Source organism: Gossypium hirsutum, chromosome A07 (genome assembly GCF_007990345.1).
Source record: "Gossypium hirsutum isolate 1008001.06 chromosome A07, Gossypium_hirsutum_v2.1, whole genome shotgun sequence".
NCBI classification, from domain to species: domain Eukaryota; kingdom Viridiplantae; phylum Streptophyta; class Magnoliopsida; order Malvales; family Malvaceae; genus Gossypium; species Gossypium hirsutum.
Genome location: NC_053430.1, coordinates 66,578,009 through 66,650,097, shown reverse-complemented (window position 1 = coordinate 66,650,097; position 72,089 = coordinate 66,578,009). Strand labels below are relative to the sequence as shown.

Below are 72,089 nucleotides of genomic sequence, written 5' to 3'. Positions count from 1 at the left end.
TCGATCACGTGTGTAGTACTAAGTGCAGGCTACTATGCGTACCAGATACCTTTGGCTACAAGTGTGAAAATATGTACAGGCAACTGAGTATCAGTTATTATTCCGAAGAGTTCAACGGGAAAATTGATTAAGTAAAAATACATGTGAACATGATTATATGATGAATAACTGTAGGTATATATTTAAGAAACTTTTGAGCAATATGCTCGATATTTGATTGAACTTCAATAAGACAATGGATTAAGTGAAATTATGTAAGAGTGAATTTTAGTAGTAAAACAATGTTGGACAGCAGCAGTTGTGTAACTTTTAAAATTCACCAAAAACTTTTTAAGTTGAATTAAATTTCAAATAAATTATTTAATTAAAGCTCAATGAGTCTGTTTTCATATAAAAAACAATAGGAGAAAAAGAGTTGTATATTATGTGATATTCTAATTTTTGTGAGATAGTGTCAGAATGAATTCGAGATCCACTGTTCTGACTTGGAAAAATTTTTAAAAATTTTATAAAAATAATTATGGGTTATAATTTATATTCATAGAATCTCTGATGAGTCTACTTTTAATAGAAACAAATGTGAACATTATCTGAGTCTCGTACTATGAGATAAATAAATTTTAGTGAAGAAAGGTCGAATCTGTCAAACAGCAAAATAGGGGAGACTTTGAATAATAAAATGTACTTATTGGCTGGACCAAAAATTCTGAAAATTTTATGATGGAAAGAGACATGAGTCTAGTTTCTAGGAAAATTTATGGATCTTAATTTGGAGTTTTGTAACTCCATATATAAATGATTTAGTAACTGTGACTCAAGAAAGCAGCTTAACCAGAACATGTGTAAATATACAATTGGATTAGTTTTACTATGGAAAGCATGTTAGTAAATTGTTTATTATTATTTCATGTGAGCTTACTAAGCGTAAAGCTTACCCCCTCCTTTCCATTTCTTTTAGTGTTGTTAGGTTAGCTCAAGGCTGGACATCATCGGAGGCTAGAATTATCAAGTGAGTGGCATGTATCGAGACCTAATTTTATAACATGTGTTATTATAATTTGGCCAAATATATAGGTCTTTAGTAAGCTAATGATTCTGACTTATAAATTTAGCTATTTATGTTATGTTTGATATTGATGATGTACATATGTTTGTTTGCCATACATGGTTGGTAATATGTTATGTGTTGTTGTGAATGTTTAAGTTCGTTAACGCCTCAAACCCTGTCCCAATGTTGGATATGGGTGAGGGGTGTTACACTCATATGGTTTGCCCGTGTGAGCCCACATGTCCAGATTGGCCTTGCCCGTATGACCCATACAGCCTGGCCCAAAAATCCACACGCCCGTGTGGAATGCCTTGGTGGGCCCACACATCTGTGTCGTCCGTATGGCCCACATGCCCAACTTGGCCTAGCTTGTGTGGCCCACACGACCACACTCCAGCCACCACACAGTTATGTCTCACAAACGGCTAGCCACACGGCCAAGCACACGCCCGTGTGGTTTCGACGGTGAGGTTTTTCGGCTTTCGCCAAAGCTCATTTTTCTACGCTTTGAGTACATACCTAGTATCAATTTGGTGCGAAAACTATCCAGAGCCTTTCAAGAACTAAAAATAGAGTTCCCAAACATCGATTCAGCGATAGCAAACTCGAAACAAGAATCGACAAGGAGCCGAATTACCACCAATGCCAAAACACCTCTAACATGCACTAAACCGCCGGAATCTAATTCCCCATTTCACAATCTTCACCTAAACACCGAATCCATCAAAAAATCTCCCCAGATTGACATCGATAAAAGAAAACTCAAACCAGAAATTAATGAAAAGAAGAGTTCTACTTACTACACCAAAAGGAGAATCTGACAATTCCCACAGCAGAAACGAAAGAAACCAAAACAGAGAGTTGCAGAGATGGAGGAAAAACTTTAGAAAGGGGAAGACAAAATAAATTTTTACGTGATTTATTTTTAGGAGAGAGAAAATATAAAATAAAAAGATAAAAATAAAATAAAAATAGTAGATATCCCAAATCCCTTAATTTACTCCACACTAACCCACTAACATCCAATTTCTCAGAATCCAACTCCATTAAGGCTCTATCAGAAAATCGAGTAAAAAGATTAACATCACACTCGCACAGAGATTCAAACACAGGACCTCCAACATACTAACCTCCTTACCACTCGAACCAGCAGGCCCATTCTGATATGGTTTTATAAGAATTTTTAATATAAGCCCACTCTACAAAGGTGAGGCTTGGATAAAAAAATAGCAAAATTTGGCAGAAGTAAGACTTGAACCCAAGACCTCTCACACACACTCAGAACACTTAGCCACTTAAGCAGACAGATATTTGTGTCAAATTTTACAGTAACAAAAATAAATTAATCAGGACGTTACAACTCTACCCCCTAAAAGAAATTTTGACCTCAAAATTTACCTTTTAGAACAAATGAGGATACTGTTGACACATCAAGTCCTCAAGTTCCCAAGCCCTCAGTGCCATGATTCTACCACAGAACCTTAACTAACGAAATGGACTTCCTCTTCAAAACCTTAACATCTCAATCTAGAATCTGAACTAGCTCCTCCTCAAAAGTTAAGTCCGATCTAACCTCAATCTCCTCAACAAAGACAACTTGAGATGGATCAGACCAATACCACCTCAACATTGAAACGAGAAACACATCGTGAATACGGTCCTACTTTAGAGGTAACTCCAGATGATAAGCACCGGTCTCACACGCTTTAGAATCTGATACAGCCCAATAAACCTAGTGCTCAACCTACCCTTACAACTGAATCTCAGAACTTCTTCCATGGAGAAACCTTGAGAAACACGGAATCACCCACAGAATACTCAATATTACGCCTTTTTAGATCTACATAAGATTTCTATCTATTAGAAGCCACTTTCAGATAATCTCAAATCAGTCTAACATTATCCTCGATCTCAGAAACCAACTTAGGACCCAAAACCCGACGTTCACCCAACTCAGTCCAACACAGTGGAGTACGACACTTACGACCATACAAGGCCTCATAAGGTGCCATCTGGATTATAGATTGAAAATTGTTATTATAGGTGAACCCAGCTAGTGGCACGTAATCCTCCTAACTACCTCAAAAATCAATCACACAACTCCGAAGCATATCCTTCAGTATCTGAATCACCCTCTCAGATTGACCATCGGTCTGAGGATGGAACACGGTACTGATATCTAATCTTGAACCCAAACCCTCGTACAATTTCTTCTAAAACTGAAACATGAAGTGAGGATCTCTATCAGAAATAATCGACACAGTAACCTTATGCAGTCTAACTATCTCGGAGATATAGAGCTTCGCTAACTTCTACAGAGAATAATCGGTCTGAACTGGAATAAAGTGAGCGAACTTGGTCAATCGATCCACGATGTTCCAAAAAAAATCCTTCTTAATGGGTGTCAAGGGCAACCCACTAACGAAGTCCATCGTCACTTGTTCCCACATCCACAAAGGAATCTTAACGAGTTGTAGCAAATCCAAAGGCAATTGGTGCTCAGCCTTAACTTGCTGACATGTCAGACAACGAACAACGAAATTCGTAACCTCAAGCTTCAAACCCAGCCACCAGTACATTTCATGAAGATCACGATACATCTTATTACCACCAGGATGCATAGCATAAGGGCTAGTATGCGCCTCCCTCAGAATCGATTGTCTCAAATCAAAATCATTCAGTACATAGATCCAACCTCAAAAACATAAAACACCATCATTATTCAGTCCAAAATACGAAGTACTGTCACTCTCAACCTAACAGAACCACAAACCCAGAGTCTCATCTCCTAACTGCTTATCTTGAATCTAATCAATCCAAGTCGACTTAACTTGCAACTTAGCTAACAGACTCCCATCATCAAACAGACTAAATCGAGTGAACATCACCCTCAAACCACTCATCACTCTAGGACTGAGAGCATCGGCTACCACATTGGTCTTACCAGGATGATACTCTATCGTGCAGTCATAATCTTTGCACTGCTCAATCCATCGATGTTGTCTAAGATTTAACTCCTTCTGAGTAAGTAGATACTTGAGGATTTTGTGATCAGTGTAGATAATACACCTTTCACTATATAGATAGTGCCTCCAAATTTTCAATGCAAAGACTACTGCAGCCAACTTGAGATCGTGCGTCGGATAGTTCCCTTCGTGTGTCTTAAGATAATGGGATGCATAAGCCACAACCTTCCCATCTTGCATTAATATACATCCCAAATCGACGTGCGATGCATCACTATAAACCACAAACTCCTTACCAAATTCAGGCTATATTAGAACAGGAGCCTAAGTTAGAACAAACTTGAGCTTCTCAAAGCTCGATTGCATCAGTCCAAACAAGAGGAACTCCCTTGCGCAAAAGCTTAGTCAACAGAGCTACAATCAGAGAAAATCCTTCAACAAACCACCGATAATAACCCGCCAAACCTAGAAAACTGTAGATTTCAGATAAGTTCTTAGGTTGTTTCCAATCAAGCACAGCCTCAATTTTCCTCAAATCAACACGGATCCCCTCAACAGAAACCACATGTCTCAAAAAAGCTACCTCTCGTAACCAGAACTCACACTTGCTGAACTTAGCATAGAGCTCATTTTCTCGAAGAATTTGAAGCACTACTCTGATATGCTCATCATGCTCATCCTTAGTCGTAGAGTAAACTAAGATATCTTCGATGAAGACCACGATGAACTGATCCACATATCGCTGGAAGACTCGATTCATCAAATCCATGAATACTGCCAGAGCATTCGTCAGACTAAAAAACATAACTAGGAATTTGTAATTTTCATAACGAGTCCTAAATGCAATCTTATGAACATCCACCTCCTTAACTCTAACCTGATGATACCCAGAACGGAGATCTATTTTTCAAAACACTGAAACCCTTTAGAACTGATCAAACAAGTTGTCGATCCTTGGAAGTGGATACTTATTCTTCACCACCAATTTATTCAGTTGCCAATAATCTATACATATCCTCATAGTCTCATCCTTCTTCTTCACAAATAGAACTAGTGCCCCTTACGGAGACACACTAGGGTGGATGAAACCACGATCTAGAAGCTCTTAAAGTGGAGCCTTCAGCTCTGTAAGCTCTTTCGATGTCATTTGTTAGGGAGCGATAGACACCGGAGTTGTACTCAGTAGAAGCTTAATTCTAAACTCAACTTCCCGATTCAGAGGTAAACTTGGTAACTCCTTAGGAAAGACATCTGAAAAGACCCTCATAGTTCTGATATCCCCGATAGTAGAGTCTCAGAAGCAAAAACACTGACGTAAGAAAAATACACCTTACACCATTTTCGAACCAGTTTCTCAGCCACAAGAGCGGAGATCATATTAGAAAAATAATCTCGACACTCACTGATCACAACCACCTCTATATCATCCTTGGTCCTCAGAACGACCCTCTTAGATGTGCAGTCCAAACTGACTCAGTGCTCAACCAACCAGTCCATACCTAAAATTAAATCAAACTCCACAAACGAAAGCTCCATCAGATTTGCCAGAAAAACAGCCCCTTGCACCACTAACGGAACATCCCTATAAAGTTTACTAATCCGAATAGACTGCCCCAATGGACTCAATACAGTAACCTCACTAGAAATACTCTCAATAGATATCCCCAGGTTTTTAGAAACAGAGCTAGCTTCATAGGAATGTATTGAACCTATGTCTATCAAGGCAGTATAAGGTACATCAAAAATTAAGAACGTATCGGTGATAACATCTGGAGCATCTCTATCTCTCGCCCATACCGTTACGACCCCTAGCCGGTCCACGACCCCTAGGTAGCTGTTGAACTGCCCTCTGAGGTTGCACAGAACCCAGTCCCAAAGCTTGCATCTAGTTTGCCCATTGTGGACACTTTCTAATACGGTGCTCCAAGGATCCACAGATCAAACAAGCCCGAGTAGCATAAACCAACGCAGGCTGCCTCGCCTCAGTCTAACCAGTACCTCTGCCCAGTGCACTCTGCCCTCGGCCCATTCCGTTACCACCCCTAGCCGGTCCACGGCCCCTAGGTGGCTGCTGAACTGCCCTCTGAGGCTGCACAAAACCCAGCCCCGAAGCTTGCATCTAGTTTTCCCACTATGGACACTTTCTAATGCGGTGCTCTAAGGATCCACACATCAAACAAGCTCGAATGCTCCTTCAACACTCACCTGGATATCGCCTACCACAATCTCCACATGGCTGAATCCCAATAGGAGCAACAGGAGCCCCCACTCTAATCGGCCCATCAGGCCTAGTCTTTTTCTTAGGCCCATCACTCTAAATTCCTCTTATTCTTACCCCTCTCTCGGTGCCTATTCTGGTGCTCATGCACTTAACATCCTCAGCGATATTCACCTTCTCAACCAGTACCGTGAACTCTCATTCTGTCTTTGAAGCAATCAGAACCCTCAAGTTATCCCTCAAGTCATCCTCAAACCAAACGCACCTCTCATACTCAAATGCCACCAGGCCTCGAGCATAGCGGCTCAGCCTCAGAAACTCGGCCTCATGCTCAGCCACAGATCTATCATCTTGTGTGAGATTCATGAACTCATACCTACGAGCATCCACATAGCTCGCCCCCACGAACTTACTCTGGAAGGTGGTCATAAAGAAATCCCAATTTAGACGATCCGGTTGAGTATCCTCCTCAACTATCAACCACCACTGATATGCCTCATCGTGAAGCAAGGAGACTGCACCCTTAAATTTCTGCTCGGGAGTACAGTCTAAGTCATTCATAATCCTCTTAGTGGCATCCAACTAACACTCGGCCACATTAGGGGCGACTCTAGTGAAAACCCTAAACAACTCAGCACCATTAGACCAGAATCATTCAATTATCGACCCTCGACCCCCAGCTCTAAAATGTGGTCCAGCAACCCTCTCCAAAATCCTTAGTATGGTTTGGGACAATACATCGTCCCCAGCTAAGCGGCTTTGAGACCCAGTCTCAATAGTAGACGAAACTGATGTCTCACTCATATCTAAGTGCAGCATACTACCCAGAGAGGAGGACTCAGCTCGAGCTCCCCTACGGCCTCTTCCATGGCCATGAATACCACATCTGCGAGTTCCACGAGCGCTCATTGTATTATTCAAGTTTTATCTACATTCTAAAATTTTATGCATCAGTTCTAGTATTTATTACCAGATGTTTTATACATAAATTATCAGAAGTTCAGAGTTATTTTCAGAGGTTTCAGTCTCTAGCTAACTCAGTATAGTTTTAGAATGTATTATCTACAGTATTTCAGAGCAAATTTATCTAAGTTTCAGAAATACTTACAGGATTGACGCTAGAGACTTGGTGTACCACATACTTTCTCAATTTATTCAAATCATTTAAAAACTTATTCTTTTTAACATAATTTTGGAACCCAAAATTTACAGCCCGAGTTTTGTAACCTGGCTCTGATACTACTAAATGTAACACCCTAAACTCAGCCTAGACGTTACAGCTGAATCCAGAGATGTCATAGAGAATGGATTTACCTACATAAAATCATTTCAGTTATTGAATCCATCTACTTTATAACCATTGTCGAAAATGTTGATTATTTAGTTTATCTGCCAAAACTTATTTTACAGCGGAAGTCTAATAAAACTGATAAGTTTTAGAAACCCAATCCGTAGTTTTAGGAAAACCTCTTTTTGCGTAAAAACCATCAATTTCATAAAATAATTTAATCAAAGTATGCAAATTATCAACAAACCAAAAATCAACAGTTTAAAACCATAAAGTCCAGAGAGTCTCAAAAATTACAAACTCTCAATTGAAAACCAAAAACCTTAAGAAAGCCATAAATAAACAAGTTTTAACAGTTTATGGTCGAGTGGTCACTGCTGAGTCTCTGCCGCACCGATCTGCCTAACTCTATGGATTGCCTGTATAGAACAGATAGATAGATGTAAGTTTTCATAAACTCAGTGTGTAACCCAACAAAATTAAGCATGCAAACATACAAATACAGAGTCAGGCTCATGGCCTTTCCAGTTACAATATACAGAATCAGATATACAGATCAGAACACAGAATCCTATCCCATCTTTTACACACTAGTTCTGACCATCCCATCACACCATGTGGGGTTAAAAACACCCACCCATCTCTGCACACCATATTGTGCCATTACGACACATGTCAGATAATGTGTAGCCAAGCTGCCAGAATATAGGCAAAGATTGCCATATAGAATACTTCCTCCTCATATACAAATCCCACCCCAATAATAGACACAGATAATCAGATACAGATATAACAAATTAAATATGCTCATATACAGATACAAATATACAAATTACAGTACAGTCAGGCATACACTTAGTATCCTACTTAATTCAGTCTATCAAAATATCATAACACACGAAATGAGGTTTAATTAGCCCTTACCGACCCTACAGAGGGCCCACAGTTGATCAGAACAACTCGTGCAACCCTAAGGGAAATTACAGAAATATCGGCCCACATGCCTGTGTGGGCTCACACACCCAAATTAGCCTTGCCCATGTGGCCCACACGCTCTTGTGGAATGCCCGAGTGGGCCCACACACTCGTGTGGCCATACGCCCAACTTGGCCTAGCCTGTGTGGCCCACACGGCCACACTCTAACCACCACACGGTCGTGCCCTGCTCACGGCTATACCTTCATCGATCACACAGCCATGTCTCACACACGGCCAGCCAAACGGCCAGGCACACACCCTTGTGGAGTCGATAGTGAGGTTTTTTGACTTTCACCGAAGCTCATTTTATTGCATTTCGGGTACACACCTAGTGTCGATTTGGTGTGAAAACTATCCCAAGCTTTTCAAGACCTAAAAATAGAGTACCCAAACATTGATTTAATGAATTGGTTAACAAACTCGACACAAGAATCGCAAGGAGTCGACTTACCACCGATGTCAAAACACCTCTAACGTGCACTAAACTGCCAAAATGTAATTCATCCTTTCACAATCTTCACCTAAATACTGGATCCATCAAAAAAATCTCCCAAGATTAACATCGATAAAAGAAAACTCAAACCAGAAATCAATTACAAAAAGAGTTCTACCTATCACACCAAAAGGAAAACTCGACAATTCCACAGTACGATCGAACAACGAGTACCTAAGCCAAAACGAAAAAAACCAAAATAGAAGTTGCGAAGATGGAGGAAAATGTCAGAGAGGGAAAGACAGAAGAAATTTTTACGTGATTTATTTGCAGGAGAGAGAAAATATGAAAAAAAAAGATAAAACTAAAAAAAATAGTAGATATCCCAAATCCTTTAATTTACTCCCTACTAACCCACTAACATCCAATTTTTCAAAATCCAACTCCATCAATACTCTATCAGAAAACCGAGTAAAAAGATTAATATTCACTCTCGCGCAGATATTCAAACACAAGACCTCCAATGTACTAACCTTCTTACCACTCGAACTAGCAGGTTCTTTCTAATATGGATTTACAAGCAATTTAATTTAAGCCCACTCCAAAAATGTGAGGCTTGGATAAAAAAAATATCAAAATTTGGAAGAATTGAAACTTGAACCCAAGACCACACACTCAGAACACTTAGCCACTGAAGTAGACAGATATTTGTGTCAAATTTTACAGTGAAAAAATAAATTAATTAGGGCGTTTCACCACAAGCTAAATAGTTAGCAAAACCAGCAAACCAATGGGTGTTATGGACGTGATTTACCTTAAGTATGTGCTCGTCTAGGAATGTCTCCTAAATGGGTCGAAGCGGAGAAGTTCCTTCTTACGGCTCCAATCTGGATAATTGATTTATTACTTGGTTTTCTGCCCCTTTTCGATTTTAAATTTCTAAATCGGACTCTTGAAGTAGAAATACCCATCAGATCAATCTTAGCTTGTCATCTTTCTTGGCAAGTAAATATTTAATTGTCGAATGATCCGTATAGACCATCACTTTGGTACCTATAAGATAAGTTCGAAACTTCTCAAAAATAAATACAATAGCAAGTAACTCTTTCTCTATTACCATATAATTCAGTTGAGCTCCTATTAGAGTTTGAATTACATTGTAGGTGGGATGAAAAACTTTGTTCCTTCACTGGCCCATCACAGCTCCTACTGCGAAGTCACTTGTGTCATACATTAATTTAAATGGAAATTCTCAATCTAGTGTGACAATAATGGGTGCCAAAACTAGCCGATTCTTCAAGGCATTAAAAGCTCTTAAACATTCTTCATCAAAGTTGAATGTTGTATCATTCTCCAATAATTTTCATAAAGGTTTAGCAATTTTGGAGAAGTCTTTGATAAATCTTTGATAGAATTCGATATGTCCCAAAAATCTCCTAACACCTTTTACAAATGTTGGAGGTGGAAGTTTTTTAATACCATCTACCTTTGTTTTATCTACCTCAATCCATTGTCTCATTATTCAGTGCCCCAAAACAATATATTCTCATACCATGAAATGGCACTTTTCCCAGTTGAATACAAGGTTTGTTTCTTCGCACCGCCTTAGTACCTTGGCTAGATTGGTTAAGCAATCATCGTAAGTGTCTCCAAACATTGAAAAATATCCATAAAAACTTCCAAAAACTTTTCCACCATATTAGTAAAAATAGCCACCATACATCTTTGAAATGTAACAAGTGCATTACATAAACCAAATGGCATACGTCTAAAGGAAAACATACCATATGAGTATGTGAGTATTGTTTTGTGTTGATCCTCTAGTGCTACCGTGATCTAATTGTACCCTTTGTACCCATCTAAAGAACAATAATAGTCTCACCTCCTGAGTCTATCCAGCATTTGATCCAAGAACGGTAAAGGAAAGTGATATTTCCTAGTCGCTTTGTTCAACTTTCAATAATCTATGCAAATTCTCCATCCTGTAATCGTTCAGGTCGGTATTAACTCGTTGTTTTCATTCTCCGCAATTGTAATGCCTCATTTCTTTTGCATGCACTGGACCAGACTTACCCATGAACTATCTAAGATAGGGTAAATTATACCCACATCTAACCATTTGATTATTTCCTTCTTTACCTCGTCCTTAATAATAGGGTTCAGTCTCCGTTGTCCATCAATTTTCCCTTTTTCACCATCTTCTAGGATGATCTTTTGCATGCATACGGATGGACTGATACCATGAATATCGGCTATGGTCTATCTGATAGCCTTTTTGAATTGTTTCAGTACTAAAAATAAGTTTCTCTTCCTGCTCTTTAGTTAACTTTGCTGAAATAATCACAAGAAAAGTCAAAGTATTACCTAAATAAACATATTTTAAGTGCGAAAGAAGTACCTTAAGTTCTAATTTAGGTGGCTTCTCGATTGATGCTTTTGGTTGGACATAATCTCTGCTTTCTAATTCCAAAGATTCAAAGTGAGATTGCAGATTAAATCCTTTTTGGTTATCTTTTAGCGAAGCTAAATATTCCTCCCTCTCCTCATCACTTGAAGGGTCTAACGTCAAGATTTGTTCTAATGGGTCCTCAACAGTATTAAGTTCCCATTACACGGCTAATTCCTCTAACTCAATTACTGCGGCATAATCATCAACTAGTCTAACCTCACTTATGGTCGTCCTATACACGCATGGTAAGCTCGCACTTTTGCACATCAATAAGGGTCATTCCAATTGCTAGGAAAGGCCTTCCTAGGATTATTGGCACCTCTTTATCTGCTTCAAAGTCTAAGACAAAAAAAGTCAGTAGAAAAAATAAATTTATCTACACAAACCAATACATCCTCAATTTTTCCTTCCAAATGTACTAAGGATCATCTGCTAACTGAAGTGTATCCTAGTTGGTCTAACCTAACCTATCCCTAACTTTCTGAATATGGACATGGGCATCAAGTTGATACTCGCACCCAAATCACATAGTGCCTTACCACAATGAGATCCTCCAATGTGGCAAGGTATGGTAAAACATCCACGGTCCTTAAGACCATAAGGGATTTAATTAAGCTCTTAACACTAAGCTACCATACTTACTTGTGTATGAATTTACAAAATTAAAAGAAATTATGGGGCGTGACATGCCTAGCAACAAAACAAGGGAAGATTTGAAAAAAAAATTGTACTAATTGGCTTAAATAGAAATTCTAAGATTTTTATGGTAAAAAGTTCATTGAATCTAGTTTCAAAAACAAAAGGGGGATTTAATTTCAAATTTTGTATGCCAATATATAAATAATTTAGTAACCGCTATTCAAGAAGACAATTTTGTTAAAGGTATATGTGTAAATAGTAAAAAAATAATTAATGTTACATATAAGTATGGCTAACTAAAGGCCAAATATTTTTATATAAATACATGTACATACAGGATGTGGAATGGAGAAGAGGAGGAGGGAAATAATAAAAGAGTTATAAAATGAATTACTAGTCGATTATGGCTGATTAAATCATATTGGTGTGTTGGTTGGATTTATGTGCCCATTTTGAGCCTGTGACAAGTTAATAGAGTTATAAAGATTTAAATTAGTTAAATGTTATAAGTAAAGAAATGATATTTAATTGAGATATGTATCAATATGCAAAATAACCGAAAACAAGCTTTGAGGGCCGAGTAAGTAGGGAAGAGCTATTAGGCTCGAAAACAATTGAAATGTTAAAATAAAAAGAAACATATAAGCTTAATTGTGATGATAATAAATTATATGTAAGAAGTGTTAAATTGTGTAGGAATGTGATAACGATATTCGAAAATGATTAAATATTATAAGTTTGAAATGTAGGCATTTGTTTATGACATTAGATATCGAGAGTAAGTATCAAAAAAATTTGTGAGTTGACTAATAAGACAAAAATTTGATTTGATAAGATAAGGAATGAATCATTTGATGTCATGATATGGTGAAACATGATTACATGTTACAAATTAAGTAATTGCACAACTCGGTTTAGCATTGTGATAATGATATGAAGTATTTGATAATTTATTTTAACTATTAATTCACTAGTGAATTATGTATGTATATATATAAATATGTTGACCAAGATTTTGGTTATAAGAGACACTTTTATTGATTAATAGAATAAACACTGAAACCGTATGCATTTTGATTATTGCTTATATTATTTGATTTGAATTATAGCAATACATCTAAGCATTTACCTACTAAGATCCTGTTAAGATCCCGCACTCAACAATGTTTGTGTAGCTACCTTTTTGCTGGTTGAAAGGCATATACCTACTAGGTTAAGTAATGTTAGTTAATGAATTGATTAGATGAATAAAAGTAAATGATGTTTAGGAGTGTTGTTTTAAATACATAACTCCTATTAACTCAAATATAGTTCTTTAGGGACTATATATTTTATCAAAATGTGGTAATGGCTTGAATAAAAGTTGAATAGATTTAAAGTGCAGGTTTAAGAAGTTAGATTTGTAGAAATTGCAAGTGATGATGCGACGTCAATAGTATGTCGTCAGGACGAGGAATGGACTCCAAGGCACAAAGCAAAGTTAGTTTGTCACGTCGCGATGAGAAACCCCCTCATGTCGCGACGCCAACCCTGTATTTCAATTTTTTACATTTTGGTCATTATTTAACACTTTTAATATATTTTTTGAATGGATTTGATTAACTAGTGGTATATTTCAAATGGAAATGATCGTAGTCACTCCGGCGACCAATGTGGCATCCTGTAACTCAGACCCGACGATCAGATCGGGTATAAGGTGTTACATAATTGACTTAAAATTTTATCTTTTTCATGTATTTTATTTAAGTTATTTTCTCATGTTTATTTTATATGTTATTTAAAAAAACCGTTCAATTATAATTTAATTTGTCAAATTGTATGGAATGAAAATTTTACCCAAGTATAATTTATTTTATATATTATAATTATCTTTCAAATAGTAAAAAAAAAATTGTGCAAATTTTTTATTAAAAATAAAATATTAGTAAATGTGGATCAAAGAAAGAAACATGTTTATAAGGATAAAATAGCTTAAATTTTATTCGTTCTTTCCTACTTTGCTAAGCAATTAAGGGAATGGAAATAAATTTTTCATCTTTCTTAAAAATATACATTTTTATCCTTCTTCCTTTTTTCTCCTTCATAATTTCATCATTCAATTTTTCTTTCTACTTTATCATGCAAAACATAACTATTTCTACAATAACAAAAGCCCAATATCGATAAAAGTATCATGGAGATCCCTGTACTAAGAGTCAGATTGAATTTTAACTTATTTACTCAAAAAATAGACAAATTATCCTTGTACATTAGATTAAAGAATAAACTAATTCTTCTTGTTAAAATTTCCATCCAAATCTACTGTTAAAAATTGATGTAGATAATGGAATAATCAAACAATATACCTGACATGCCACTGATACCTCATGCTGACATATAAGAACTAAATTTTAACAAAAAAATGAATGAAAATTTTAACAAAATGATCTATTTGTTCTTTTATGCAACATACATAGATTAATTTGTTAGAACCGTAAATAATATCTAATATAAAATTAGAACTGTAAACCAGGATCTATCATGTCAAATCATTAAGAATAAATCAAGAACAAAACTAGATGTGAAAGCGTACCTGAATCCATGAATTCCTTGAAGCTTTTCTAGATTTTGGATTTGATCTTCCAAATTAGCACACAAGAAATTCAGAGAACATTTGCTCTCTCATTCCTAAAGATGAGATATTAGAAAAGATATCTTGTAAGTAATTTGGGGACCAATACCTTAATATTTATAACTTTGGCATATTAGCTTTAATTCCTTATTAGCCCATCATTAATTAGAATTTGATTAAAAGTTAATTACTAGAGTATCTACACATATTTGACTCATACTTTATTTAATAATTAAAGCCCAATAAAACTTTAACCAAATTAGATCACTTTTAAGTTGGGCTAACCTATCATGATAGTAAATAATAATATGTAATTACCCTTATTATATATGTGATGTCCATATTTTCCAACAATCTCTCACTTAGACCACATATATATACTAATTACTCTATAATTACATGTCATTATATAACCTTATGAGCTCAAAAATTTTACTATCATATTCAAAAGTTATTCCGAACAATCTCATCCATTAATTATGCTAACATAGAACCAAGGCGACTTTCGTTATATATATCGTAACTAAATCCATCCCTAATCACGTATATTAACACAAACAAATGACATAGATCAGGTATGGATGTGTAGTATGGAAATTACATGCAATATGATCTAAACATGTCTATTTCCAACTGGTCCTCCTCAAACCTTAGTGAGATCAAACCTTACCAAAATCAAAGTGTAAATAAACCAAATAAACTTTATTTCTCAGAAAATAAATTTGATATCCATAAATTGAAATAACTAAAAATGTGTCTATAACATAAAAGCATTTAAAAGTACAAACTCCTACTAAAACCAAATATCCTTAAATGACATTACACCTATATGAGCAGTGTGCTCTTATAAAATCTTAGGTGTAGTCCCTTAGTAAGTGGATTCGCAATTATGGAGTTTGTCCCAATATGCTTTATAAACACCTAACACTATAAACTTTTACGTTAACAATCAAGTATTTTAAGTCTATGCGCTTTGACTTTGATGTGCTCCTATTGTTATTGGAATAAATGACTACCAATTATTGTCACAATTTGCACCCTAGTGACAAAATTTTGCATCAATATTCCATCAAAATCGAAGTCTGTATACTTGATGATCTCTAACTTATCAGACCTCTGATATGTGATCTGATATGTGAGTATGTAATCTTTTGTTCTCTAAAGATACCTCATAACCCTCTTACCTGCTAACCAATGGTTCATACTAAGGTACCCTCTTACCTGCTAACCAATGGTTCATACTAAGGTTGCTTAAATGTAACACCCCGAACCTGAGACCGTCGCCGGAGTCGAACACGAGGTGTTAACAGACTTCAAACCACTTATTTGACATTTCCCAGACAAGCTGCCAATCTGCGTACTAGTCGTTTTAAAAATCATATCTTGAGTTCTGAAACTCGAAATCCAGTTCCGTAAATTTTCCCTGGAACTACACTCATATACCTATATGGTAGAATTTTTGTAGAATTTTTGGTTGGGCCAATTAGTACAGTTTATTAGTAAAAGTCTCCCATGTTACAGGGATAGACTACACTGACCTTTGCGCATTACGACTTGGATATCTCCCTGCACAGAGCTTCAATACCGATGCCGTTTTTTTCTATAGAAACTAGACTCAGATTGGAATCTGTACATATATGGCATGACTCCTAATTATCTCTGGTTAATTTATAATTAATTTCCAAAGTCGGAACAGGGAATCCAGAAACCGTTCTGGCCCTGTCTCACGAGAACCTGAATATCTCTTAACATACTGTTCATATGATCATTTCGTTACTTCTATATGAAAATAGACTCATCAAGCTTCGATTACATAATTTATTCATTAATTAATTCCACTCCTACTATTTTTAGTGATTTTTCAATCTCATGTCACTGCTGCTGCCAGCATCTGTTACGAAAGCAACTATGCCTATTTCGTGATTTATCCTTGATCTAACTAGTAATTCATCATACATATCACCAATTATGATCATGACTAGCCATGCCAAAGGCTAATCATTGTCAAACATCTCCCTACTACACTATTGCCATATCATGAATTTTAACACCAAAAATAATCAACCATGACATATGGCATAAAAAGGTCGAATTATCAAGATTTACGACCTAACGTTATGAAACCAAACCCAACCGAACATTTATGCCATTTTCGCATGGCTAAAAGTTTACATACCAAAGTTCAAACACAACATAATAGCCTATACATGCCGAAATGTTCTCCTAAGCCGACTAAGAAGAAAGTACCAAAACTTGCTAGCCGGTGTGATGACTCCAATGACGGCCCGATCACGCAAAAAGAGACGAGTCCAAGAAACCTAAAATAGGTGATAAGGAAAGACCGAGTGAGTATATAACTCAGTAAGTCATAAGCAATGCACTACCATCCATTAATAACATTATCACAAGAGGAAACAAAATGGAACGAGGCTAGTTACTCCATCCATACCGAACCATACCATAGTTCCTTAGACCTATCGATTCAATCTCATGCCAAGTCATGCATCCACATTCCATATACTAATCAATAGGATATTTGAGGCATTTTCATACATCATTGTATTTTCGTTACAATCATACAACTAAACGACCTTTCACCTATTCCACGATAAATCTTATGTACGTGACTTCAGTTATAATTGTCACATAGGTTCAAACTTACCAAGCTCAACTCCAAATATAAACATAGCGCCTATTAGCCATGAACTCAAGGCACTTACCCGATCCGCTGTCCGTGATCAACTTAATAATGTCGCACACTTAGTGTCCATAGTGATTCAAAAGTATATATTAAGTCCGCACACTCAGTGCTATATAATCAACTCGCACACTTAGTGCTACATAATCAAACTTGCACACTTAGTGCTATATAATCAAACTCGCACACTTAGTGCTATATAATCAAACTCGCACACTTAGTGCTGTACAATTTAAACCCGCACACTTAGTGCCAATCTCATGATCATAAATGTTTATACCCGCACACTTAGTGCCGAGATCAACGACTCAATATGTCTCACCTCTTTTCTTTTCATTCAACACTTTCATCACCACATGCATACATGTATATATATATATTTATCATTCCATTCAGCATCATTACATAGACGTTATGACCATTTAAATTAGTACAAACTATATGCTTAATGACTTACTTTGTGTTGGGTAAGACGGTTCCAACTCGGCTACTCGATGATCTTTTCTTTGCCTTTGCTTGCTTCTCCTCCTTTAACTCCTTGAGCTTAATCAATAAATCAACTAGTTTAGCCATCTTGCTAAACATTCATAATTCAATTACACATGCATATGTATGTTTGTATATTCGGCAACCATCCTCACTAATTACCCATTTAGTCGATTATACACATAATTAAAGGTAACATCACGAATGGGCATACTTATGTATATATATATGTATATATACTTCGGAATGGGCATCACAATTAGATTTAACACCACCTTCATACTCAATTAGATGGCCGAATGTATGTATATATGTACAATGTCAACTATAACATCATTTAAACACCTAATTTCATCTCATGAACACTTGATCGAATTTTCCTAATCTAGCATATTTTCACATCTATTTGTAACATCATGTAAATCCACATATAACTACATTTCTTAAGTTCCACATCTTAATGCCCATTATAGCCACTCCCATAGTCTAAATCTAGCAATCGGCAACACCCACCTTTCCACTATGTTAGCCGAATACTCATTCTCTTCTTAGTCCTAAATTCGGCACCTCCAACAAAATAGCTTAACAATTTCAACTTTCATGCTAACATAACAAGCAACTTAACACATCCATATAACTAGCATGCTAATAGCATCAAGGTATCAACTAAAATATTTTAAGCTCCTTAGCCGAATCCTAACTCTCCAACAACCCCAAATCCAACCATGGGATAGATAGAATTTAGACTCATCACCCAAAGGTTGTGTAAACTTCCAAAAATATCATTGAACATACTTTGATCTAAAGGACCACCTTGGCTGAATCTTGCTTCCTCTTCTTCCTCTAGTTACGACAATTGCAAAAGAAAGAAAAAATGGACACTCCTTCTTCCCTCCTTATTAAGCATTCAAACTCCCTCATTTTCATGCCACAACATCAAACACTCCTCCTAGATACAAGCAATGGCCGAACTTCTTCAAAATTTTTCTCCCTTTCTTTTTCTTGGTTTTTCGGCTAGGAGAAGGCAAGTATGAACACCCATTTTTTTGTTCACTTTCCTATTGTTATTCCCATCATTTGTTAACCAAAAAAACATATTAAATTAGAATGAGTGGAGCATCATCACTCCTTGGCCGGCCACCATGTATTTTATGGGCAATTTGACATGCAAAGCCATGCTTCCTCTCCCTATTATTAATTACTCCTTATAATTCATCCATCATCTTTTCTAACTTCGTCAACTAGGTCCTTTTTGAATTAATTCACAATCCTAAAGCTAATATTAAGCATTTAATTTCTCATATATTCGCTGTCACACAAAAATTTATGTAATTAAAACACAAAAATAAATTTTTGGCTCGGTAATGTGGTCTCGAAACCACATTCCGACCAGGGTCTAAATTGGGTTGTCACATTAAATATCTACCTAATATCCCAAAAATGTATGCAATGTCCGGATGCATACATACTAGAGCATACATTAGAATCCCACTCTTGAGACGTAGGGAATCTTATGCATTTCCTTAATCTCAATATCATTCTTGGGGTATTGGTCGAGACCTAAATTATTATTGACAAGTAGTATGGATGTTTTGCATCATTAGACACAAAGTTTTCTGGTTGCACCATATAAATGTATGAACAATGTTACCATTGACAAACCATTAACTTAATATTAATCTGATGCAACTTATGGTCAAAATATTCCACTAAAGCTATTAACATTTTCTCTAGTGAACTTTTTAATGACATTCATTCTTGAGGTTGTTGAGTTTGTTCTTTTGGAACAATTACCTCATCTTGAATAAGGAGTCATTCAACATTGTCTTATTGAGGTTCTAGGTTCACTTCTTAATCAATGATAGGTATGATAATCTAAACATCATCAAAAGTGATAGTAGGAATTGAGTTAGAATTCAATTCTTCCTTAAAAGCAATGTCTCTAACCTTATTTCTCCCTCCAAACGCAACATCTTAAAAGAATGTTGCAATTCTCGTCTAAAAAACTATTTCTAATTGTGGGATCATAAAACTCATAACCCTTAGATCGCTCAGAATTTTCTCGACCCTTATACTTTATAGACATCAAAGAAGCCAGAAATGATGTCATTTCAACCTCACCGTTTTTAGCAAAACATTTCTCAATTTCATTAAGGAAACTTTGACCTGAGTAATCTTTTCAGATTTTGTGCCCCTAAAGGCTTCTGAAATGATTTGATTCGTGATCATTAGATTCATGCAATTTGAACGATCCCACCTCTCAAAATCCCTTTTAACATAAGGGTTGTTTTCCGCAATGAGAGGTGCGGGTTGTTCTTCCCTTAGTGTAATGTCTATGTTCATACAGCCAAGCACTATAAGTAAATACCTTTTTCATTCATTGAAATTAGTCCCATTAAGTATGTGTATAGAATTTATATTAGCAGATATTGTGGCAGTAAAAGATGAATTAGCTGAATATAGAGCAAAAAAGAAATAAAAATAAGCTCACATCAATATTCATAAGTAAACAGTAAATTCAAGATAATGGCTAATCCCATCTCAAGATACCAAACACAACATTAATATCAAGTCTTTGGACAGGAATATTAACAGTAAGTGGTACTCTTGTTGTAGCAATCAAACATTAACAATAAATTATGTCAAACAATAAATTAATCTTTGAACTAACATATTACTCACATAAAATACCTTATAATTGTCACACATTTATTACCACAGTTGTCGTTGAAATTCTGTCAAATATTAACTTACCTTTGGGTCAATTAATAAACGCATGAATCACAAAAACATATAATCATATTGATATTTTAAATAAACTAATGTACATAAAAGAGGTCACTTTGGTGGCGTTTTGTTTCAACTAATCTATTTAAAATATTAGACATCCTTAATTAAAATCTAAAGCCAAAATCTGAATTTATTTGTTTCAAAATATTTCTCTTAATTTCATCTTTCAATCAAATTAAAAGATAATAGTATATATATATATTTATCCCAAAACAACATACAATGATGTTAGCAAATATAATAATAGTTGAATAAATCATAAACCATAAACAACCTCATATAAGACTTCAAATTTAAACCAAAATAATTTGAATAAAAGTAAACCTCATCTCAAGATACTGGACACTACATCTTTGGACAAAATATTAACTTGTAAGTGATATATTAGTGTAATAATCAATCATTAATAACAAGAACACGTGGAACCATAAATCTTCCTTTGGGCCCATTTGTTACTCTCATGTAAAACTGAATAATTGTTACATGCTTATTACCATAGTTGCATGTGTAATATTGTTGACATTCATTTGGGCCGATCAATATTAACATAACTTAAGTTACATGCGCGCAACTTTTTATATTTTAAAACAAAATAATTTATACAAAAAAATCACTTTGGTGACTTATTGCTTCAATTAAGTTATTTTAAAAAATATATAAACATGCCAATATTCAAATTTAAAATTTACCCAATAGTCAAATGTCAAAATTATTTTTTTATTGCTTTATAGACTCCGAAATAACCCAAAATAAGGTTGTTTTAATAATGCAATAAAAAAACTGAAAACCTTAATCTTTGACTATTTTTTTCTAAAATCATATATATCAAAATCAAACAGAAATAATGTAATGGTTCAAAGCCAAATAATTAACAAGCATATGTATTCATAATTTTGTCATTGACAAAAACACCAAAGCAATTCACGCATATACATGTATTCATAATCAAATAGAAAAACTTACCTTGAATTTACCATGTAAATCCAAAGTTGTATGATTAGACAGAGATTCGCATGAATACTTGAAAAATATTTTCAAGCCAATAAATCTCAAAAACAAAATCATAATAGTTTGCATATCCCACAATTCATACAATAAATCATATCATTATAATTTAACCAAATATTTGGAACCATAAGATAACAAAACCTATATTATAGAACCAAATTTAAAATCATATTCTTTAAACATATATTATGAAAACATGAGTTTACTTCAAAATATCCAAAACCTGAATAAATATTCATAACATAAAATTAATAACTTCAATGAATATCCATTAAACCAAATTAACAAAAATTATAATTCGTTTTCAATGAATATCCATTAAACCAAATTAACAAAAATCATAATTCGTTTAGATTGACACTGAAGCATTCAACATCAAAATTCCCAAAAAAGAAAAACATGGTATATGCAAATAAACAAACAGCAATAGAGCATGCTTTGAGGGGAAAAACATATCCTGAACTAGTAATCAAAAGTCAACGGAACAAAGAAACTAAAGAAAAATTCCAACAAAAACTTCAAATTCCCAAAATAAGAACAGCATGTTTGTTATGAATTACTCACTTACCATATGCAAGTTTATCCGAAGGATATGAAAATAAGTGACCAAATGAGGTAGACCACCCAAAGTCTCAACAATAGTATATTTATCAAATAAACTATAATAACCCAAAAAAATTCAATAGGCACACATTCATATACATGATATCACAATCATAAAAAAAAAAGAGTAATCCACCGGTATAAATTATATGATTGTTTGTAGTTTTTACCTTAACCAGTTTAATGACAAAAAAAAACTCTAACTCAGAGAATTCTTTTATGAAGCAAGAATAATAACAATACAATGATAATGATAATTTAAGAATTAAATATGGAAATAAGTAAAACATGAAATCATGAAAGAATGGGCCTACAAATTTCACCGCGTCCTTGTGAAAAGGATATAGGACCCAATTTTAACGAGTTTATTCATCTAATTTCTAACATAAATCTCATCTTTTTCTTGATTGGTTAAACTCAATCAAATAGTACGGACAGGAAACTAACAATAACTTTGACTACATGAAATTCTTTAGATCGAAACAGAAAAGTCATATTTTTTCATAAATGACTTCCAAATTTCACAACACTACAAGCAATTTCTTTGAAACCTTTTAATTAAAATATAAATTCAAAAGATTTAACATAGTATATAATCGAAATATCAAATAAAAACAATTGAAAAATAAATCAATCCAAAAACAATAAAGAATCAATTCGTTCTCAATGATTCAAAAATAATAAAGAACCGTATATAATATCTAATATAAAATTAGACCTATAAATCAGGATCTATCATATCAAATCATTAAGAACAAATCAAGAACAAAACTAGATGCGAAAGCGTACTTAAATCCATGAATTCCTTGAAATTTTTATAGATCTTGGGAATTTGATCTTCTAAATTAGCATATAAAAAAATTCAAAGAATATTTGCTCTCTCTCTCCTAAAGATGAGAAATTCAAAAAGATATATTGTATATAATTTGAGAACCATACCCCTAATATCTATAATTTTGACATATTAACCCAATTCCTAATTAGCCCATTATCAATTAGAATTTGATTAGAACTTAATTACTAAAGCATCTACACATATTTGACCCATACTACTTTAACCAAATTAGATCACTTATAATTTAGACTAACTTATCAGGATATTAAATAATAACATATAATTACACTTATTACATAATTTGCTAATTATTTTGCAAAAACTCTTGGCGTAAAAGCCTCCAAAGTACTTTTATCGCTAAAACTCATACTTCCTATTTTTTTAATTGTTTAACATTTTTACTTTTTTTTAAAATAATTACATGTTTAATGTTTAACCATGACTTGTTCTGAAAAAAATAAATTTTGTTCTTATTTCAAAAGGATCTTATTTTTTATCAGCTTTTATTCATCGCTCTAATTTCAAATTAACTATTATAATAAATATATAATAAATAGGGTTTTTCCTTGTCCTATTGCAAACCCTAAACCAAACGACTAGAATAGCCATTCAGCACTCCTCACAGCATTCAGCAATTTGAGCTGTCCCATAATAGCATAGTTATTACATAATTATGGAAGCTGGGAATCAGAAGCACTAACAGCATATTCATGGATGCGGGGAATCAAAAGCACTAATAGTGAGTTTAGTTTGACAAACATAAACGAATAAAAATCAAAATATATTTTCGAACTGATCTCCCAACACTCGGTTTTTTATAGTATGATTGCTGGATTAAAATGAAAAAGCAAACATTTTAAAGCACTAATAGCTTGCACGACAAAGACGAGCACATCAGATCCTTATACAAGGACAACGGAGAAGCAGCATCTTTTTCCAATGGCCTTCCAATTACTGACTTGCCACCCTTCACCATCCTTGTAACACTCCACCTATTATCAATCCAAAGAAATTATGAAATATTTAAGAACCCTCAATTGATCTAGTGCTGCTGATAACTATAGATATGGAAGAAATAAACACAAAACACGACACCAGAAAGAATACTATTTTTGATCTAGTACTGTCTTTACCAATATTTGTGACCATTTCAAGTTTATTGGTACTTTTTAAATATATATATTGTATAATTTCTAATTTCTTAATGAATTACTGAAATTCATCACCCACCTTGTGGGTGAAAATTCATTTTTTTTAAATAATATTTATATTTTGAAAAATTAAAAATGGTAGTTTTTAAGTAAATTGTTATTTTTAGGATAACTATTTATTAAAAATATAAAAGGTTTAGATACTCCTAGATATATGCATTCTCAGTGAAAAAAATAATATTAAAAGCAACACAAACTTAAACATAGATATGAGTGGGAGGTTACGGAGAGAAGTGGATAATATTTCAAAACAATGAGTATATTTTTAAAAATATATAAAAATTTAACTACATAAATGCCTTACTACATTATCATTTAAAGCCTATAATTTACTGATTTGAGTCACTGAACTCAGTCAAAACACATTATTATTAGTATAAATGTATACAAGCAAATATAGCTCAATTGCATACCCATATTTGCAAACATAAATTTTAAATTAGATTCAACAACTTAATCTTTATATTTTATTTTTTGAACTATAAAAATAGAAAAAACTTAATGACAAAAGAAATAAAAAATTGGTTAAAAATATCAAAATATTGTTTCAACCAGTGTGTGCCAATACACACCTGTACAAGGTGTGGCATTGGACGAAATAGATTGAAACACAACAAAATTTCCAAAATACACTGAAATTTTGATCCGACGAAAATTAAACTACTTAGTATCCATGACACATCCTTGATTTTTAATAATGTACTTTAAGGGCGTGTCACTACCAACTTTGCTTGTTGAGTTTTTACGTCTGAATCTATGAAATCATGGTCCATAAACTACATCAAAATCTACCTAATAATTATAGACGCATGCATGTTAAAATTTGTATAAACATATGATATTTGGAACAGGATTATGACATAAAAATACGCAAAACACGTTACGGAAACACAGAATGTTAGATCTAGCATTTACAAAAGGAGGATCAGGGACTTGTTACATACCTTGTCCAGAACTTCTTTATCATCCCGCAACCCTCCAATAACATGTATTTCCTCTCCAATTACAATAGTGCCAAAACATCCCCTTGAATTGTTCACGGAGTCTACCATCATGCATGAACCAGCACGAGGATCAAAGACTTCAACTGTTGAGACCATTCTGTTTCCATCAAATCCACCTATAGCATATCTACAAAAATATTTCCGTTTCACATTGGATACAAAGGTAAGGTATTCTTTATACCACAATGTTATTTTCTATAGATAAGGGAAAAGTGAAGCAAACATGCACTCAAAATTACGTTCAGATAGTTGGGTATTAATCTGTATTAATGTAGAAATCAACAGGGTTGTTTTTGGTATTAATCTCTATTAGTATGTAAACAAATTAGGTTGCTGTTCATACCATACAGTGTTTAGATCTAAGATTTAGTTCTTCCATGTTCCAGTAGCATAGTGCAAAGGCCTACATCAGTTAAATTATGGGCATTCTAGGCTTATAAATACAACAAAGACACTCGACCTTACTGCCAACTCTTTTTATGTCCGGTGTCAATCATAAAATTTAACAAAATTACCATACTAGCTTAATCATGATTTTACCGAAGGCAATTTAAGATCACTGTTTGGTAGCAGGTGAAAATCAAACACCAATTAATACACATAACAAAATATTGTGTTAAAACAATTAAAAGCCAATAATTTCACTCTAATAAAATTTTCACCCTATTGGTTGGGATTTAGGTGACCCCTGAACAAATAGTTCTAATCACCAATTGTAGATCACATTGACTATTGGATAATCACTCCATTGGGCTCAAACAGGAAACAAACTTACAACTTCTCATTGAGCACAACCAATGAATGAGATCCTCTCTTTGTGACCATGCTCTCAAGTTTTTCCCATGCATGGTGCCGAGGATCCAATCTCTCTATAGATCTGAGATTTATGAAATGAAACAGTCAATAAGAATGTTGGACCGTAATAGTTTACACTATAAATAAGTCCACAAAAGAACATCATTAGGAGATAAAAATAGATTCTAATTTCTTATTACACATTTTATAAATGACATGCCTTAAATGCAAATTAAAAATTAGGCATCTCTATGACTAAGACCAACCTCCTTGTATACGAGTTAAGCACACATGACCAAGAAGATGAGACGTTAAATCTTGATAAGGTAAAAATCAAGGCAATGAATGCTCTCTTATTTATTGCCCGACTTTTTTAGGCCTCCACAATCAATTCTATAATTACCACATTGTTTCTGTTAGAAAATAAACCATCATATAGACAGAACAGAACCTGAAATTGAGGTTTGATTCCTACACTTTGTTAGCCTAGTTTTGGATGATTTAAAACTATCAAGAACAATAGAGAACTAGTGAAAAGATGAAAAAAAAAAGTGCCCTTCCTATTATTTGTTGAAATATGTGAAATCCAAATATTTTGGGGATATATTTTAAAGTTATTTAGATAGTTAAATCTTATTTAGGTCGATAAATCTCAGAATAAATCATTTGAGATATTCTAGGAATATTTTATTTTATCTTTTAGAAGTTTATTAAAATAAGCGAATTATTTTATTATTTTTCTAATTAGGTTATGACTCTTTTCTCTATTTAAATTCAATTTTTTAGTTAATAAAATACAAAACAATTTTATTAAATGCTCTCTTGAAAACTTCCATGGCATTTGAACTAAGTTAAATCTCTAGTAACATCATGGTTTAAACAGCTTTCACTGGAGATAAGAGATCCAGCAATCAAACAGAGATAGACAGTTATACCGTTGAAACAACTACCAAGAGTACAATGACTCAAGGGACAAAGACATCTCACCTTTCTTTTCAGCTAATATATCACAAGCTGAATGGCAAGAATTATCTGGAATGATCGCAGTCCGTAAAGTTAGCAATTGATGGGTGCAGCAAGTTAGGTCATTTAACTGAAGAAGTCAAGCAACCATAGGTGGGCGATCCAAAGATGAGCAAGTGGAGGTCAGAAAATTTTATAATAATTGCATGGCTTATTAATTCCATAGAAGCATCCATAGGTAAACCTTTTCTTTTTCTCCCGAATGTTATAGATGTTTAGGACGCTGTGAAAGACATCTATTCAAATTTAGAAAACGCTTCATAGATCTTTGAGTTACAAATAAATCTATGAAAAGCTAGACAAGGGAAAAAGGAAATTGCTTTTTATTATAACGAGATGATGTCTCTTTGACAAGAATTGGATCAGTGTTATAATGATGAATAGGGGTGTCCCGGAGATGGTGTAAAAGCTATAAAAAAAGAAGAGAATGAACAAGCTTATTTATTTCTGGCTTGTTTAAATAAAGAATTTAATAAAGTGAGATCTCGGATTTTAGGAAAAAAACCGAGTTCGTGAGATTTTTTCTGATGTTAGAAGAGAGGAGACAAGAAGAAAATTAATGTTAAGGTCAGGATTTAAAGCTAATGATGATCAATCTGCTTTTGTAACTGTTTAAAATAATTATAATAGTGAAAAAAAAAACTTTGGTGCAATCACTGCAAAAAATATTGACAGACTTGAGAAACGTGTTGGAAACTCCGTGAAAAACAGACGAATGGGAAAAAAAATGGCAATGGTCGTGATTCACAATTAGGGAATAGTAGAGATTTCCAAACAACTGATCAAAATTATGAGAGCCAAACTTCTCTGGAAGGATCTCCATTCACTAAGGAGCAATTAAAGCGTCTACACAAATTTTTTCAATCACCACAATTTTGGATGAATTCTTTTTTTCCTAACTCATCTAATAATCCTTCTTCCTCCTTTGTCAAATTAGGTACTGATTTTTCTATTTTTTCATTATCAAGCCTTGTAAAACAAACATGTGGATCATTAATTCTAGAGCAAATGATCGCATGACTAGTAGTCATTTTCTTTTTTTCAACTTACACACCTTGTGCAAAAAACAAAAAGATCAAATTAGCAAAATGTGGCATTCTCGGCAATAGCCGGGAAAGGCACTGTTAAAATTTCGCCTTCCTTAGTTTTACATGATATTTTACATGTGTCAAATCTAGCTTGTAATCTTATATCGGTTAGTAAACTATTTCAATCCTCAAATTGTCATGATATATTTGACTCCTCTATTTGTAAATTTTAGGATATGATCTCAGGGAAGATGATTGGCAACGCTAAAGAATCTTGGTCTCAGGGAAGATGATTGGCAACGCTTAAGAATCTTGTGAAATTTACTTTCTTGAAGACGACCATCTAAGTCAACCAATAACCACTTTATGTTTAAATTATATTTCTAATTTTGATAAGGTTATAATTTAATATTATAGGGTTGGACATCCTAATTTTTACTATTTAAAATATTTGTTATCTAATCTATTTAAAAATAAAAGTCCATAGCATTGTGAATTTTGTGAATTGGAATCATTAGTCATTCTTTCTACCTTAAAAATATAAAGCTTCAAAATCTTTTTCGTTAATTCATAGTGATGTTTGGGAACCTTTGAGAGTTTCAACTATTTCAGGAAAACATTGATTTGTCACATTTATTGATGATCATACTCGTATTTGTGGGGTTTTTTTATTAGAAGACTAGTCTAAAGTTAAAAATGTGTTTTAATCTTTTAATGCTATAGTGAAAACACAATTTGCTGTGAGAATAGAAATATTTTAGAGTGACAATGGTGAGAAATTTTTTTAGTGACCAATTACATTTTTTTTAACCAAACATAGAATAATCCACCAAAGCTTTTGTACAAATACACCACAATAAAATGGAATTGCAAAAAGAAAAAAACGGACATCTTTTGGAAGTAACTAGAGCCTTAATATTCACTAGTCAGGTACCACGTTATCATTGGGGCGAAACATTGTTAACAACTACATATCTTATTAATAGAATGTCATTAAAACTCTAAACTATAAAACTCTTTTCCATCTCTTTAAAGATAACTTTCTTAACTCTAAATTGATCACAGATTTATCTTTCCGAGTTTTTGAGTGTAGCATTTTTGTTCATCTTCACAACCAAGGTAAACTAGATTCTAGAGCAAAAAACTCCGTCTTCATTGGCTGTGCTTCTAATAAAAAGGGTTACAAATGTTATGATTCAATTGATAGGAAGATTATTGTTACCACGGATGTCACATTTGTTGAAACACAATCTTATTTTGATTCTAATCTTCAAGAAGGAAATTATAGTAAAGAAGATTCTATAATTAATCAAGAATAGACTAGGAATATACAACATAGAGATTCCAATAAAGAGGAAGGTGAATTTATGATTAACACAGAAACTAATGATGTTAATATTGTTAATAAAAAGGAGTACGAAGGTGTAGAGTCTAATCATAAGAATAAAGAACAAAAAAAGATTGAAATTAAGAAAATGGAATCCACTAAATTCATAACCAAGAATCCGACTCGCAAAATCTTGTCAAAAGTCTAAGTAAAGCTTAAAATCCAACCAATATCTTTTTTGATTTAGATATTCCAATTACTAAAAGAAAAAGTGTGAAATATTGTCAAATATCCCATGTCTAACTTTATGTCTTATAAAGTCTTGTCTTCGACAATCTCTGCCTTTATTTCGTGTCTCGATACTATGAAAATACCCAAAAAGTGTGAAAGATGCTTTACAAATTCCTAAGTGGAAAGAGGCTATTTTAGAAAAAATTCGCGCTATTGAAAAAATAGGTACATGGAAACAGTAAAATTACCTGTAGGAAAAAAACAGTGGGCTATAAATGAGTGTTCACAACCAAATTCAAACTGAATGGATCTTTCTATAGATACAAAGCCTGACTAGTGGCTAAAGGGTACACTTAAACATACAACATAAATTATCTTGAAACATTTGCTCCGGTAGCCAAATTAAATTTTGTTAGAGTTCTTTTATCAATTATTATAAAACTTGATTGGTCTTTACAGCAGCTGGATGTGAAAAATGCTTTCTTAAATGGAAAACTTAAAGAAGTTTACATGGATCCTCCTCCAGGTTTGAAGAAAAATTTGGAACTCATGTAAGCTCAGGAAATCTTTGTATGGTCTAAAGCAGTCTCCTCAAGCTTGGTTTGAATGGTCCACTCAAGTTGTTAAAAAATAAAGTTACTCACAAAAGCAAGTTGATCACATAATGTTCTATCGACACTCACAAAAAAGTAGAATAGCAATTATTATAGTTTATATCGATGATATCATTCTTACAAGAGATGATGTGGATGAATAAGGCGTCTCAAAGAGTATCTACCATTGGAGTTTGAGATCAAAGACTTGGGTCCTTTGAAATATTTTCTTGGAATGAAAGTTACTCGATCATAGAAGAATCTTATGGTCTCTCAAAAAAAATGTAATTGATCTTTTAAAAGAGACTAGGATGAATGGTTGCCGCCCAGCTAACACACCAATTGGTCCAAATGTAAAATTCGAAAATAAAAAAGGTCAATTAGTTGATAAAAAACAATACCAAAGATTAGTTGGTAAGTTAATTTACTTATCACACGCAAGGCTAGACATAACTTTTGCAATGAGCCTAATGAATCAATTTATGTACTCCTCAATGGAGAAACATGAAGAAGCAACGTTTCGAATTTTGAGATACTTGAAGAGTTCACCTGGAAAGGACTTATTCTTCAAGAAATCCGAACAAAGAAGAACTGAAACTTATACAGATGCAAATTGGGCAAGCTCAATAACAGATAGAAGATCTAAATCAGAATACTGTACATTTATTTAGGGAAACCTTGTGACTTGGCAAGATAAAAAATAAAGTGTTGTAGCAAGAAATAGTGCAGAGACTGAGTTTAAATCAATGGTTCAAGGAATTTGTGAAATGATGTTGTTAAAAAGAATTAGGGAAGAACTGAGGAAACCAATAACTTCACCAATGAAGTTATATTGTGATAGCAAAGCTGCCATTAGTATTGCTCACAACCTAATCTAACATGACAGAACTAAACATGTTGATATTGATAGACGCTTTATGAAGGAGAAGATAAAGAAGGCCAAGTGTGCATACCAGTTGTTCCTTCAAAACAACATATTGCTGACATACTCATCAAAGGGCTCTAAGACAAGCTTTGATTTTCTTGTAAGCAAGTTGGGCACCAACTTGAGGGAGGATGTTAAAATATGTGAAACCTATATATTTTGGGGATATATTTTAAAGTTATTTAGGTAGATAAATCTTAGAATAAATCATTTGAGATATTCTAGAAATTATTTTTCTAATTAGGTTATGACTCTTTTCTCTATTTAAATTCAGTTCTTTAGTTAATAAAATACAAAACAGTTTTATTAAATACTCTTGAAAACTTTCATTATTAGGATGTAAAAAAATGGTAAACAACCACACATGCACGTGCACATAAAGCAACAAGTGATTCCTATTTCACTGCAACTGAATCAAGCTAATCAGAGAAGTCTATTACGTACCATTTATAACTTGGGGAAGCCTATGAAAAAACAAAATCAAAGATTTATAACCACTGCTTGAAAAATAGTCATGAATGTCCAAGGATTCTCTGTAATATTTAGATGTTTAAGATAACAAGCTTTCACAACTATTAAAAATAAAACTGAAAAACATGACAAACATTTTCATGACAATAATACAATTGCCCTCCAACTATTACCTACCACGTCCTTCCTATCCCTTTCTCATCTGAGAATACGCAAGGGACAGGGATGAGCCTCAATATAAAGCCACATTAACGGGCAAAAAGGTGGTGGCATAGCTAATCTTGAATGGTATCAATGTATAGTGCAAGTAATGAAAGGCTTTAAATATAAGATTAATTACCAGATGTAAGATCATAGAAATCATTTCTTGTTTTTTTCAAGAACTTAAAATACATGGATAATCATCAGCCTTTACACACACCGGTATAGATGAATCACAAGTGCACTCACAACTCTGAAGTATGACCATCAAGACCCAAAAAAAAAAAAAACTTACTTCAAATAGCTGTTTCCGTTGTATCCTCCAGAAACATAAAGTATCCCATGGACTTCTGCTGCAGCCGGAGCAAATCTCTTCAAAACAAAGTAGTATTGGTTAACAAATCAGGAAAAAGTTAAGATCATAATGGTAGCACATAAAGTTAAAGTTTTAAGTGAGCAACAAAGAATTTTACATCTTTCCACAATTTATAACTAGCCACTTCATGGTTGATAGGCCACCAACTAGTTGGCATCCCTAAGGCATTGAATATATTAGTCTATACAAGCATCCAATAATTTGATGTAGACACAAGCTATCATTAGAATATACCTTATGCAGTAGTGATTGAATAGGCATCCACTTTCCAATGTTTGGATCAAACATCTCTACCTCTGAGAAACATTCAACTCCATTTCCACCTCCAACAACAAACATGCTATCCTCTAAAGGAAGCAAAGCAAAGCTCCCTTTCTTTTGATTTAATGGGGGGCGAGTGGTCCACTGATTGCTTAGCGGGTTGTATGATTCAACTAGGGGAAATGAAGTTGATAGCAAGATTATCTTGTTAAGATAGGGAGTGACTGAACAAAACAAATGCATAAAGGAAACAATCATACCTGTATCATACCATAAATTACCATCTACGCCACCCAAAATATACAATGCATCACTGAATTTTGCTGCCGAAGCATACGATCGTGGAAAGCTCATTGTAGTCCATGTTCTCATCATGTCCTGAGAAGAAGAGTAGATGTCCAAAGAAGATAACCATGAACAACCATCAAATCCTCCGACTATACATATTGATGCATCATAAGCTGGATGAGGTTGGTCATCCACTAATTGAAACTTCTCTTCTTCAAAATCATCCGCCTCAACACACCTTGATTTGAACCCAATTTCCAACATCCTGCACTTGTTTTTCAATTGTTGGATTTCTAATCTTGATTCAACCTAAAAAGCCAAGTTGCTCAACCGTCAAAAGTGCTATCTCCATTAAAATAACACTTAACAAACTCAGTATACATTTAGTTTCCCTTATACCGGTTACATCATATACAAATATCAGGTTAAAAACTAAAAGAGCTTTTGAAAGAAAATAATAGACAACTAAATCTGGAAACTAGAACTATAATTTGTTATTTAAATCTGAACCCATAACCTGGTAAACAAAAAAAATAAAAATAAAAAAACAAAGCCTGCATTTAAAAAAATTGCTAATATAATCTGCTAAAATGTCACTAGCCAAGAATAAAGTCATACCTTAAAAGATGAATCAATGTCGACAAATATTAGGAAAAAAATACACATCGTAACACCCAAAAAGGGAAAATGTCGAGCAACTTGGAATTAAGAACTAGAGACTATACACAGCTATTTATGAAAATGGGATAAAAGATACTGAACATGTTCTACAACCAACAAGGGCGTTGAATGCGGATAGTAGACACCAATAACAGTTTTAGCCAAAGCTTGCAAATTGTCGAAATAATATTTTGAAGCAAGATTTCAATGAAAATAAGAGATGCAGGCAAATTAATCAGCATCATAAGGGGAGGACTTCAGGGGTAAAACCAATATATATATATATATATATTATGGGAACAAGGTAAGAGAATGAATAGGGAGACTTCAGTGTCATAAAGATTAAGGCAGATTAATAAGCGTCATAAGGAGGGAACTTACATCAAATGTAAAACCAATATATACATATATTCTTATTTGATGGGACAAGGTATGAGAATGAGGAGGGAGACATAGCCTAAGTAGTACAACAATTAAGCAAACTTTTTGGCTTAAACAAAACCAGTTTTCAGCTAACAAGTTCAAATTTTGCATTATGCCCATCGAATATGTGATAAAAGCTTTTAAGTATGATTACTTATTTGCTTTCAATTACAAGCTAACTTGAAAAATGAATCTCTATAATAATTAAAAAGTAGAATGTTCTTTATGGATGCATCACCAATTGCATAACAAAGGGACATTTCTTATGGAAATCCCAATCTCCAGGAGTGCAAAGAAATTAATAGCTGAAAGCTAGAAGTAGAAAGTGAAAATAGCAGGATTAGTTCGGCAGTTCACCTCAGGTGTAACAACTGATAACAATGTTAGGCATTCTAGTAGCATCAAGGACAAGCACTATGTTGAAAAAGGGAGAGATATTTTTCAAGAACACTGATAATAAATATGATATATATGTTTAGCACTACGACCGCATAACTATCATATACAATGATATGAAACTGTAGGAGGAAATACAATGTTTAAAATAAAAAGAAACAACTCTTAAGAAACTAGATATCATACCAGTTTTTCCTCTAAAGAATTGACCTTTTGAGCTTGCTTGAACTCAGACAACCTCAACTCCCCCACTTTAAAAACCAACTATAAGAACATACCACATCAAGATAAGGGTAAGTGTCAGAGCATAAAAAAGAAACAGTCAAAAATTCAAGGTAGTGACTCAAGTACCTTGGCCACTGTGGAGTGAATGCAAGAAGAGTTCATCTTGGAGGCCAATGCTAATTCTGGAAGAGAGAGATTAGTCAACTGATCTTCAGTGTCTTCTGACTGATTATGTGTTGGTACAATCTCTCTCGGAACACATGGAAGCAAAGACTCCTCATGTTCTGATTTGAACAATGTACCTTCCGTGGGTAATTCTGAGAGGTTTTCCTCTCTAGGAACTTCCAAATGAAGGTAAGAAGTGCTTGGTTCTATCAACACAGAAGAACAAAAGGCTTCATAATTTGGTTTTGAGCTTGCAACTTTGCCATATTCTTGAACCTCCTCTAGGTTTAATGGAGCTTCTGCATCCTTGCTACTTTCATCCAAACAATCTGGAAGACACTGAGCATCCAGTTCTCCATTGAACTGACCAACATTCACTTCAGATGCTGGTAGATTGAATTCTTCAACTTCCTTTGTTGAATTGGAACCAGTTTCCTCTTTGAAAAAAGCACTCCACTTTTTTTGTGAATGTCTTGCAACACAAGAGTAGGAAGTATCCCAGTTTAACATCTGGTTCCCAACAGCCTGCTTAGGATTTGATGCAACTTCGTTGTTAATTGAACCTGAGAACAGTTGCCTTTCTTCTCTTGAACCATTATCTTTCCAAGTGAACCGCCCTACATTAGGCCGAGATTTATGACCATCAGATACATTCATATTTCTCACCACAGAAGAAAAAGAGAGTCCAACAATAGGATTCAAAGAGGAATCTTCCATGCTAGCGAGATTCATATTAGAAGCCTCCACTTTTGAAGTAGAATTCTCCCCAGAATCACAATTGTATTCTGCATTGGGGGCCCTTAATGTTTTGCGTTGAGCACCCATCTTTTCAGTTTTCTTTGAGAGGAAAGTATTAGTTATTACAGGAGAAGAGGAAAACAGAGATATCAACTTGCTTGTTTGAGCCTGATCTAGTTCAAACCAAAAAAGCTTTCGTTCATAATAGTTATCTGCAATTATTGGTTGGAACTGACGTTCCAGCAACGGCTGGCATCGCATTTGTATTTTGATTTTTACCTTAAAACAAATGGAGAGAGATCAATTACACGTCTAGACTATGATCAAATTATCATAAAAAACTTGATCAATACACAAAAACAACTTAAATACAATATAATCACAATTAATACCTGCGCGGCATAAGGGGTGTTTTCTGAACCATCGATGGTCCAAGCACTGGAGTTGATAGAAAGTTGTCCTGAGCTTGCAGCCTCGAAGATACCATGCAGCTTCCTGTCACTATAATTGAACAAGAACAGTGGCAAACCAGGTTCGATGTTCTTTACATAGGAATAATGAGGAGAAGGTAATCCTGTTAGAAAATTTGAACACCACTTTAGTCACAAGACTCTGGACAAAATCATGTACACATGTAATATGACGCTTTTATTGCAATAGGAATTTTAGTTTTATTTATTCATTATATCAGGTTTTATTAACAATTTTAGATTTACTTATTTTCTCTATTATATTAATTTTTTATTTCCTCTAGGTTAGAGATTCTATTAGAACTTCTATCAAAAAGAAACTTTATTTTGAGAGGGGGTCAAGTCAAGGACGAATCTGTCTTTTGAGGAAATATAGGTCGAAGCAAGAATTCTTTCTCGTCTAGACCTCTAACTAGATCTTCCGCTAAGGCACATAAAAATATGCTCATCAGTAAGTAGACCATTTGCTCTTAATGTGATAGGAAACCAACCAAATAATTGCTTTGACAAACATTCTCCAAATGTACTATGTTTGCATCCAAAGATAACACCAGCTAAATTGCTCTTCCTAAGATTCCTAGCAGTTGTGCTACAATTAACAGTAGAATGTTGCTGAGCTTTTTCACTTGCAGTGAATGTCTGTGTCTTCCTCCCAGCACCCATGCTGTTATTCAAGAAAAAATACAAGTTCATTAGGTTTTCACATATTTGAAGTATCACTGATGCCAAGAAGAAAAACTAAAAAAAAGTGAGCATTTGTCCACATAAAAAGAATTTTGCACACAAAAATATCTACAAATATAAAGAATATGCATGTATAAGTAGAATAACCCAATTTAACATATTGTTTATGGGTTCAAGTTTAACTCTAATACCCATAAAATGAAGATAGATACAAAAACTAAGAATATTTACACAAAAAATCAATAAAATGGAATATCTCCAAGCACTTTTTTTTTCTTTTTAAAAGGGAGATAATTTGAAATGGAAGAAGCAATTTTTCCTAAAATATTATCAAATAAATTAAATAAACTCTCAATTTTACAAAAAAAAAAAGTTAACGTAAAGATAGGGTAAAAACACTAAAACCTAACTAAATGGCAAGGGAGAGGAAAAAAGGGAAAATGTAAACACTTGAAAATAATCAAAATCCTTTCAACCACGAAAGACCGCTTTAGCTATGTTATAGAAATAAAACTTCATCAAAATCAAACTAGTAAGGCTTAATTCTAGTTGTTTCCATTACAAGAAAAGTTGTTAATAAGCAAAACCAAATAACAGAAACAAAAGTAACATTTGATAGAATTGAACATAAAACAACAATACAAAATGAATTCTAAAATAATTATTATTAAACAAATATAAAAAAGAAAATCATGCGTTTCATTCTAAAAAAAAATATTTAGTTTATTTCATTATTTTTAATGAGCAAGTAGGCAAAGAACCAACCAAAATCATCAAATTGAAAAAGCAAGAGTGTCTGCTTATTGATACCAAAAGAAAAAAAAAGTCGTGATCATTCCTGTTAAAACAGAGTTGATTCTTCAAATAAAATTTTCCAACATTTTGGGATTTTTATTTATTTTTATTGGGAAATTTCACCATTTCTTATAACAAAAAAACTTAAAATGAAAAAGGAAATGGAGATTTTTTTTTTCGGGGGGGGGGGACTAGCTTCTCCAAATGATATACCAATAAAAAGTAGTTCCTTTAAAGAACAAAAAAAAAAAAGGCTTTGATCTGAGACCCTTCCCTCCAGGATAATAACGATAGAAACAAATAAGCACATTTTAAAAAAGAAAAATGAAAGTTCGAAAAAATCGAATGATCAGCGAGAGTAAGACCTGCACTGGAAGAGAAGAAAAATGAAATAGCGGGGATAGTTTCTCGGTAAAGTTAGGGCTTGAAAAGGAGTGGGAACATACAAGAAAACTATTTTAGGGTTTATGGGATTGATTGTTTTTGAGAAAGGAGTTACAGAGGTGATGGGAAGTTCAGAAGACGGAGAAGGAAAACTGACACAAATTATGAAGCGCGAAATGACTTTTTGTTTTTCATAACCCGTACAAGATAGTTTCACGCTTAAATTACTTATATATCTTTCCCTAATATATATATAGCATATTTAAGGCTTTTTTTCAACAATGAACAAGACAACTTTATTATTTACGAATATAACCAATTTCAAAAAGTATAACCAAAAAAAACCTGAAATGAACAGTGTCAAACGGTCTTGTCACTCCGATAACCGGCACCAAAATTCATCATTGTGTAACCATTATTTTGTGATTGAGTAATAGATAAAAAATTAATATTTTTGGTGTTAGTATTGTTATAGTCTGCATCCGTATGTATTCTTTTGAGTACTTTTTAAAAAATATGAATATTTCCCTATTTAAAAAGTATTATTTTAATAAATGTCGGCGTGTAAATGGTCGATACAGGAAAAAAAATTAAAATTTGTTATCAGTATTTTTTAGTGTCAACATTTATGTTGTCGGTATCAATTCATATTTAAAAGAAAAAAGGGTTTATAAGTGTTGGTGCTTCTCGTTACGGGTACCAATATAATTTTAAAAAAAAATTATTGGCGTACTCTGGTTTTAGAACCAGGGATCATTAAAAAAAAAAAAGTCAAGCACTGGAGTTAAAAGAATTGGGAAAAAGAGAGAAAAAAAAATATAGATTGCAAAAAAAAAATGAAAAAGAATTAGCAGTAAAATAAAATGTGATTTCTTTCAAATTGTGAATTTTATTAAGGTGTTGTTTTAAATTGAGATATAGATACAACTCCATATTTATCATTAAATAAATTTATTTATTTAATTTTCCAATCAGATAACCATATTTTACAGCTTTTATCAACAGTCAAAGGTTGTAACATGTTACCCAAAGAATTTAAAGCGAACATGAAATTGTTGTTTTGGCTAAAATTGATAAAATCCTCAACTTTAGATTAAGAATGAATTTATTTATATATTTTAAGGAATGTGATATAAAATTGATACATTAACTTCATGTAGTAAATTATCTATGCAAAAAACATGGCATATAGGTTGATTTATGTAAAAGTAGAATTTTTTAAAGGCAAATTTTCCCTGAATGATTGATATTACATTAAGAAATATTTTATGCCATGCAATTTTTTTCTACTAAAAACAAAATTTAGGGTTTCCAACTTAAAATTTTTAAAAAAATTAATTGTGAACTTTAGTTTCATTATTTTTTTGGTAATGTCTTTCCTATAAAATTATGATACAAAATTAAGTAATTAGAGACTAATATTCGTTTTGTTACTTAAATTTGCTTTAATTTTGAATTATGTTGGGAATTAGAGAAAGATTGAAAATGGATATGAAAAAGAGCAGCAAAGCATCAAAGAAGGCCGAAGGGAAAGGTCTAGTTGAAGCAAAATTCAATGCAATCGAACAAGAATGCAAGCAGCTTCGCGACGAAACTGATCTAATGATCCGACCCAGTGCCAACACTCAAATCCGACTCGGCCTGATGTTCAGTATCCTCAAGGCAAGACAACAAGCCGATTTCGGCACTGCTGCTCAATTAACTCGAGTACTCCGGTAATGTTTTTGTTTTGTTTTTTTTTTCAATGGATATTCAATTCTTTTTCCAGTGAAATTGTGGGCAGAGACAATTACTACAAAAGTGAAGAATCTACTAAAAATAACTGTGTCCATTACTGATGTGCAGGGCAAACATGTGGTTACTTAATGTACTAAATGTAGCAAGTCATGTTTGTTATATATTTCTTTCATGTTGATTAGATTTCAAGCTTTTTTTTCTTGCATCATTTTTAAGCTATGGAGTTGAATAAAAATATTAGAAAACGAGTATTGTAAATGTGAAATTCCCTATGCTTGGAGGGTTGTTCCAGGTATAGTCAACACAAATTCTGGCATTGTATATTAAGTGTGAAAGATCGAAGTGAGTTTTATTAATTTGTCTGTTTTTTGTTTAAAGGAATGATTTTTTTTGGGTTTTTTACCCAAATCATTTAAAAATAATAATTAATTATGAAAAAGGTATAGAAAACAGATTAATTTGGCATTTGCTACAGTATTCTAATGATGCTGTTTGATAAATTGGCGACATTAAACTGAAATGTGATAACCTAAAATATTGTAGGACTTGATATGGAAATTTACCGTTCTGGTTGGCAGCTGAAATAAAAGCTTTAAGGGTGCCGCGGTGGGACCAAACTTTAAATGGGTAAATTTCCTGATAACCCCTTTATTTGTTATTTTCATTTATTCCCTTCGTAAATAATTCACAGTTTCATACTCCATGCAATTCAACCTAATTTCATGATTTTGTGCCCGGCACTACGTGTTTTGGCATGTTGCAACCACTGTTTATGTCTTTGAAAAGCTGATTTGCTTGTGAGTGCCTGGAAAAAGAGGCAAAAATGTACATTACGAAAGAACCAGGGTTATTCCAAATAATTTAACTTAGCAAAAAGTTGTTCTAGAAATAGCTGAAAGGAAAATTGAGAATGTAACGCCCTCTTTTTTCCTCACTGTTTTGTTCTTTTTTTTATAATATGACGGTAAAAGAGAATAATAAAAATAATAAACAAGAGGTTTATGAAGTAATTTACCCATTTAAAGTTTCAGAAAGTCTAATTAAAATAAAAAATTTACATATCAAATCCCTCAATATTTTAGATCATTATATTTCAGTCTAGTACTACCAATTTATCAAACGGCACCGTCAAAATACTATAATAAATGCCTATTTTCATAGTTAATATGTTTTCATATTTTTTCATAATTAATTATTATTTTCATACAGCTCAAGGCATAAGAAATGACACAAAGTGACCGTACAACATAGCACCAAAACCACTCGTTGCCCAACACTAGTATGAAGACATCAAAAGTCAGATATTAAATTTCAATTAGAAAATTAAATAAACAAACAAAAAAAATTTATTTAATGATGATGATAAATATACAACTGTATCAATATCTCATTTTAAAATAACACATTAATAAAACTCATCCTTTAAAAGAAATCACATTTTATTTTACTGCTAATATTTTTTATTTTCTCAATTTATTTTTTCTTCCTCTTTTTCCTAATTCTTTTCATTTTCTCAAGTGTTTTTTGGCTTTTTCTTTTAAATGGTCACTAATTCCAATAACCATAGCACATTGATAATTTTTTTCAAAAATCACACTAGTGTCGACAACAACATTGACAATTTTTTTTTAAATATGAACTAATGTTATCAACATGAATACCGACATAACAAATAAAAATTAATTTTTTTTCCGGTGCCAGCTATCTACACGCCGACACTTGTTAAAAAAATATTTTTCTGAATAAAAAAATACCTGTATTTTTTAAAAAAAGTACTCAAAAAATACATACGGTTTCGGCCATGGCAGTGCCAACACCAAAAAGATTAATTTTTCTATCCCCAACTCAATCATTAAGTAATGATTATACAATGATGGACTTTGGTGCTGGCCATCGGGGTACCGACACCGCCTAGCATTGTTCGTTTTAGGTCACTTTCAATGTATATTTTGAAACTGAATCATTTTTATAAATAATAAAGCTCTCTAAATCATTTTAAAAAAACCGCTCGTATTTAACGTAAGTAATAAGTAATTGTTTTATAAATAAAAGGAGTTACAAATAATATAAAATTTTAAATTTATATTAGAAATTAAATTATAATATTAAATTAAAATAAAATATAACATATCTTTTCATGCTCATTAATAATAATTCTTGAATAAATTTAACAACTTTTAATTTTAACATAAAATATTTTCTCTCATCAAATTTTTGTATTTATTAATATTTTTAATATAATGTATTTATTTATTTCAATTTTCTTTTACTCACAAGTTTTTTTATTTTAATTTTGTACATATTGCATATGTGTTGTTATTATCAGTTTCAAAGATTACACATCATTATTTATTAATATTGTTTTTAAATACATATTTGTATTCAAAATTTATGGTTTCTACATGCATACACGTATGATAGGATTTCTCATAGATAATGTCTCTGATTGCATTGATGTCACAAATTAACTCAATATTTAATTTTTAAAATATTAAATTTTATTATTGAATTTTTTTTCACTAACTAAATAACTTTTTGGTATACTTTAGAAAAAAAGAATACAGTGTTAAACAATTAAAGTGCATTTAATATTTTTAATATGATGTATTTACATATTTAAAATTTTTTTTCAAATTTTTTTACTCACAAGCTAAATTATTTTTTATTTTAATTTTGTAAATATTACGTATGTGTTGTTATTATTATTAGTTTTAAATATTATGTTTCATTATTTATTGTATTTTTTTTGAAGTTTTCACTTAAGCAAGTCCAGTGATTAATTCTCATTTTGTAGACCCATTAAAAGATAGACACTGATCACATTTATATTTAAAATTTATGATTTTTACGCACATATACATGTGATAAGATTTTTAATAATTATTAAAATTTTATATGATAATTTTTTAAAAATAAAAAATAAAATGAATGAACTAATCGTAGGGTTCTTGCCTTTGTAGCAAAGTATTTAAAAAATTACCCTTTTAACACAAAAGAAAAGTAAAGAACAAAACAATAGAATTTTGCAATCCACGAACATAAATTGACAAATCAAATTAGAAATAATTATAAATGAAGGCTTGAAACCACATGAATATCAAAAGTATGAGAAAGGAGAAAGAAAAGCCATACAAAGCAAAACGTAAAACAGAAAGAAAATATTATTAATAATGTAAAAATATATATAAAAGAGTAATTATTTCACACGGAATAAATAATTTATAAAAAAATATATTATTATATTATGTTATTTTTAAAATTATTATTTTTAAATGTTAGTAATAGATGTTATTTATAAATATAAATTTTATTTTTTAATACTAATTAAATGATAATTAATGGTGATAATTTTAATTAAGGGTAGTGAATAACTTAATTAAGGGTAGTTGTTGGCTTATTTGGTAATTAGTAATTTAATCAATTCTAGGCTCAGTAGTGGCATTATTGAACTAGGAATAGAGAGTTCCAATAGTTTAACCTAGGTTTGGTTTTAATTCAATTAATTTTGTCTCAAATCTTAATCTTGATTTTGCACTACTAACTCATAACTTGACTAGACTAATACTTGTTTTTGGATAACCAATTTAGAAATAATTTTCACAAACTTAGCAATTTCTTGGTACGATCCTTGGAATACTTCCGATATTTTGTTGTACAATTTATATTACAATTTGACCTATTTACTTGCAGATACTACACTTCATTCAGAGATTCAATTGCATTTTCTTAAGCCCCGACGCATACACATTCGGGCACAATCACATATACATATTTACATGAATGAAGTGTTGAATTATTATGAATTGTAATGAAATTTAGTTGATTACCTTATTGGCATATATATGTACAAATGATATAGAAATAGAAATGTTTGTCTGCTATTTTTATTAAAATATATGGCATGAGTTATTTATATTGCTTGCCGATTGAGATATTCATGAGATTGGTATATGAGTAGTAAATGTAAATTGGAATGGTTGAAATTTAAGCATGCATTGTTTGATTTTTTATTGCGATTATACTCATTTTATGACTTGAGTCATGAAAATATTGTATAGCAAAAAATAAAAATTTTGAAAATTGACACGGTTTGTGATATTTATAACAATAAACCCTAAACTGAAATCATATTTGTGTTTTTGTATAGACGGATCCTTTTTGTTCCCAATTTTCAACCAAACGATCTTCTTTGCTATTCTTATACCATAAATTGCTTCGAGCGAAGGTTAGAACAAAGCCAATCATAAACAGAAACTAGAAATAGTTTTCTTTTCTTTTGGGTGAAAAGCTGACAAAATCATTATTCCAGAAAATATATTCAATATTTAGAGAATAAAAGTCTTTCTATTTTCGAGTAGAATAACGATATTTGAAAGTTTTCTACATAGCCCCTACCAGTTCCATCTATTTATAGGGAAAAAAGGTAGAACCCTTGTTGAATTAGACAAGTTTATTTCAAATAGAAAAACATTCTCTTTTTAGAGTATGATTACGGTGGGCAGCACACCCCTAGTATTCCTACTAAGGTTGCCACCCCTTCATATTCTATGAGGGGATTTTGGGTCTCTCTCACATTAGGTCTAATTACAAGTACTTCCCAAACTTTTTGACCCAGTACTTTGTAATCTGATCCAACCCTATTTTGTTTTTTCTATTTCCCAAAATAAACTTCAATATTTATATTAAATAATTTTCTCATCTCAATATTACCCTTGGTAAAATGATGATGATTTTAACCTGATAAAATTTTTGAGAAAATATATTTAATATTTCGCCATTCAACTTGTTCACTATGGCCATATGGTTTATTTTTATTTTCAGGCTTTAAAATAGCTCAAAAACATAAAATTAATCTTCTGGTCATTTTTTAGAATTCCTTGTTCTTTTCTAAATGAATTCATTTCTCATTTTCATTTTTATTTCCATTTTGGAGAAAACCACAATCATTTCCAAATGATTTCATTTCTCAGTTTTCATTTAGGAAAAAAACTAAATCATTTTCAAATGTTTCCTATTTCTTAATTTTATCATTTCTATTCATTATGTTCATTTGATTCAACATGCAATTCATTTCTAGTTTCAATGAGCTAATGGAGGGACTGATTGGACATATGCAATTGAGGCTCAAATGAATTATATTTAATTTCCAACTTTTCGCCTATTAATTATAAACTTATTCAGTCACGAAGTCATTCTACTATAGTATCGTGATTGAGCTCTCCCCAGCATTATACCATTACAAAAGCAAATAGATCAATGCTCGTCCAATGACTTTATCATAAGTGTGTTGCCCTCATAGAATATCTTTAATCTCTTTGGGATAATATCCGTTCTCCCAATATAATCCTATTTTATCTCATGGTAATTATTACATCTTCCTTCATTAAAATTCAATCATTATCAAATAGTGATCAAGTCATCGATCACAAAGACGAACGACCCGTGGTCACATTTACTTCCCATCAACCAGGTAATGCCAATGAGAGAATATCATTTACCCATGTCCCGAACTATGAATTCCATTATTATAAATAGTGCTACATACTACATGTAATAACCTATTTTTCAGTAGTGTCGAAAATAGTGGTTTTAGGGCCACCAAATCCGACAAGTAAGTTACAAGTCAAACATGGTGTTAAAAAGGTTTTTGATTTGATAACTTATGTTATATAAGCGATTTATTAAGTTCAAGTGGTATGACCCTAAGATAAACTGGTTTTAAAAAATAAGGTATCGGGAGCTCGTTTCTATAAACCGAATCGTAAATATTTTTATAAATATTTACAGAGTGTCATTAAGGTGATATTAAAGTTTCATTGAAAAATTTTAATGTTTCGATAGTTAATTAATTAAAAAGGACTAAATCATAAAAGTTGAAAAAGTTAATCGCTCTTAGTTTAAAGGTGTTAAATTGATTAAAGAATTATAATTGGATGGCCTTAATGGGTAAATTACCCATTCTTTAGTTGGTGGACGGTTAAAGCTTCATTTTCTTTTAATTTTATGTGTTTTATATGTTTTTATATTATTATTAAATGATAAAAATAAAATAAAGGTTAATAAAATAGGAAAACAAAATAGTTTTCTTTCCCATTTTGGTTTTGTTCATCACCGAACCACCATGGAATAGTTTGAAGTTTGGCCAACCATGTTTCTTTGTATGTAAGTCTTTAAGTTACCCATTTTTAATAATTTTAATATTTTTGAGATCGTTGCAACTAGGTCTAGCTAGCTCGTATCTTTGATTTTGAAACTGTTAAAGGTTTTGAATGTTTCCATTGATGAATCTTGTGATTTTTTATGTTAAATGATGAATTTGAAATGTTGATTGATAATTAAAAGTATTTTGTTAAGTGATTTTTGATGAATTTATCAATTAGGGACTAAATTATTAAAATAGTAAAATACAAGGATTTAATGTGAAATTAATACAAATGTGGGATTTTTTGATGCCATGAATGTTTGGCTAAGTTTAAAATTGGAAAAAATGGTTAATTTGTATGTTTTAAGCTCAGGGACTAAATTGAATAAAAGTAAAACTTTAGGGGTAATTATATAAAAATATAAAAATGACTAAATTGCATAAAATACATTTTTTACTGTATAAATTAATAGATTGAATGAAATTATTAATTTAGATCAAGATTGGGTGGAAAATTGAGGATGGAAAATTACTAAAATGCCCCTATATTTTGACATTTCTGTAATTTAGCCAGGTAAGTTTGTATGAACTACACACACTTAAAATGTGAGTTAAATTGATAGTTTAATGTGCTATTCTATTGTACATGAATTAATATATAGATGTTATTATGCAATTTAGTATGTCATGAAATGATAGAAATTTAATGACGTACGATGACTACCGAGCCCTGTTTGAACCTTAGGAATTTGTAAGATACAAATGACATGTCATTAGGGTTTAAATGATTCGGGTGCTAGTCTTGAATGTCCTACTAATGGCTGAGGTTCGACATGTGTTGCGAATACTCCACAACTCGTGTGAGCAACATTGTGTAACTACGTTTCGACCCACAACTCGTGCGAGCAGGTCCATTTTCACAGCTCGTGTGAGCATACTTATTCACAGCTCGTGTGAGCATATATGTACATGAATTGATAAATTACGGTTATATGAGTTAGCACACTTTGTATGAGCTATCTCGGGTATCCAACGATAATCTATTTGATTCAATGGGCATGATTTGGAAAGGAAACGGTAAATGTTCATTACGAGCAAATACAGGTATACATGAAATACATTGAAATGATGAGATACATGGAAAGCATGTTATGTTATGAAAGATGTTATATTCACATTGAATCATATTCAAGTATAATGGTTATCCATGTTGAATTCATGTGAAATATGTTCAAGTATGCTAACATGTGTTGTTGTTTGATGCTTAGGCATGTGCTAAGCTATTGGTTGGATTGTATTATGTTTACTTATAAGTTATGCATTGAAATGGTAAGTGCCCAAATGGAAATATGCTTGTGTTTATGAAAGAATGGTAAGGTTTAATTTATGTAATTTCTTATGAAATGGTTTATCATGTGGTTAATTCCAAAGGAGCTATATTTAAATGCACTAGCTTGTGGCTATGGTTGATGATATGCTTATGTCTTATGTGTTATGCATATGAAACGGGTGTGGAAAGGTAATGAAATAGTAAGTTCATACTTAAAGTGTAATATGATGAAAAAGGGAATGATGAGTTGAATTGATGTTGTTGTTTAAGCTAAAGAAGGTAAATGCAATGGAAAGTAATGAAATGCAAATGAAAATAAGAAAATCTGAGAATGATATGTGATGTTGTGGTTTTATTCACTTTGCGAGTTGTTGATTATGGTTTCATGAATCTTGCGATGTTGGTATAGGATTATTCTTGATATGTATAAATTTCATATTTGAAATGGATTGATATGACTAAAGTTATACGAGCTTATTAGGCATTTATTACTTATGTAGTTGTTTTTCCTTTACTTTTCAAATTATCAGAAGCTTGATTGGGTTGGAAGCTTGTCGGAGATCCGTCACACTATCCATCAATTGTATCGGTAGATTTTGATGGCTTGATTAAGATTATACTTGCATGTATAGATGGACTATGTCTAATGTTTAATTGATGAGTTTGGTATATATATGTCATGTTGGTTGATGATTATGGCATGAAATGTTGCCTTGGATTTGAAGTACTTAGGTACTATTGATAGCTTCTTGGTTGTTTTTAATATGGTCAAATTGGTGTATGTTTTGAAATGAACAAAATTGGTATGGTTGTTATGTATCAATTATGTTATGTTTTGGCATGAAAACAAGTTAAGTGATAATTGGCTAAATATGCACATATATAGGTGTTTTGGTTGATGTTATAGCCATTATGTAACACCCCAAACCCGGCCCAGACGTTATGGTCGGATCCGTTGTGTCACATTGAAGTTTTTAAGAAAACCCTTGCCTCTTTCAACGTCCTTCTTAGTGTTTTAAAAGATAGTCTTTGCTAAGTTAATAAAGTGAATGGAAGCTGTGCACCAGGTAGGTATTCGAAACAGAGGAGGTGAGCCATGCAGGCTGCTTAAGTACCAAGCTCTTGATTGGATCCAATCCTAGACATGCCAACAACCATTGCCACACTTTGGTGCGAGGTTAGGTTTTGAGAAAAACGAGTTGGAATTCATTTAAGTAGATATTTTTGATAAACCGATTAATTGTATCGTTGCGTTATTTTGAAAACAATTATCATTTTGGAAATGCGCCCTAAGTCTAACCCATTTTGGATTGTTATCAGTAAAATATAGGGTATAAAATAAAATAATCCCAGAAAAATAATTAAAATGGCCTTATTACAACCCAAAACCAAATAATAATATTAATTAAGATAAAACTTATAAAAAAATAAATCGGTTACTTATTGCAATTAAAAGAAATAGAAGTAGTAGTGTGGCCATCTCCGAGTCCCTCGCAGCTCCAAACCATCTAAGCTTAGGGATTACCTGCACATACTACAAGAAAATAGGGCTTTAGCGGCGTTTGATCAAAAAACGCCGCAAAAATTGTAAAACACATAGCAATAGCGGCGTTTTAACAAAAACGCCACTAAAACCAGAGCAATAGCGGCGTTTTAGTAAAAAAGGCCGCTAAAAACAGAGCATTAGCGGCACTTTTGGCAAAACACCGCTAAAAACCAGAGCATTAGAGGCGCTTTTGGAAAAACGCCGCTAAAAACCAGAGCATTAGCGGCGCTTTTGGCAAAACGCCGCTAAAAGTCATATAACCCCTAAACCCAAAAAAATCATAAACACTAATCTATAACCCCTAAAATAATAATTATTAAAATTTATGGTTATACAATATATTAAATATTTTCTTATATAATCGTCAAAGAGATAGTATTGAATTTAAAATATCGAATTAATTATCATTATAGTTTATGGTTTATGGTTTAAGATATATGGTTTGGGGTTTAAGGTTTATGAGTTAACTATGGTTTAAGATATATGGTTTAAGGTTTAAGATATATGGTTTAGGGTTTAGGGTTTATGAGTTAACTATGGTTTAAGATATATGATTTAGGGTTTAAGGTTTAAGAGTTAACTAGTATTTGAAGGTTTATGATGAATTGTGGGTTTAAGGATTATGATTTAGGGTTTAAGGGTTAGGGTTAAAGTTTAAGGTGTAAGGGTTTGGGGTTAAGGGTTTAGAGTTTAGTGTTTATGAGATAAGGGTTAAGAGGTTTAGGGTTTAGATTAATTAGTATGTTTTAATTTATATATTAAACGATTTCTTATATAATTGTAAAAGAAATAATATTAATCTTAATATATTAAAATTATAATTATAGTTTAAATTATTTAAGAGATAATAGATAAACTTTATATATATTATTAAATATTGACTATCATTAATTAATTATTATGGCTTCCAAATTATATCAAATAAAAATAAATATGAAAATTAAGAGATTAGTGGCGTTTTTTTAAAAACGCCACAAAAAATACTATTATAACAAATAAAAATAAATATGAAAATTGAGAGATTAGTGGCGTTTTTAAAAAAAATGCCACAAAAAACACTATTATAACAAATAAAAATAAATATGAAAATTGAGAGATTAGTGGCGTTTTTTTAAAAAACGCCACAAAAAACACTATTATAACAAATAAAAATAAATATGAAAATTAAGAGATTAGTGGCGTTTTTTTAAAAAACGCCACAAAAAACACTATGAAAACGGCGTCGTCTTTTTTTCTTAAATTTCATCTTTTTGTGTCATGCCCGATACTTAGCCATTTCCCCCAAAATCCCAAAACAGATATCCCAAACGTTTAGCCATTTCCAGCAAAACCCCAAAACAGATTTCCCCAATTCTCTACATTTCCCCTAATCCCTAAATTTCCCCCAAAATCCTTAAGTTTTTTTTAATAGTTCTTCGTTTAAGTAAAGTCCTTATATTTAAAAAAAATTTAATTTTTTTTAGGTATTAGGGAAAGCGATTCGGCCAGGTATTTCAGCATCTAGAGTTTCTGTCAATGTTGGAGAAAAGATAAATATTCGAGTAATTCATGCTTATAGTTGATTTTTGGTGTAAATGTTATAGGTTTAGGGTTTAGATTAAATTTTTGGTGTTTTTCTTTGGTTGGCAGCGTTGAAGGAATGGCTTCAGATCCTAAAGTGCACACTTTCGAGGAGGTTGCCAACCACAACAAAACCAAAGATTGTTGGCTGATTATTTCTGGGAAGGTCAGATTTTGTTCTTTCTTTTATTCGATTAATGTTTCTGGTCTTTCTCTGCTGGATTGTTTTAGTTCCTTTGCTTTTATTTAAAAATCATGCTTATTTTATTTGATTATAGATGATTTGTGAGTTTAGTTCATCTTTCAATTGCAAGTATTTGGATACTATTAATTTATCTTTTAGTTATACATATAAGTGTGTGTGTGTGTGTTCTGCAACAGTTTATGCCATTTATGTGGTTGCTTTTTTCTGATAGATTGAAGTTTTTTCAATTGGCAGAACTCATATTATCTCTAATTAGTTGAATAAAAGGGTAATGATGGGATCTAATCACATAAATATGCAAATGAACCATTCCAGTAGTTCCATCGTCTGCTCTCATCCAACATTACTTATGTGAAAAATAGTTGAGTGCTACCTGTAATTGAATACGGGGAATGAAAATTTTGATTTCTGGTGTTCGTAGGTCAAATTTTCGTTATATATCAAACGTTTCTCCTTTGATGTTTAGTAGTCCATTGAAGTCAAGAACAAGGTATTTGAAGTTAAACGATTGTTTATGATTGAGATTTCTCTTGATCTAGGTTTATGATGTAACTCCGTTCATGGATGATCATCCTGGAGGTGATGAAGTTTTGCTGTCAGCTACTGGTAAGTTTTTACAATCGATTTTTTATTTGGTGCTTTAAGTAACTAACCTTGAATTCGGTAGTTTGATCTTGTTATTTGTCCTCTAATTTTGAATTTCAAAATATCTCGTAAATATATAATTTATGCCCTTATCTGGCTGCCAGACAATACTAATAAAAACAAAGCGATTCTGTTACCTTATTTAAACCTTGAAATTAAAGCACCCTTTTTTTTCGAAAAAGAAATTATCTTATATAAATGCAGAACCTTATGTGGCTATAGTACCTTCATTTGCTTATGCTTTCATGGCTGCTTTGCTTGGTTTTTTAGGTTACTACCATTGCCTTGCTGCTGTTTTACTTTCTTTAGCTATAGTTTTAGTTCACGGAGATATTCACAGTAGCTTAAACATGGGGTATGAAGTGAAGAGAAATGAAGTGAAAAGCTGTGATTTTTTTCAAGGAATTTGGGTTTTTGATGATTCTTTTAACCCTCTTTATGATTCTTCGAGTTGTCCCTTCGTCGGCGGTGGCTTCGATTGCCGGAAAAATGGCAGACCTGATCGGAATTACCTCAAGTATAGATGGCAGCCTAATGACTGTGCAGTCCCCAGGTAAAGTTATCTTATTCCTTTCCATTTTCTTTTTCTCTCATTGTTTTTTCTTTAAATACAATCGAGGGTATATGCAAATTTTGATTAAATCTATTTTTTTTCTCATTATTAACGTTAAGGGACGATTATTTTTAATTCTTTGAATTTTTTTATTATTTTCATGAAATTAAGGATACCAATAAGATTATACCAAGCATGATTTAGCTATTACATTGTCTAAAAAAATTAATTATTACTGTTTGCGTCAATTTTGATTTTGGTCCCTCTTGATCCTGGGCTTGGTTATTGCGGTACGTCACTATACCAAGAAAGAGTAGCTTATTACTATACAAGAGTTTACCTATTACGAGGGAAGAATCAGTGTGTCTCATCTGTTAGTTGAAATAGCACAGTCATATCTTTTGTTTAATTTCCTTTTAGCATTTGTGTGTCGAACTAAATACCTGTTGATGATATGCTCCATTGTCAAAAGACAATATTATATTTGAGCATCTTTGAGCCCCCATTTAAGTTAGCAGGGAAACCAGACAATGTTTAATATTGTTGGAATTTAAAAGCAGGAGCATGTTTTTAAAATGGAGTGGGACAGCAGGTCTTATTTTTCAGGTATGGAATGTTACGTCACTCCATAGGTTCTTTCTTTTTTGGTCAGCTAGGTGTTTGTTCTGTTTTTCCTTCAAAGAGAAGTTTGTGAAAAATAGCACCCTACAAGTACCTTTAATTCTGAATTTGAATTTGATATTTTAGGGGATTATGGGTTATGTTTCAGTTATATGATTTATTTATAATATATAAATATGCAGCATGCTGGTGCTTGTGATGAAAAAGGAAATCTAATTATCAAGGACTTCTATGGCAGCCCGCTTGCCGCAAGGTTTGTATGTCTGTAGCCTTGTGTTTATATCTTCTATAAGATTCATTTACATTATTAGTTTGTTGTTATCACTATTCTTTTAATTTTTTTTGCTTGCTTCTAATCATCTATTAAATCCCCGTTTTTTAAATTGAAATCTTAATGTAGTGGTAAGCCTTACGACGATATGTTAGTGGCTAAATTTGAATGTGTCTATACTGGTTCTGGTGATCAAGGTTCCTCCATGGTTAGCATCTGCACCCTGTGGCTTTTCATTACTTTTGACATGGATGGGCCTAACTTCTGTTACCTCTGCAGTTTGCATTTAACATGGAACAAGGGCTTCCTGTCATGCCCGAGTGGCTGTTCTTCAACAGAGTGAATGCTCGGGCAAGAAAAGTTGTTGAAATTGGTCCTACTCGCCTTCTTTTAAGGTATTATGCTTATTATTTACTTTTTCATGAATACCATTTTTATTTGTCTGAAAATTGTTAGGTGAGTTCAAGTTCAGGTTTTTCTGTTTCTTTTGAAAAATCTTTCACCAGTATAAAATGGATTGCTTGGACGTTGGTTTTGGTTTGGTTTTGTTCTTTTTCCATTTTTTCTTGCTCTTCTTACATATAAATCTTCAGTGAGTCTTTCAGTTAAAAATGTGATTTGTATTGGCTTTAATGTTCATTTTTTCCTTATTTGGTTTACAAGTAACTAAAAACTGTATCTGTCTAATTATTGCTTAGATTGTAGTACTTTGTGCAATTATTTCTACTGTCTTGATTCCAATGATTATAAATGTAAGCCGTATGATTCTTTGGTCACCCATCAGCACCATATGTGGTACTGCAAGGGATATTGACTTACTTTACAACTTGTTTCTCAGTTGTTTATTTTAAAATTTTCTTCTGCACATTCCAGGGATGCATGGGACATGGCTGCTGAAATTTGCCTTTCTCAGCTTCCATCGTTGGTTGAGGATCGTAATGCAGAGTTTCAGGTGTGTTTTTCTTCCAGAGTTAGAACTTACTTGAATGTAAATTAAAGGTTAAGGATTTAATAGGAGTAATATAGGGATCTTTGGATTTATTTAAGGGTAAATTTTAAGATTTTTTGGTTGCATAAGCCCTTGAATTTATGCTAAAAGTGGAATTTATTATAATTTTATTGATTATTTTGAAAAATCTATAGCCAGGAAAAAAAAGAAATAAATATGTATAAATTATGTAAGTTCTTTGTGTAGCATTTTAAGAACTTCAAAGCTCACAGATGATTTGTTATACTCTATATGAGTTCATTGATTCTATGTTTTTGCAATTTTAGGTATGATCATGGGTGCAGCAACTTCAACTGAAAAGTACTTGTACAGGTCTGGAGTAGGTCAATCAAGAAGCTCTGCTGGAATTAAACTGACAAGTAATTGTAGTATGCTTGTAGTTAAAGTTTCTTATAGTGAACATCATGTTGTTTATTCAGTAGAAGTTTCAAAGATTTTACTTTTTAGAAGAAAGTGTATTGTAGTCATTATATTGGGTTTTCAAAGATTGATTATGAACATTTTGATCAAATGAAAAGTTCTCTTATTAATGTTTTTGAACTCAAAAACAATTTAAAATGTGTCCATTGTTAGGTTATTTAAATTTTGTATGATCATTTAAGGTAAGAATGAATATGAAATGATTAAAAAGGAAGATGAAATATATATGGTCTTTAGTGGCGTTTTTGGGGAAAGCGTCGCTAAAGATCATGTCGTTAGCGGCGTTTTTGGGGAAAAGCGCCGCTAAAGGTCTTGGTCTTTAGCGGCGTTTTTAAAAAGTGCCGCTAAAGGTCCTGTTCTTTAGCGGCATTTTTTAAAAAAACGCCGCTAAAAGTTTGTCTTCCTGTAGTGACCGTTAGAAACGGGGTGAGTTTACAAAAACTCAGTGTGTAATCCCCAACAACAAACAAACAGTGAATAACACAGTGTCAGTACAATCTGGGCCAAAGCCCTATTCAGTAACAGTACAGTCTGGGCCTTAGCCCTTAAATAGTAGCAGTATGGGCCTAAGCCCTAATTCGGTCTCGACATATACTGGGCCGAAGCCTTTTCATAAATCATATCACTGGGTTGAAGGCTTTTCATAAATCATATGTGACAGCCCTAATTTGACCCTAGTCGGAATGTGATTTCGGGACCACAAAATCGAGTCATAAAATTTAGTTAAAATTTTATTTGCATATCTTATATGTGTGATAGTACTTGTATAAAAATTTGATGTTTTAATTTTATCTTAGGAATGTAAATTTTGCTTGAAAGGATCTAGTTGAGAGACTTAGAAAATTATGATAGGTAAATAAGTAAGGACCAAATAGTATTAAAATAGGAAAGTTTGGGTTTGCATGTCAAAGTGCCCAATTCATGTTAAGTGGCCGGCCAAGCATGGTTCCATTCCTCCAAGTTTATGTTGTTTATTATTTAATATTGGTAAGTAAATTAGAATAAATTAAAGAAAGGAATTAAGAAGGAAAAAGATGAATAAAATAAGGGAGGAAGAAGGAGTGTTCATCCTTTTCCTTGTTACAATTGCCGTGAGTAAAGAAAACAAAGGTGAAGGAAGGCTCATCTTCCATCTTCTTCATTTGCCGAAATTGAGAAAGGAAATATTGAAAAAAAAAAGAAACCAAGGCATTTGGCCATGGCTATTTCAATGGAAAGGTATGCATTGTGATTTTTATTCTAATTGATATTGAGATTTAGTTGATATGGGTATAGCCTAGTTAACCCATGGCAAAATTCATGGATTCATTGTTGGGAGAAAAGAATGGAAGTTGCTGTATGTATGGGTATGTATGTGCTTTGGAAAGGAGATTTTTGTGTCATTGAGTTCTTGTTGTTATGTGTGTATGTGCATGAGTATTCGGCCATGCTATAGAATTCATGTTGCAAAATGATTAATGCTTAATGTGATATATAATTGTACGTGTGAATGAACTTGAGAATATCTAAATTATTGGTTGGAGGTGCCGAATGTGGTCCTGGATGAGTTTTAAAGAATAAAAATTTAGGTGACTAGAGGTCAAGGACATTCGGTCAAAGGCTTGTGTGCTAGCAAAATCGGCCTAAATGTCGTTTTGATGTGTTGAATTGAGTAAGCTAGATGTTGGAACACATAAGGATTCGGCCTTCTAAAACAATAGAGATAAGTGTATGAAAGGCTAAGTTTAAGTAGTAAGGTCGAATAGGTTGTAGATAAGGCACTTGTGAGTTCTTGGCCAAGCAATTGACAAATTAAATTAGAGTTCTTGTGACGTATAATGTCAAGTCTAACTTGGTATATTCGGCCACCTAATTAAGTACATAGGTGGTGTTGAATTTAATCTTGCACATTCGGCCATATGGGGTAAAAATGGGTCAAGTGTTCATGAGATGAAATTTTGTGATTTGATGAATTATAGGTGATAGTATAGATATACATATTCGGCCATCACTTGGGAGCTTATGTGATGTTGAGTTTAAAATTAGCAAGGTGATTGCCGAATGTCCAAGTATGCATATGCATGTGTGATTAGATTATTGAAAGTATGGTAATTGCATAAGGTTATTAGCCGAATAGCTAAGAACATGAGGTAGCAAGATAAAAATTTTACCATGCCGTTCTGTATGTCATAAAATCATTAAAATGTGAATACCAATATATGTAGCAAAGCGGTTGAATGAGTTAATTTATTTGTTTAAGCTCAAGATCCTAAAGGAGAGGCGTCCAACAAGGGGAAATCGAAGGTCATCGAGTAGCCGACTTGGAATTATTTTACCCAACACATGGTAAGTCATTAAGCATATAGTTGGTATTGATTTAAATGATCGTAATACCTATGCAATTGTGTTTAATGAGATAAAATGTATACAAATGTATATGTATGTAGAGATGAAATTGTCGAATGTAAAAAGGCAGTGAAGCGTATAGAGTGGTTGGTTTTCGGCACTAAGTGTGCGGGCAATAAGTGTTCACGGTTGTGAGATTGGCACTAAGTGTGCGGGCTTGAAATGCATGGCACTAAGTGTGCGAGTTTAAAGTACATGGCACTAAGTGTGCGTGGTTGATTATTAAGCACTATGTGTGCGAACCCACTATATATATATTTTCTATCAATTATTTATATTAAGGGTGCGACCTTACCGAGTCGATTTCGGACAGCGGAAAGGGGTAAGTACCTTGAGTTCATGGCTAATAGGCGCTATGTTTATATTTGGAGTTGAGCTTGGTAAGTTTTGAACCTATGTGACAATTATAATTGAAGTCACGTGCATAAGGTTCATCGTGGAATAGGTGAAAGGTTATTTAGTTGTATGATTGTAACGAAAATAAAATGATGTATGAAAATGCCTCAAATATCCTATTGATTAGTATATGGAATGTGAATGTATGACTTGGTATGAGATTGAACTGAAAGGTCTAAGGAACTATGGTATAGTTCGGTTTGGATGGAGTAATTATCCTCGTTCAATTTTGTTTCCTCTTGTGATAATGTTATTAATGGATGGTAGTGCATTGCTTATGACTTACTGAGCTATATACTCATTCAGTGTTTGCTTGTCACCTATTTTAGGTTTCTTGGACTCGACTTTTTGCGTACTCGGGACCGTCATCGAAGTCATCACACCGGCTAGCAACTTTTGGTATTTTCTTCTTAGTTGGTCTAGGAGAACATTTCGGCATGTATAGGCTATTATGTTTTGTTGAAATTTGGTATGTAAACTTTTAGCCATGCGAAAATGGCATAAATGTTTGGTTGGATTTGGTTCTATGATGTTTGGACACTAGTCTTGGTAATTCGGTTTTGGTTGAGTATTGGTTGAGGCCTACTCGGTTATTATGCCATATGTCATGGCTGATTATTTTCGGTGTTAAATTCATGATTTGGTAATAGTGTAGTAGGGAGACGCTCGGTGATGATTAGCCTTTGGCATGGCTAGTCATGGTCATAAATTGTGACATGTATGATGAATTATTAGTTAGATCAAGGAAAAATCATGAAATAAGCATAGTTTGTTTTAGTAACAGATGCTGACAACAACAGTGATGTGAGATTGAAAAATCACTAAAAATAGTAGAAATGGAATTAAATAATGAATAAATTGTGAAATCGAATCTTGATGAGTCTATTTTCATATGGAAGAAAATAAACGACCATATGAGTCTAGTTTCATTAGAGACAAACGGCATAGGCATTGAAGCCCTGTACAGGGAGATATTTAAATCGTAAGGTACAGAGGTCAGTGTAGTCGAACCTTGAAACAGGGGATACTTTAACAAATAAACTGTACTAATTGGCCAAACCAAAAATTCTAAAAAAATTCCCCCATAAATATATATGAGTTTAGTTTTGGGGAAAATTTACGGAATTGGATTTCGAGTTTCATAACTCAAAATATGATTTTTAAAGCGACCACGATACAGTAGCCAGCTTGCCTAGAACAAAAAAAAATATAGGGGGAAATAAATGAAGTAAGCCGGTAACACCTCATGTTCGATTTCCGGTAACGGCCATGAGTTCGGGGTGTTACATTTTTATTGGTATCAGAGCTATGGTTTAGTCGGTTCTAGGACTACCATAGTGCGTATGAGTCTAGCTATACATGCCTTAATGTTAGTGCTTAATAATGTGATGACTTCTGACGGTTAAAATTTTTGTTTTGATTAGTAAATGGAACCCGGGGTAGAGAGACCCTTAGCGGATGACGTTGAAAGTGTAGCGGCTGCTCCTGTGTAAGGGACACCGCCTGTTGAACCCCAGTCATCTGCAAATAATCAAGATGAGGGGGCAAAACAAGCCTTATTCGCCATGATGAATGAGTGGGTCGCGCAATATGCCCGAACCAATCCGGCTGTCCAACCATTCCCGAATTTGAATAATCCACCCCAAGAGCCCGTAATGCCATCAGTTACTGATCCTGTGAGGCTGAGTAAACCACCTGTAGACTTGATTAGGAAGCGCGGGGCTGAGGAGTTCAAGGCCATAGTTACTGATGATGCCGAAAAGGCCGAGTTCTGGCTTGATAACTCCATTCGGGTGTTTGATGAACTGTCATGCACACCCGATGAATGTCTAAAGTGTGCTATATCCTTGTTGCGAGACTCAGCTTACTATTGGTGGAGGACCTTGATTTCCATAGTCCCAAACGAACGAGTTACTTGGGATTTCTTCCAAGCGGAATTTCGAAAGAAATATATTAGTCAACGGTTCATCGATCAAAAGCGTAAGGAATTCTTAGAACTCAAGCAAGGCCGTATGACAGTATCTGAATACGAACATGAGTTCGTAAGACTAAGTCGGTATGCCCGGGAGTGTGTGGCTGATGAGGTTGCTATGTGCAAGAGATTTGAAGAAGGATTGAATGAAGATTTAAAGCTACTAGTGGGTATTTTGGAGATAAAAGAATTCGTAACACTAGTTGAACGAGCCTGCAAGGCGGAAGAACTTGGAAAGGAGAAGAAGAAGGCTGAATTTGAAGCTAGAGACTATTGTAAAAGATCAACAGGTAAAGCTCCATCCTCGGCTGTAAAGAAGTTCAGGGAGGGCACTAATAAATAGTAGACGATTGCGGGAATTTCCATTAGAGCACGACCATCGACAGACTCCCGAGCTACTTCGGTAGGTAATGTGGGCAATAATCGTCAAGAGAAACCTGAATGCCCCCAATGTGGAAGACGACACATAGGTGAATATTGGGGTAAGTCTACTAACAGGGCCTGTTACGGATGCGGTTCGAAGGACCACTTCATTACAGATTGCACGGAGCTTGATGAGAAGAATAAGATGCAAGGTGCAAGACCTAGTGGAATGACAGCTAGAGATAGACCACCGAGAATTTCAGGAGGTAGGGGTGGTAGTCAGAGAGGGTCCTCTGATACTGCTGTTCGAACCGAGACCCGTACTCCTGCTAGAGCATATGCCATTCGCGTACGAGAGGAGGCATCCTCCCCTGATGTTATCACTGGTACTTTCACTCTCTTTGATACTAGTGTGATTGCATTGATTGACCCTGGCTCTACTCATCATACGTATGTGAAACCTTAGCATCCAGTAAGACTCTACCTGTCGAGTCTACTGAGTTCGTAATTCGAGTGTCAAACCCTTTGGGTCAATACGTACTTGTTGATAAAGTGTGTAAGAGATGCCCTCTAATAATCTGAGAATCCTGTTTTCCGGCTGATTTGATGCTTTTACCGTTTGACGAATTTGATGTTATTCTGGGTATGGATTGGTTGACCGTACATGATGCAGTGGTGAACTGTAAAAGGAAAACCATTGATTTGAGGAGTACAAATAATGAAGTAGTCCAAGTTGAGTCTACTGATTTGAAGGGGGTGCCAGCGATAATATCTTCAATGACCGCTCAGAGATATGTGAAAAAGGGGTGTGAAACATACCTTGCGTATGTATTTGATAGCAAAGAGACGGAAAGGAAACTTGAATCAGTACCAGTGGTTTGTGAGTATTTAGATGTTTTCCTGAGGAGTTACCGGGGTTGCCACCGGTTCGAGAGGTGGAATTCGGCATCGAGATTGTACCTGGTACCACTCCAATCTGAATAGCCCCGTATCGTATGGCATTAACGGAATTAAAGGAATTGAAAGTTCAATTGCAAGAATTGATGGATAGAGGTTTCGCTCGACCAAGTTTTTCTCCATGGGGCGCACCCGTATTGTTTATGAAAAAGAAGGATGGAACCATGAGATTGTGCATCGACTATCATCAGTTGAATAAAGTGACCATAAAGAATAAATACCCGTTGCCACGTATTGATGATTTGTTTGATCAATTAAAGGGAGCCTCAGTATTTTCCAAGATAGATTTGAGATCTGGTTATTATCAGTTGAGGCTTCGAGACTCAGACATACCCAAAACCGCTTTTAGAATGAGGTACGGTCACTACGAATTCTTAGTGATGCCGTTTGGGCTCACTAATGCCCCTGCGGTATTTATGGATTTAATGAATCGAGTATTCAGGCCATACTTGGATCGATTTGTGGTTGTGTTTATTGATGATATTTTAGTTTATTCACAAGGTGAAGCCGAACACGCCGAGCATTTGAGGTTAGTATTACAGATTTTGCGAGACAAGCAGTTATACGCAAAATTCAGTAAATGTGAATTTTGGTTGAGAGATGTTAGCTTTTTGGGACACGTGGTGTCCGCATCGGGTGTCAGAGTGGACCCGAACAAAATTTCGGCCATACTCGATTGGAAACCTCCAAGGAATGTTACTGAAGTTAGGAGCTTTTTGGGACTTGCCGGATACTACCGACGTTTTGTAAAGGGCTTTTTGATGATAGCTGCACCGTTGACAAAACTACTTCAAAAAGATGTTGAGTTCGAATGGTCAGAACACTGTCAGGAAAGTTTCGATCTACTAAAAACCTGTTTAACCGAGGCCCCAGTGCTAGTACAGCCGGAGTCCGGCAAGGAGTTTGTTATTTACAGTGATGCATCCTTGCTTGGGCTAGGTTGTGTGTTGATGCAAGAAGGTCGAGTTGTGGCTTACGCGTCGAGACAATTAAAGCCGCATGAGAGAAACTATCCGACCCACGATCTTGAATTAGCAGCCATAGTGTTCGCCTTGAAAATATGGCGACATTACTTGTTTGGAGAAAGGTGTCATATTTATTCGGACCACAAGAGTCTAAAATATCTGATGACTCAAAGAGATCTAAATCTACGGCAAAGACGTTGGCTTGAGTTGTTGAAGGACTACGAACTTGTTATTGATTATCACCCGGGAAAGGCTAACGTGGTTGCCGATGCTTTAAGTCGGAAAGCACTGTTTGCTTTGAGAGCAGTGAATGCTCACTTATCCGTCTCACCCGATGGGGTGCTAGTAGCTGAATTAGAGGCCAAACCATTATTGATTCGTCAAATACTTGAATCCCAGAAAGTCGATGTTGAAATGGTCACTAAACGAGCTGAATGTGCTTCGAATAAGGAATCGGAGTTCCGGATTGACGACAATGATTGCTTGACGTTTAGAGGTCGATTATGTGTTCCAAGAAATTCGGAACTTATTTCAATGATTTTGAACGAGGCTCATAGTAGTCGAATGTCAGTCCACCCGGGTAGTACTAAAATGTGCAATGACCTGAAACGCCAATTTTGGTGGCCCGGTATGAAACGAGACATTTCTGAATTTGTTTCAAGGTGTCTGATATGTCAACAAGTGAAAGCGGAACATCAAGTACCATCGGGATTACTCCAGCCAATCATGATACCCGAATGGAAATGGGATCGAATAACAATGGACTTTGTATCTGGGTTACCGTTGACTCAGAGTAAGAAAGACTCGGTCTGGGTCATTGTTGATAGATTGACCAAGTTTGCTCATTTTATCCCTGTTCGTACGGATTTTTCGCTCGATAAATTGGCAGAATTATATGTCTCCCAAATAGTTCGGTTGCATGGGGTACCTATTTCCATCGTGTCGGATAGAGACCCAAGATTTACCTCACGATTTTGGAAGAAATTACAAGAAGCATTGGGTACCAAGATGCACTTTAGCACCACATTCCATCCTCAGACCGATGGCCAATCTGAGCGGATAATTCAGATACTCGAGGATATGTTGAGATGTTGTGTTTTAGAGTTTTGTGGTTCATGGGAAAGATATCTGCCTTTGATCGAATTCGCTTACAACAATAGTTTTCAGTCAAGCATTAAGATGGCACCTTACGAGGCTTTATACGGTCGTAAATGCCGTACCCCATTATTTTGGATTGAACTTAGTGAAAGTAAGATCCATGGGGTTGATTTGATTAAGGATGCCGAGCAGAAAGTCTGAGTAATTCGCGAAAGTTTGAAAGCCGCTTCCGATCGTCAAAAGTCGTATGCGGATTTGAAAAGAAAAGACATTGAATATCAGGTTGGAGACAAAGTATTTCTCAAAGTTTCACCCTGGAAGAAGGTGCTTAGATTTGGCCGTAAGGGCAAATTGAGTCCGAGGTTCATCGGTCCATATGAAGTATCCGAACGAGTTGGGCCAGTCGCATACCAGTTAATTTTACCCCCTGAGCTTGAAAAGATTCACAACGTTTTCCATGTCTCGATGCTTCGACGATATAGGTCCGACTCGTCGCACGTAATCACTCCATCTGAGATCGAGATTCAGCCTAACTTGAGTTATGAAGAAGAGCCGGTTCACATTTTGATGCGTGAAGTAAAAGAGTTGCGAAATAAGAAAATCCCATTAGTGAAGGTGTTGTGGTATAAACACGGAATCGAATAAGCCACTTGGGAACTTGAGGACTCTATGAAGGATCGATATCCTAAATTTTTCACTGGTAAGATTTTCGGGGACGAAAATTCCTTATGTGGGGGAGAGTTGTGACAGCCCTAATTTGACCCTAGTCGGAATGTGGTTTCGGGACCACAAAACCGAGTCATAAAATTTAGTTAAAATTTTATTTGCATATTTATATGTGTGATAGTACTTGTATAAAAATTTGATGTTCTAATTTTATCTTAGGAATGTGAATTTTGCTTGAAAGGATCTAGTTGAGAGACTTAGAAAATTATGATAGGTAAATAAGTAAGGACCAAATAGTATTAAAATAGGAAAGTTTGGGTTTGCATGTCAAAGTGCCCAATTCATGTTAAGTGGCCGGCCAAGCATGGTTCCATTCCTCCAAGTTTATGTTGTTTATTATTTAATATTGGTAAGTAAATTAGAATAAATTAAAGAAAGGAATTAAGAAGGAAAAAGATGAATAAAATAAGGGAGGAAGAAGGAGTGTTCATCCTTTTCCTTGTTACAATTGCCGTGAGTAAAGAAAACAAAGGTGAAGGAAGGCTCATCTTCCATCTTCTTCATTTGCCGAAATTGAGAAAGGAAAGATTGAAAAAAAAAGAAACCAAGGCATTCGGCCATGGCTATTTCAATGGAAAGGTATGCATTGTGATTTTTATTCTAATTGATATTGAGATTTAGTTGATATGGGTATAGCCTAGTTAACCCATGGCAAAATTCATGGATTCATTGTTGGGAGAAAAGAATGGAAGTTGCCGTATGTATGGGTATGTATGTACTTTGGAAAGGAGATTTTTGTGTCATTGAGTTCTTGTTGTTATGTGTGTATGTGCATGAGTATTCGACAATGCTATAGAATTCATGTTGAAAAATATTAATGCTTAATGTGATATATAATTGTACGTGTGAATGAACTTGAGAATATCTAAATTATTGGTTGGAGGTGCCGAATGTGGTCTTGGATGAGTTTTAAAGAATAAAAATTTAGGTGACTAGAGGTCAAGGACATTCGGTCAAAGGCTTGTGTGCTAGCAAAATCGGCCTAAATGTCGTTTTGATGTGTTGAATTGAGTAAGCTAGATGTTGGAACACATAAGGAGGCCTTCTAAAACAATAGAGATAAGTGTATGAAAGGCTAAGTTTAAGTAGTAAGGCCGAATAGGTTGTAGATAAGGCACTTGTGAGTTCTTGGCCAAGCAATTGACAAATTAAATTAGAGTTCTTGTGACGTATAATGTCAAGTCTAACTTGGTATATTCGGCCACCTAATTAAGTACATAGGTGGTGTTGAATTTAATCTTGCACATTCGGCCATATGGGGTAAAAATGGGTCAAGTGTTCATGAGATGAAATTTTGTGATTTGATGAATTATAGGTGATAGTATAGATATACATATTCGACCATCACTTGGGAGCTTATGTGATGTTGAGTTTAAAATTAGCAAGGTGATTGCCGAATGTCCAAGTATGCATATGCATGTGTGATTAGATTATTGAAAGTATGGTAATTGCATAAGGTTATTAGCCGAATAGCTAAGAACATGAGGTAGCAAGATAAAAATTTTACCATGCCGTTCTGTATGTCATAAAATCATTAAAATGTGAATACCAATATATGTAGCAAAGCGGTTGAATGAGTTAATTTATTTGTTTAAGCTCAAGATCCTAAAGGAGAGGCGTCCAACAAGGGGAAATCGAAGGTCATCGAGTAGCCGACTTGGAATTATTTTACCCAACACATGGTAAGTCATTAAGCATATAGTTGGTATTGATTTAAATGATCGTAATACCTATGCAATTGTGTTTAATGAGATGAAATGTATACAAATGTATATGTATGTAGAGATGAAATTGTCGAATGTAAAAAGGCAGTGAAGCGTATAGAGTGGTTGGTTTTCGGCACTAAGTGTGCGGGCAATAAGTGTTCACGGTTGTGAGATTGGCACTAAGTGTGCGGGCTTGAAATGCATGGCACTAAGTGTGCGAGTTTAAAGTACATGGCACTAAGTGTGCGTGGTTGATTAGTATATGGAATGTGAATGTATGACGTGGTATGAGATTGAACCGAAATGTCTAAGGAACTATGGTATAGTTCGGTTTGGATGGAGTAATTAGCCCCGTTCCATTTTGTTTCCTCTTGTGATAATGTTATTAATGGATGGTAGTGCATTGCTTATGACTTACTGACTTATATACTCATTCGGGGTTTGCTTGTCACCTATTTTAGGTTTCTTGGACTCGACTTTTTGCGTACTCGGGACCGTCATCGAAGTCATCACACCGGCTAGCAACTTTTGGTATTTTCTTCTTAGTTGGTCTAGGAGAACATTTCGGCATGTATAGGCTATTATGTTTTGTTGAAATTTGGTATGTAAACTTTTAGCCATGCGAAAATGGCATAAATGTTCGGTTGGATTTGGTTCTATGATGTTTGGACACAAGTCTTGGTAATTCGGTTTTGGTGTAGTATTGGTTGAGGCCTACTCGGTTATTATGCCATATGTCATGGCTGATTATTTTTCGTGTTAAATTCATGATTTGGTAATAGTGTAGTAGGGAGACGATCGGTGATGATTAGCCTTTGGCATGGCTAGTCATGGTCATAAATTGTGACATGTATGATGAATTATTAGTTAGATCAAGGAAAAATCATGAAATAGGCATAGTTTGTTTTTGTAACAGATGCTGACAGCAGCAGTGATGTGAGATTGAAAAATCACTAAAAATATTAGAAATGGAATTAAATAATGAATAAATTATAAAATCTAAGCTTGATGAGTCTATTTTAATATGGAAGAAACGAAACGACCATATGAGCTGTATGTTAGGAGTTAATTAAATTCTTGTGAAACAGGGCCAGAGCGATTTCTGGATCCCCTGTTTTGACTTAGAAAATTCACCGTAAATTTTATCGAGATAATTAGAGGTCGTGCCTTATATGTACAAATTAATTATCGAGTATAGTTTCATTAGAGACAAACGGCATAGGCATTGAAGCCCTGTACAGGGAGATATTTAAATCGTAAGGTACAGAGGTCAGTGTAGTCGAACCTTGAAACAGGGGAGACTTTAACAAATAAACTGTACTAATTGGCCTAACCAAAAATTCTAAAAAAATTCCCCCATAAAGATATATGAGTCTAGTTTTGGGGAAAATTTACGGAATTGGATTTCGAGTTTCATAACTCAAAATATGATTTTTAAAGCGACCCCGATACAGTAGCCAGCTTGCCTGGAACAAAAAAAAAATAGAGGGGGAAATAAATGAAGTAAGCCGGTAACACCTCGTGTTCGATTTCCGGTAACGGCCATGAGTTCGGGGTGTTACATCATATCACTGGCCGAAGCCTTTACTGTAAGCGGTATGGCCCATAGGCCCATTTCAATATCACATGTAATATCAATGAATGTATGCAAGCCTATTTGGGGAGACTACTCAACCCACCATCCGCTACTCTCCATCCGTACCAACCAACACACCATGTGGGGAATAATTCAACCCACCCAACCAAACTCTCCACTAGCAGCATAGCTGCTTTATCATATAACTGGAGGCCTAGCCTCTTTTAATAACTGGGGCAAAGCCCTTTTCGGTAAACTGGGCATAGCCCTTTTAGCACTTCCTCCATTTATAAAACCCAACCCATGCAACATGTCATGTATGCAGAATGTCATGCCCATATTTGAATCAAACAATCACAGTCAAGTCATTCATATCACCAACATATATTCACAATCAAATCCATCAACCACACAGTGCAAGTCAGTCACTTGCCCACAAGGGCAAAACAGTCATTTTTCATATTATAAGGGTAATTTCATAATTTTACCAAATATCAGGGTTTTCCATGTTCATTAACAATTATCAATATTTTCGAGTGTTTAAACAATGATCTTTAACCCACTTTATCAAATTCAGGCTTTTGGGCCCAAAACCCCTAATGGGCCCTACGAATGCTGATTTAGCCCACTAAGCCTGCTTAATCCAAATTTTACAACAGTACTAACCGTGTTAACATGCAACTTTTCCAGATTCCATTTTCTATCAGTTTTACCCAAATGGGCCCGAAAGCCCATTGGGCCCGATTCCAGCCCATTGAGGCCCAACTTACCATCGTACACAAAATTGCGCTCTTACCTGCTCCATCGATCCAAACACCGATCATATCGTATCTATCGCATCTTTAAGCAAAGGCAAAATTACAAGTTCTCGAAATGCCGAAATTTTAGCATTTCGACTTTTCAGCGAATATTAATCTAAGCTACTGCGAGGGTTATTACACACCTGTTATGGGTTGAAGTTGAAACGTTTCCAAAATCAATCACCTACGATAACCACCACCTATCACTCAAACTTAACTAATCCAATATCAATATATGTAAATCCTAAGCACATCAGTCATACGGAACATAAGGGCATATTCATCATTTTACCATACAGGGGTATTACGGTCACTTTACCCTATAGGGGCTTTACGGTCTTTTTACCTATTAGGGGTATTTCTGTAATTTTGTAAATCAGGGATATTTTGGTAATTTTACAAATTGAGGGTATTTCGGTAATTTCACAAACCAGTGGTATTTTGGTAATTTTACAAAATAAGGGTATTTTGGTAATTCTACCCTATAAGGGTATTTCAATAATTTCACAATCGAGGGTAAAACGGTAATTTTGTAAATCGAGGGTAAAACAGTAATTCTGTACATCAAGGGTAAAATAGTGATTCTATAAATCGAGGGTACTTTGGTAATTTTACAAGTCGATGGCATTTTTGTAGTTGGTAAACTAAAGTATTCTAAACAGGGATAACAATACGAATGGTCCTAAAGCCCATTCTCGGCCCAAATGGGCCCACACGCTCGTGTGGCCCTTTTAGCCCAAATCTAGCCACAAATATGAGATTCACCTAGCCTAGTCCAATATTTGCTACACATTCAAACAACTTGTCCAATTGGGCTCGTAGGCCCATTGGGCTCACATGGCCCCTTTCGGCCCATCGCGGCCCGAAGTAGCCATCCTACAACTAGAGTAGTGAGAAATACACACCTGATAGGAGACTGGAGTTAATCCACGCTCTGAGCACTCTTAGCCGACGCCCAACCCAAACGAGCACGCCATACAGCGAAAGGGATCAGCCAAGAAAGGTACCTTTACTCTCCTCATGGTTCTCTCTATTTAAAGCCAGCTTCGCATCCACTCTTATGTTAGCTTCTCGATGTGGGATCCTTCCAACATCAGAGTTTAAATTCAACACCAACTCTTGCCGCCCCCTGTTAGCAAAATAAATGCTCTTTGGTTGCCATGAGTTTCAAACCCTGGACCTCCTTGCCAACTCTATGACGCCACCTTGCCACTTCACCACAGGCTCTTTTTGTGTCATATTTTATCCCCAATTAATTATAAGGTCTAAAGGCCAAAGTCCAGGTTCCCTTAAAAAAAATAGAATAAATTGCAAGAGCCAAGGCTTGAACCCAGGCTTCCATACAACCTTAATTACGCCACTTTCACTAGACCACATTGCTCCTTGTGTCATTTATTTAACACAATAATTTAAAAGGCCCTCATCCAAGCATCTAGGTTTTTTTCACTTAATACCAAAATTTTTGCTAAAGCCCAAGTTTGAACACAAGATTTCTCCAACACTTCTCAAAGCCATTAACCACTAAAGCAAACATTTAATTATTTCATTTCATTGCACAGTTAAATACCTATATACAACCTCCTTACAGACCCCCACTCAAGGCCCAATACTTCTAGGCCTAAATTCGGGGTGTTACACATTATGTTTTGGCTTGTAATTATAGTATATATATGTGACCTTATGATGGTTGATTTTATAGTCTTTATGATGATTAAATGATGGAAGTTGACATGGTATTTAAAATGTGTGTAATTGAATATTCTTTGACATGGTTGAATATGGTCATTTTGGTATTTGGAATATAATGGACATATATGGCTAATGGTGCTAAACGTCAAATGGTAAATTTGGTATTTTTGGTGTGAATTTGATAGGTAAATAAAGTGGTAAGTTTTGGTATAAACTTAGTTATAAGTTGATTGAACTTTTGGCTAAACTATGCATATGGTTATACATGATTAATTGTTGTGATTGAGGTGCATTTTGGGCATACTGGTTGTATGCACATATACCTTATTGGTTTAGCTTGCGGATGCATTATTTAGTGCATTTTGAATGCTTGTGTACATGTGGAAAATTGGTTGTAGGTGTGTACATGATTGGGTGAGAAAAATGGCTTGGAAATGACCTATTTTTCATCCACATGGACGTGTGTCTCAACCGTGTGTCCCCTGTAGCTTTCAAAGGGTTGCAAGTCAGAAAGTTATACGGCCTAGCAAACGACCTAACACACAGATGTGTAAGGCTATTTGGAAGGGTACACAGCCTGACACAAGGGTGTGTAGCTTGGCCGTGTGACCCAAGTCAAAGAGTTACACTGGTACAGACACAGGTTGGGACACGGTCGTGTGTCCCTACTTCGAATGCCTACACAGCCTGGTCACACGGCTGTGTGACCCTTGTAGTTTAAAATTTTTCATCTTTTTTTCTTACAAATTCTATATTTGATACGAACTCAGTTGATGTGGTTTCGAGTCATATGTGTGTGCCCAATCGAGAAATTGAGCAAGTTTGATTTGTTACAGGAAAAGGCTGAAAATGGATAGAAGATAGGTTCAAACAAAGGTTCAAAGAATTTTTAGGAAATAGATGGATAGGTTTAGCTAAGGCAAAGGCCGAACCAACAATATGAAAGATTGTTGACCCAAGTCTTACAAGCACTTAGATGGACAACGATCGATGAAAACAGAAAATAAACCTTTTCCCGCTCTAACGTGATAGGAACCAAATGCATAATGAATGCCACACTTTGTAGTGATAAGTTCGGAAAACCAAGGAAGGATAATACGCTACAAGCCTAGCTTGATAAGTCAGATCGTCCCAAAAAGAACAAAGAGATTTGAACTCTCACAAGTTTCAAATATTTCATAAATTTGGCAAAAGTAGTCTAACCAAAAAACTATTTATAGGCATTATTATGACTATTCAAATTCAACATTCATATCAACTATTAACAAAATATTAAAACTCAGTTATAAGTCTTAATGGGCAGCCAAAGAGTCATGTCTTTTCACTTAATTCATGCATAGCTGAAAAGTCATGCCTCTTCACTTGATGAAGGCTTAATGGTCCATTAAATGTGCCGCTTGATGTCCGTTCGTTTTCCCCTTAACCAAATGCCTTAATGCTTGTGTATTTATCTCTTAATTGACACCATAACTAGCTTTGAGTGCATGAACCCGATCAGACTTGAAGAGTCACTCTTGTTCCATTTGAAAAGTCACCATAATGAGTTTTGAGTGCTTCAATACCCACCAAAAATGTTTCAAATATGCACCAGCAATTAAATGACCAAATGCACACTCTTCTATGCCAAAACTAGATAGCTAGTTGAATGTGACAACATTTGATTCTTCTTGGCAAATGAACAACCCTTTTGTAGCTATGTGTCCAGCCTTTTGGACTTTCCTACAACAATCACACAATCAATTTATTTAAGAAAAATTAAACACATTATAACTTAAGCATTAAAAAAATAATAGCCAAAATAACATACTTATATAAACAAACTCAAACATGTTTAACAACTAGGATGCTTAAATGCTTGGTTTAATTAAGATGTAAACTAAATGAACGATGAATTACTTAATGCATAACTTTATTAAAAGATGCAAACTTTAATTAACATGGGAGTTACATAACGCATCACTTTATTAAATGCAGAACACATATTGCATGTCATAATTAAAAGATGTAGATCAATAATGGAAAACATTAATTAAAGATGCATTTAATAAACAAGACATAATTAAAGACTCATATTATGTAACACCCCGAACCCGAGACCGACACAGGAGTCGAACACGAGGTGTTAACAGACTTTAAACCCTTTATAAAAATATTTCTCAGACACTGCCAATCTGCGTACTAGTCACTTTAAAAATCATATCTTGAGTTTCACAACTCAAAAATCAGTTTCGTGATTTTTCCCTGAAACTAGACTCATATGCCCATCTACATATTTTTTTTCTAGAATTTTTGGTCGGGCCAATTAGTACAGTTTATTAGTCAAAGTCTCCCATGTTACAGGGATCGACTACACTGACCTTTGCGCATTACAACCAGGATATCTCCCTGCACAGAGCTTCAATACTGATGCCGTTTATTTCTATAGAAACTAGACTCAGAGAGGAATCTATCCATATATGGTATGACTCCTAATTGTCTCTGGTTAATTTATAATGTATTTCCAAAGTCGGAACAGGGAATCCAGAAACCGTTCTGGCCCTGTCTCACGAGAACCCGAATATCTCTTAACATACTGTCCATATGATCTTTTCGTTGCTTCTCTATGAAAATAGACTCATCGGGCTTCGAATACATAATTTATTCATTAATTAATTCCACTCATACTATTTTTAGTGATTTTTCAATCTCACGTCACTGCTGCTGCCAGCATCTGTTACGAAAGCAACTATGCCCATTTCGTGATTTCTCCTTGATCTAACTAGTAATTCGTCATACATATCACAAATTATGATCATGACTAGCCATGCCAAAGGCTAATCATTGTCAAACATCCCCCTACTACACTATTGCCATATCATGAATTTTAACACCAAAATAATCAACCATGACATATGGCATAAAAAGGTCGAATTATCAAGATTTACGACCTAACGTTATGAAACCAAACCCAACCGAACATTTATGCCATTTTCGCATGGCTAAAAGTTTACATACCAAAGTTCAAACACAACATAATAGCCTATACATGCCGAAATGTTCTCTTAGACCAACTAAGAAGAAAATACCAAAGGTTGCTAGCCGGTGTGATGACTTCGACGACGGCACGATCACGCAAAAATAGACGAGTCCAAGAAACCTAGAATAGGTGACAAGCAAACACCGAATGAGTATATAACTCAGTAAGCCATAAGCATTCCACAACCATCCATTAATAAAATTATCACAACAGGAAACAATGAAATGAGGTTAAGTACTCCATCCATACCAAACTATACCATAGTTCCTTAAACCCTATGGTTCAATCTCATACCAAGTCCTACATTGGCCTTTCATACATCATTTTATTTTCGTTATAATCATACAATTAAACGAACTTTCACCTATTCCACAATGAACCTTATGTACGTGACTTCAACTATAATCGTCACATAGGTTCAAAACATACCAAGCTCAACTCCAAATATAAACATAGCGCCTATTAGCCATGAACTCAAGGTACTTACCTTTTCCGCTGTCCAAAATTGACTCGGTAAAGTCGCACCCTTCATGTAAATAATTTATAGAAAATATATATTGAGTTCGCACACATAGTGCTTAATAATCAACCGCGCACACTTAGTGCCATGTACTTTAAACTCACACACTTAGTGCCATGCATTTCAAGTTCGCACACTTACCTTTTCCGCTGTCCAA

The 72,089-nt window shown here is 34.0% G+C and overlaps 2 protein-coding genes across 5 annotated transcripts; one reads left to right on the top strand and one right to left on the bottom strand.

Moving 5' to 3' along the window:
- Positions 1–23,746: 23,746 nt before the first annotated feature.
- On the bottom strand, positions 23,747–37,919 carry LOC107952840 (uncharacterized). The gene is made up of 11 exons (XM_016888036.2): positions 37,706–37,919; positions 36,353–36,525; positions 35,784–35,965; positions 34,615–35,670; positions 34,450–34,527; positions 32,757–33,093; positions 32,470–32,669; positions 32,155–32,231; positions 26,041–26,142; positions 25,206–25,392; positions 23,747–24,042 (listed from the first exon to the last, which is right to left on the bottom strand). Exons 2-11 carry the CDS (start codon positions 36,522–36,524, stop codon positions 23,953–23,955), a joined length of 2,481 nt encoding a protein of 826 aa, XP_016743525.1. The 5' UTR covers position 36,525; positions 37,706–37,919; the 3' UTR covers positions 23,747–23,952.
- Positions 37,920–49,746: 11,827 nt separating this feature from the next.
- On the top strand, positions 49,747–53,873 carry LOC107952841 (uncharacterized). 4 transcript variants are annotated; one of them, XM_041117948.1, is made up of 10 exons: positions 49,747–49,967; positions 50,109–50,205; positions 50,784–50,850; positions 51,160–51,442; positions 52,000–52,048; positions 52,246–52,316; positions 52,464–52,542; positions 52,614–52,729; positions 53,208–53,286; positions 53,610–53,873. In XM_041117948.1, exons 2-10 carry the CDS (start codon positions 50,119–50,121, stop codon positions 53,613–53,615), a joined length of 837 nt encoding a protein of 278 aa, XP_040973882.1. In that variant the 5' UTR covers positions 49,747–49,967; positions 50,109–50,118; the 3' UTR covers positions 53,616–53,873. The 4 variants fall into 4 exon arrangements, with proteins under 4 accessions (XP_040973882.1, XP_040973881.1, XP_040973880.1 ...); XM_041117947.1 differs by having other exon boundaries at positions 49,747–50,008; positions 52,003–52,048; XM_041117946.1 differs by having other exon boundaries at positions 49,747–50,008.
- The last annotated feature ends 18,216 nt before the right edge of the window (positions 53,874–72,089 follow it).

What these genes read in the sequence shown, in the direction of transcription:
- LOC107952841 (XM_041117946.1), top strand. An exon ending in AGTTTTGCTGTCAGCTACTG is followed by an intron (nt 50,851 to 51,159) that starts GTAAGTTTTTAC and finishes TTGGTTTTTTAG; the next exon opens with GTTACTACCATTGCCTTGCT. An exon ending in CCTACTCGCCTTCTTTTAAG is followed by an intron (nt 52,730 to 53,207) that starts GTATTATGCTTA and finishes TGCACATTCCAG; the next exon opens with GGATGCATGGGACATGGCTG.
- LOC107952840 (XM_016888036.2), bottom strand. Translation starts at nt 36,524, where the DNA reads ATGGGTGCTGGGAGGAAGACACAGACATTCACTGCAAGTGAAAAAGCT. An exon ending in ATTCTTTAGAGGAAAAACTG is followed by an intron (nt 33,094 to 34,449) that starts GTATGATATCTA and finishes TTGGCTTTTTAG; the next exon opens with GTTGAATCAAGATTAGAAAT. An exon ending in TTCAATCACTACTGCATAAG is followed by an intron (nt 32,232 to 32,469) that starts GTATATTCTAAT and finishes TTTGTTTTGAAG; the next exon opens with AGATTTGCTCCGGCTGCAGC.